Source organism: Phyllobates terribilis, unplaced genomic scaffold (genome assembly GCF_046119375.1).
Source record: "Phyllobates terribilis strain yellow unplaced genomic scaffold, ASM4611937v1 Scaffold_6__1_contigs__length_29720123, whole genome shotgun sequence".
Lineage (NCBI taxonomy): Eukaryota > Metazoa > Chordata > Amphibia > Anura > Dendrobatidae > Phyllobates > Phyllobates terribilis.
In genome coordinates this window covers 17,190,516-17,262,604 of record NW_027362766.1, presented here as the reverse complement: position 1 = coordinate 17,262,604, position 72,089 = coordinate 17,190,516, and the positions used below count along the sequence as shown (strand labels likewise).

Below are 72,089 nucleotides of genomic sequence, written 5' to 3'. Positions count from 1 at the left end.
CTGTCCACGTGTTTGTGGATAAGTTTTCCTTCCCAGTAAGTGCACTGGGGAGGGCACGGGTAATGTTGTGGGACCCGTGCTTGTGGAAGGCGGAGACGACACCGGGAGAAACAATGGCGGCTGGGGACTGAGTATGGACACCCGCCCGCTGCCAGCATGAGGTTATGAAAAGCTTCTGCCTCCGCGAGCCTAAAAGGCCACATTTCAAGTGCAAGCGGCTGTCAAAAATTTGGCAGCATAGTATTGCAGCCTGTGGTTGGGTGGCTGGCTGCATACTTGTGACAACTGAATGCTGGACTGGGACAAGGATGTGGACCGTTATTGTTGCAAGTCTGCAACGCCAGGTGCATGGCGGGAGGCATCTTCGCATGCGCCAAGGATCACTTATGATGGGCACACTTTTAGGTAGTGACCTGGGAGTCAGAAATGCTTCCAGAGGTCTTCCCCATGCTGTTCCCATGTCTTTTCAGCACTGTATGCATGCGTCTGATGATGTGTCACACACCACATGGCCAGATAAGGTTGTAAAATGTTAAAATGACATCTCCTGGTGAATGCATTTGTCTTGGTTGAAAGCAATTCAAAAGTGCAAAAACGCATCAAAAACCCAACGTGTGAACATAGCCCAAGGTGTGGAGGAGTATTTTTGGTTTTGGATATTTATTTTGCCTTATACACAAGTCATTACCCTGGAAAGGATGTTCCTTAACATATTTCCCAGGAGAATCCATTTTGGTTTTGTTTTTGCATGTTTTATTGTGAATCCGTAAAAGTGGCGTAATACCTCTGACAACGTTGTTGACAGTAGTGATCTGGGAGTCAGAAATGCTTCCAGGGGTCTTCCCTATGCTGTTCTCATGTCATTTGAGCACTGTTCCCATCCATTTGGGAAATTTTTAGGTCCTCTGCAGACCGTCGGGGGAGGCCGCCTGAAAAATGCTTGAGTTTCCCATAGACTTATATTGGGCTCGTTGCTCGGGTCGAGCACCCGAGTATTCCAATTTGCTCGACCCGAGCAACGAGTACCTGAGCATTTTAGTGCTGTCTCATCACTAATTATTAATATTGTGAAAAAGAAACATATTCAGTTGGGAGATGTTTATGTCATACTAGATGGTGGCCCGATTCTAACGCATCGGGTATTCTAGAATATATATGCGGCGCAATCAGCATTATTGGCGCCAAATGTAAACCCCGCTCTGCTGATTGGTCGCAGTTGCTGGCCGTGACCAATCAGCATTATTGGCGCCAAATTTAAACACCGCTCTGCTGATTGGTCGCGGTCGCCGGCCGCGACTAATCAGCAGTATTGGCGCCAAATTTAAACCCCGCTCTGCTGATTGGTCGCGGCCGCGACCAATCAGCATTATTGGCGCCAAATTTAAACACCGCTCTGCTGATTGGTCGCGACCGCCGGCCGCGACCAATCAGCATTATTGGCGCCAAATGTAAACCCCGCTCTGCTGATTGGTCGCAGTCGCCGGCTGTGACCAATCACCATTATTGGCGCCAAATTTAAACCCCGCTCTGCTGATTGGTCGCGACCGCCGGGCACGACCAATCAGCGATTTTGGCGCAAAATTTAAACCCCGCTCTGCTGATTGCTTGCGGTCGCCGGCCACGACAAATCAGCATTATTGGCGTCAAATTTAAACAACGTTCTACTGATTGGTCGCGGTCGCCGGCCGCGACCAATCAGCAGTATTGGCACCAAATTTGAACACCGCTCTGCTGATTGGTCACAGTCGCCGGCCGCGACCAATCAGCATTATTGGCGCCAAATTTAAACCCCGATCTGCTGATTGGTCGCGACCGCCGGCCGCGACCAATCAGTGATTTTGGTGCCAAATTTAAACACCGCTCTGCTGATTGGTCTCGACCGCCGGCTGCTACAGATCAGCGATTTTGGCGCCAAATTTAAACACCGCTCTGCTGATTGGTCGCGGTCGCCGGCTGCAACCAATCAGCATTATTGGCACCAAATTTAAACAAAGTTCTACTGATTGGTCGCGGTCGCCGGCCGCGACCAATCAGCAGTATTGGCACCAAATTTGAACACCGCTCTGCTGATTGGTCGCAGTCGCCGGCCGCGACCAATCAGCATTATTGGCGCCAAATTTAAACCCCGCTCTGCTGATTGGTCACGACCGCCGGCCGCGACCAATCAGCGATTTTGGCGCAAAATTTAAACTCCGCTCTGCTGATTGGTTGCGGTCGCCGGCCACGACAAATCAGCATTATTGGCGCCAAATTTAAACAACGTTCTACTGATTGGTCGCGGTCGCCGGCCGTGACCAATCAGCAGTATTGGCACCAAATTTGAACACCGCTCTGCTGATTGGTCGCAGTCGCCGGCCGCGACCAATCAGCATTATTGGCGCCAAATTTAAACCCCGTTCTGCTGATTGGTCGCGACCGCCGGCCGTGACCAATCAGTGATTTTGGTGCCAAATTTAAACACCGCTCTGCTGATTGGTCTCGACCGCCGGCCGCTACCGATCAGCGATTTTGGCGCCAAATTTAAACACCGCTCTGCTGATTGGTCGCGGTCGCCGGCTGCAACCAATCAGCATTATTGGCACCAAATTTAAACAACGTTCTACTGATTGGTCGCGGTCGCCGACCGCGACCAATCAGCAGTATTGGCACCAAATTTGAACACCGCTCTGCTGAATGGTCGCAGTCGCCGGCCGCGACCAATCAGCATTATTGGCGCCAAATTTAAACCCCGCTCTGCTGATTGGTCGCGACCGCCGGCCGCGACCAATCAGTGATTTTGGTGCCAAATTTAAACACCGCTCTGCTGATTGGTCTCGACCGCCGGCCGCTACCGAACAGCGATTTTGGCGCCAAATTTAAACACCGCTCTGCTGATTGGTCGCGGTCGCCGGCTGCAACCAATCAGCATTATTGGCACCAAATTTAAACAAAGTTCTACTGATTGGTCGCGGTCGCCGGCCGTGACCAATCAGCAGTATTGGCACCAAATTTGAACACCGCTCTGCTGATTGGTCGCAGTCGCCGGCCGCGACCAATCAGCATTATTGGCGCCAAATTTAAACCCCGCTCTGCTGATTGGTCGCGACCGCCGGCCACGACCAATCAACGATTTTGGCGCAAAATTTAAACTCCGCTCTGCTGATTGGTTGCGGTCGCCGGCCACGACAAATCAGCATTATTGGCGCCAAATTTAAACAACGTTCTACTGATTGGTCGCGGTCGCCGGCCGTGACCAATCAGCAGTATTGGCACCAAATTTGAACACCGCTCTGCTGATAGGTCGCAGTCGCCGGCCGCGACCAATCAGCATTATTGGCGCCAAATTTAAACCCCGTTCTGCTGATTGGTCGCGACCGCCGGCCGTGACCAATCAGTGATTTTGGTGCCAAATTTAAACACCGCTCTGCTGATTGGTCTCGACCGCCGGCCGCTACCGATCAGCGATTTTGGCGCCAAATTTAAACACCGCTCTGCTGATTGGTCGCGGTCGCCGGCTGCAACCAATCAGCATTATTGGCACCAAATTTAAACAACGTTCTACTGATTGGTCGCGGTCGCCGACCGCGACCAATCAGCAGTATTGGCACCAAATTTGAACACCGCTCTGCTGATTGGTCGCAGTCGCCGGCCGCGACCAATCAGCATTATTGGCGCCAAATTTAAACCCCGCTCTGCTGATTGGTCGCGACCGCCGGCCGCGACCAATCAGTGATTTTGGTACCAAATTTAAACACCGCTCTGCTGATTGGTCTCGACCGCCGGCCGCTACCGATCAGCGATTTTGGCGCCAAATTTAAACACCGCTCTGCTGATTGGTCTCGACCGCCGTCCGCTACCGATCAGCGATTTTGGCGCCAAATTTAAACACCGCTCTGCTGATTGGTTGCGGTCGCCGGCCACGACAAATCAGCATTATTGGCGCCAAATTTAAACAACGTTCTACTGATTGGTCGCGGTCGCCGGCCGCGACCAATCAGCAGTATTGGCACCAAATTTGAACACCGCTCTGCTGATTGGTCGCAGTCACCGGCCGCGACCAAACAGCATTACTGGCGCCAAATTTAAACCCCATTCTGCTGATTGGTCGCGACCGCCGGCCGCGACCAATCAGTGATTTTGGTGCCAAATTTAAACACCGCTCTGCTGATTGGTCTCGACCGCCGGCCGCTACCGATCAGCGATTTTGGCGCCAAATTTAAACACCGCTCTGCTGATTGGTCGCGGTCGCCGGCTGCAACCAATCAGCATTATTGGCACCAAATTTAAACCCCGCTCTGCTGATTGGTCGCGGCCGGCCACCGAGAACAATCAGCAGTATTGGCGCCAAATTTAAACCCCGCTCTGCTGATTGGTCGCGGTTGCCAGCCGCGACTAATCAGCAATATTGGCGCCAAATTTAAACAACGTTCTACTGATTGGTCGCGGTCGCCGGCCGCGACCAATCAGCAGTATTGGCACCAAATTTGAACACCGCTCTGCTGATTGGTCGCAGTCGCCGGCCGCGACCAATCAGCATTATTGGCGCCAAATTTAAACCCCGCTCTGCTGATTGGTCGCGACCGCCGGCCGCGACCAATCAGTGATTTTGGTGCCAAATTTAAACACCGCTCTGCTGATTGGTCTCGACCGCCGGCCGCTACCGATCAGCGATTTTGGCGCCAAATTTAAACACCGCTCTGCTGATTGGTCGCGGTCGCCGGCTGCAACCAATCAGCATTATTGGCACCAAATTTAAACAACGTTCTACTGATTGGTCGCGGTCGCCGACCGCGACCAATCAGCAGTATTGGCACCAAATTTGAACACCGCTCTGCTGATTGGTCGCAGTCGCCGGCCGCGACCAATCAGCATTATTGGCGCCAAATTTAAACCCCGCTCTGCTGATTGGTCGCGACCGCCGGCCGCGACCAATCAGTGATTTTGGTGCCAAATTTAAACACCGCTCTGCTGATTGGTCTCGACCGCCGGCCGCTACCGATCAGCGATTTTGGCGCCAAATTTAAACACCGCTCTGCTGATTGGTCTCGACCGCCGGCCGCTACCGATCAGCGATTTTGGCGCCAAATTTAAACACCGCTCTGCTGATTGGTTGCGGTCGCCGGCCACAACAAATCAGCATTATTGGCGCCAAATTTAAACAACGTTCTACTGATTGGTCGCGGTCGCCGGCCGCGACCAATCAGCAGTATTGGCACCAAATTTGAACACCGCTCTGCTGATTGGTCGCGGTCGCCGGCTGCAACCAATCAGCATTATTGGCACCAAATTTAAACCCCGCTCTGCTGATTGGTCGCGGCCGGCCACCGAGAACAATCAGCAGTATTGGCGCCAAATTTAAACCCCGCTCTGCTGATTGGTCGCGGTTGCCAGCCGCGACTAATCAGCAATATCGGCGCCAAATTTAAACAACGTTCTACTGATTGGTCGCGGTCGCCGGCGCAAAATTTAAACTCCGCTCTGCTGATTGGTTGCGGTCGCCGGCCACGACAAATCAGCATTATTGGCGCCAAATTTAAACAACGTTCTACTGATTGGTCGCGGTCGCCGGCCGTGACCAATCAGCAGTATTGGCACCAAATTTGAACACCGCTCTGCTGATTGGTCGCAGTCGCCGTCCGCGACCAATCAACATTATTGGCGCCAAATTTAAACCCCGTTCTGCTGATTGGTCGCGACCGCCGGCCGTGACCAATCAGTGATTTTGGTGCCAAATTTAAACACCGCTCTGCTGATTGGTCTCGACCGCCGGCCGCTACCGATCAGCGATTTTGGCGCCAAATTTAAACACCGCTCTGCTGATTGGTCGCGGTCGCCGGCTGCAACCAATCAGCATTATTGGCACCAAATTTAAACCCCGCTCTGCTGATTGGTCGCGGCCGGCCACCGAGAACAATCAGCAGTATTGGCGCCAAATTTAAACCCCGCTCTGCTGATTGGTCGCGGTTGCCAGCCGCGACTAATCAGCAATATTGGCGCCACATTTAAACAACGTTCTACTGATTGGTCGCGGTCGCCTGCCGCGACCAATCAGCAGTATTGGCACCAAATTTGAACACCGCTCTGCTGATTGGTCGCAGTCGCCGGCCGCGACCAATCAGCATTATTGGCGCCAAATTTAAACCCAGCTCTGCTGATTGGTCGCGACCGCCGGCCGCGACCAATCAGTGATTTTGGTGCCAAATTTAAACACCGCTCTGCTGATTGGTCTCGACCGCCGGCCGCTACCGATCAGCGATTTTGGCGCCAAATTTAAACACCGCTCTGCTGATTGGTCGCGGTCGCCGGCTGCAACCAATCAGCATTATTGGCACCAAATTTAAACCCCGCTCTGCTGATTGGTCGCGGCCGGCCACCGAGAACAATCAGCAGTATTGGCGCCAAATTTAAACCCCGCTCTGCTGATTGGTCGCGACCGCCGGGCGCAACCAATCAGCGATTTTGGCGCAAAATTTAAACCCCGCTCTGCTGATTGGTTGCGGTCGCCGGCCACGACAAATCAGCATTATTGGCGCCAAATTTAAACAACGTTCTACTGATTGGTCGCGGTCGCCGGCCGCGACCAATCAGCAGTATTGGCACCAAATTTGAACACCGCTCTGCTGATTGGTCGCAGTCACCGGCCGCGACCAAACAGCATTATTGGCGCCAAATTTAAACCCCGTTCTGCTGATTGGTCGCGACCGCCGGCCGCAACCAATCAGTGATTTTGGTGCCAAATTTAAACACCGCTCTGCTGATTGGTCTCGACCGCCGGCCGCTACCGATCAGCGATTTTGGCGCCAAATTTAAACACCGCTCTGCTGATTGGTCGCGGTCGCCGGCTTCAACCAATCAGCATTATTGGCACCAAATTTAAACCCCGCTCTGCTGATTGGTCGCGGCCGGCCACCGAGAACAATCAGCAGTATTGGCGCCAAATTTAAACCCCGCTCTGCTGATTGGTCGCGGTTGCCAGCCGCGACTAATCAGCAATATTGGCGCCACATTTAAACAACGTTCTACTGATTGGTCGCGGTCGCCTGCCGCGACCAATCAGCAGTATTGGCCCCAAATTTGAACACCGCTCTGCTGATTGGTCGCAGTCGCCGGCCGCGACCAATCAGCATTATTGGCGCCAAATTTAAACCCCGCTCTGCTGATTGGTCGCGACCGCCGGCCGCGACCAATCAGTGATTTTGGTGCCAAATTTAAACACCGCTCTGCTGATTGGTCTCGACCGCCGGCCGCTACCGATCAGCGATTTTGGCGCCAAATTTAAACACCGCTCTGCTGATTGGTCGCGGTCGCCGGCTGCAACCAATCAGCATTATTGGCACCAAATTTAAACAACGTTCTACTGATTGGTCGCGGTCGCCGACCGCGACCAATCAGCAGTATTGGCACCAAATTTGAACACCGCTCTGCTGATTGGTCGCAGTCGCCGGCCGCGACCAATCAGCATTATTGGCGCCAAATTTAAACCCCGCTCTGCTGATTGGTCGCGACCGCCGGCCGCGACCAATCAGTGATTTTGGTGCCAAATTTAAACACCGCTCTGCTGATTGGTCTCGACCGCCGGCCGCTACCGATCAGCGATTTTGGCGCCAAATTTAAACACCGCTCTGCTGATTGGTCTCGACCGCCGGCCGCTACCGATCAGCGATTTTGGCGCCAAATTTAAACACCGCTCTGCTGATTGGTTGCGGTCTCCGGCCACAACAAATCAGCATTATTGGCGCCAAATTTAAACAACGTTCTACTGATTGGTCGCGGTCGCCGGCCGCGACCAATCAGCAGTATTGGCACCAAATTTGAACACCGCTCTGCTGATTGGTCGCAGTCACCGGCCGCGACCAAACAGCATTATTGGCGCCAAATTTAAACCCCGTTCTGCTGATTGGTCGCGACCGCCGGCCGCGACCAATCAGTGATTTTGGTGCCAAACTTAAACACCGCTCTGCTGATTGGTCTCGACCGCCGGCCGCTACCGATCAGCGATTTTGGCGCCAAATTTAAACACCGCTCTGCTGATTGGTCGCGGTCGCCGGCTGCAACCAATCAGCATTATTGGCACCAAATTTAAACCCCGCTCTGCTGATTGGTCGCGGCCGGCCACCGAGAACAATCAGCAGTATTGGCGCCAAATTTAAACCCCGCTCTGCTGATTGGTCGCGGTTGCCAGCCGCGACTAATCAGCAATATCGGCGCCAAATTTAAACAACGTTCTACTGATTGGTCGCGGTCGCCGGCGCAAAATTTAAACTCCGCTCTGCTGATTGGTTGCGGTCGCCGGCCACGACAAATCAGCATTATTGGCGCCAAATTTAAACAACGTTCTACTGATTGGTCGCGGTCGCCGGCCGTGACCAATCAGCAGTATTGGCACCAAATTTGAACACCGCTCTGCTGATTGGTCGCAGTCGCCGTCCGCGACCAATCAGCATTATTGGCGCCAAATTTAAACCCCGTTCTGCTGATTGGTCGCGACCGCCGGCCGTGACCAATCAGTGATTTTGGTGCCAAATTTAAACACCGCTCTGCTGATTGGTCTCGACCGCCGGCCGCTACCGATCAGCGATTTTGGCGCCAAATTTAAACACCGCTCTGCTGATTGGTCGCGGTCGCCGGCTGCAACCAATCAGCATTATTGGCACCAAATTTAAACCCCGCTCTGCTGATTGGTCGCGGCCGGCCACCGAGAACAATCAGCAGTATTGGCGCCAAATTTAAACCCCGCTCTGCTGATTGGTCGCGGTTGCCAGCCGCGACTAATCAGCAATATTGGCGCCACATTTAAACAACGTTCTACTGATTGGTCGCGGTCGCCTGCCGCGACCAATCAGCAGTATTGGCACCAAATTTGAACACCGCTCTGCTGATTGGTCGCAGTCGCCGGCCGCGACCAATCAGCATTATTGGCGCCAAATTTAAACCCAGCTCTGCTGATTGGTCGCGACCGCCGGCCGCGACCAATCAGTGATTTTGGTGCCAAATTTAAACACCGCTCTGCTGATTGGTCTCGACCGCCGGCCGCTACCGATCAGCGATTTTGGCGCCAAATTTAAACACCGCTCTGCTGATTGGTCGCGGTCGCCGGCTGCAACCAATCAGCATTATTGGCACCAAATTTAAACCCCGCTCTGCTGATTGGTCGCGGCCGGCCACCGAGAACAATCAGCAGTATTGGCGCCAAATTTAAACCCCGCTCTGCTGATTGGTCGCGACCGCCGGGCGCAACCAATCAGCGATTTTGGCGCAAAATTTAAACCCCGCTCTGCTGATTGGTTGCGGTCGCCGGCCACGACAAATCAGCATTATTGGCGCCAAATTTAAACAACGTTCTACTGATTGGTCGCGGTCGCCGGCCGCGACCAATCAGCAGTATTGGCACCAAATTTGAACACCGCTCTGCTGATTGGTCGCAGTCGCCGGCCGCGACCAATCAGCATTATTGGCGCCAAATTTAAACCCCGCTCTGCTGATTGGTCGCGACCGCCGGCCGCGACCAATCAGTGATTTTGGTGCCAAATTTAAACACCGCTCTGCTGATTGGTCTCGACCTCCGGCCGCAACCGATCAGCGATTTTCGCGCCAAATTTAAACACCGCTCTGCTGATTGGTCGCGGTCGCCGGCTGCAACCAATCAGCAATATTGGCACCAAATTTAAACCCCGCTCTGCTGATTGGTCGCGGCCGGCCACCGAGAACAATCAGCAGTATTGGCGCCATATTTAAACCCCGCTCTGCTGATTGGTCGCGGTTGCCGGCCGCGACTAATCAGCATTATTGGCGCCAAATTTAAACCCCGCTCTGCTGATTGGTCGCGGTTGCTGGCCACGACCAATCAGCAGTATTGGAGCCAAATTTAAACCCCGCTCTGCTCATTGGTCGCGCTTGCCGGCCGCGACCAATCAGCGATTTTGGCTCCAAATTTAAACCCGGCTCTGCTGATTGGTCGCGACCGCCGGCCGCGACCAATCAGCGATTTTAGCGCCAAATTTAAACACCGCTCTGCTGATTGGTTGCGGTCGCTGGCCGCGACCAATGTGCAGTATTGGCGCCAAATTTAAACCCCGCTCTGCTGATTGGTCTCGACCGCCGGCCGCGACCAATCAGCATTATTGGCACCAAATTTAAACACCGCTCTGCTGATTGGGCGCGGTCGCCGGCCGCGTCCAATCAGCATTATTGGCACCAAATTTAAACCCCGCTCTGCTGATTGGTTGCGGCCGGCAACCGAGAACAATCAGCAGTATTGGCGCCAAATTTAAATCCCGCTCTGCTGATTGGTCGCGGTTGCCGGCCGCGACCAATCAGCGATTTTGGCGCCAAATTTAAACCTGGCTTTGCTGATTGGTGGCGACCGCCGGCCGCAACCAATCAGCGATTTTAGCGCAAAATTTAAACACCGCTCTCCTGATTGGTTGCGGTCGCCGGCCGCGACCAATCAGCAGTATTGGCACCAAATTTAAACCCCGCTCTGCTGATTGGTTGCGGCCGGCAACCGAGAACAATCAGCAGTATTGGCGCCAAATTTAAACCCCGCTCTGCTGATTGGTCGCGGTTGCCGGCCGCGACCAATCAGAGATTTTAGCGCCAAATTTAAACACCGCTCTGCTGATTGGTTGCGGTCGCCGGCCGCGACCAATCAGCAGTATTGGCGCCAAATTTAAACCCCGCTCTGCTGATTGGTCGCGGTCACCGGCCGCGACCAATCAGCATAATTGCCGCCAAATTTAAACACCGCCCTGCTTATTGGTCACGGCCGTGACCAATCACCATTATTGGCGCCAAATTTAAATACCGCTCTGCTGATTGGTCGCGACCGCCGGCCGCAACCAATCAGCATTATTGGCGCCAAATTTAAACCCCGCTCTGCTGATTGGTCTCGACCGCCGGCCGCGACCAATCAGCGATTTTGGCGCCAAATTTAAACCCCGCTCTGCTGATTAGTCTCGACCGCCGGCCGCGACCAATCAGCGATTTTGGCGCCAAATTTAAACCCCGCTCTGCTGATTGGTCTCGACCGCCGGCCGCGACCAATCAGCGATTTTGGCGCCAAGTTTATACCCCGCTCTGCTGATTGGTTGCGGTTGCCGGCCGTGACCAATCAGCAGTATTGGCGCCAAATTTAAACCCCGCTCTGCTGATTGGTCGCGACTGCCGGCCGCGACTAATCAGCAATATTGGCGCCAAATTTAAACACCGCTCTGCTGATTGGTTGCGGTCGCCGGCCGCGACCAATCAGCAGTATTGGCGCCAAATTTAAACCTCGCTCTGCTGATTAGTTGCAACCACCGGCCTTGACCAATCAACGATATTGGCGCCAAATTTAAACACCGCTTTGCTGATTGGTCGCGGTCACGACTAATCAGCGATTTTAGCGCCAAATTTAAACACCGCTCTGCTGATTGGTTGCGGTCGCCGGCCGTGACCAATGTGCAGTATTGGCGCCAAATTTAAACCCCGATCTGCTGATTGGTCTCGACCGCCGGCCGCGACCAATCAGCATTATTGGCACCAAATTTTAACACCGCTCTGCTGATTGGGCGCGGTCGCCGGCCGCGTCCAATCAGCATTATTGGCACCAAATTTAAACCCCGCTCTGCTGATTGGTTGCGGCCGGCAACCGAGAACAATCAGCAGTATTGGCGCCAAATTTAAACCCCGCTCTGCTAATTGGTCGCGGTTGCCGGCCGCGACCAATCAGAGATTTTGGCGCCAAATTTAAACCTGGCTTTGCTGATTGGTCGCGACCGCCGGCCGCAACCAATCAGCGATTTTTAGCGCCAATTTTAAACACCGCTCTGCTGATTGGTTGCGGTCGCCGGCCGCGACCAATCAGCAGTATTGGCGCCAAATTTAAACCCCGCTCTGCTGATTGGTCACGGCCGTGACCAATCACCATTATTGGCGCCAAATTTAAATACCGCTCTGCTGATTGGTCTCGACCGCCGGCTGCAACCTATCAGCATTATTGGTGCCAAATTTAAACCCCGCTCTGCTGATTGGTCTCGACCGCAGGCCGCGACCAATCAGCGATTTTGGCGCCAAATTTAAACCCCGCTCTGCTGATTGGTTGCGGTTGCCGGCCGTGACCAATCAGCAGTATTGGCGCCAAATTTAAACCCCGCTCTGCTGATTGGTCGCGACTGCCGGCCGCGACCAATCAGCAATATTGGCGCCAAATTTAAACACCGCTCTGCTGATTGGTTGCGGTCGCCGGCCGCGACCAATCAGCAGTATTGGCGCCAAATTTAAACCTCGCTCTGCTGATTAGTTGCAACCACCGGCCTTGACCAATCAACGATATTGGCGCCAAATTTAAACACCGCTTTGCTGATTGGTCGCGGTCGCGACTAATCAGCGATTTTGGCGCCAAATTTAAACACGCTCTCCAGTTCTCACTAACACTGTTTGCTGATTTGTCGCGGTCGCCGCCCGCAACCAATCATCAGTATTGGCGCCAAATTTAAACCCCGCTCTGCTGATTGGTCGCGGTCGCCGGCCGCGACCAATCAGCATAATTGCCGCCAAATTTAAACACCGCTCTGCTTATTGGTCACGGCCGTGACCAATCACCATTATTGGCGCCAAATTTAAACACCGCTCTGCTGATTGGTCGCGGTCGCGGGCCGCGACCAATCAGCAGTATTGGCGCCAAATTTAAACCCCACTCTGCTGATTGGTCGTGGCCGCGACCAATCAGCATTATTGGCGCCAAATTTAAACACCGCTCTGCTGATTGGTCGCGACCGCCGGCCGCGACCAATCAGCATTATTGGCGCCAAATGTAAACCCCGCTCTGCTGATTGGTCGCAGTCGCCGGCCGTGACCAATCAGCATTATTGGCGCCAAATTTAAACACCGCTCTGCTGATTGGTCGCGGTCGCCGGCAGCGACCAATCAGCAGTATTGGCGCCAAATTTAAACCCCGCTCTGCTGATTGGTCGCGGCCGCGACCAATCAGCATTATTGGCGCCAAATTTAAACACCGCTCTGCTGCTTGGTCGCGACCGCCGGCCGCGACCAATCAGCATTATTGGCGCCAAATGTAAACCCCGCTCTGCTGATTGGTCGCAGTCGCCGGCCGTGACCAATCAGCATTATTGGCGCCAAATTTAAACCCCGCTCTGCTGATTGGTCGCGGTTGCCGGCCACGACCAATCAGCAGTATTGGCGCCAAATTTAAACCCCGCTCTGCTCATTGGTCGCGGTTGCCGGCCGCGACCAATCAGCGATTTTGGCGCCAAGTTTAAACCCCGCTCTGCTTATTGGTCACGGCCGTGACCAATCACCATTTTTGGCGCCAAATTTAAATACCGCTCTGCTGATTGGTCGCGACCGCCGGCCGCAACCAATCAGCATTATTGGCGCCAAATTTAAACCCCGCTCTGCTGATTGATTGCGTTCGCTGGCCGCGACCAATCAGCATTATTGGCGCCAAATTTAATCCCCGCTCTGCTGATTGGTCTCGACCGCCGGCCGCGACCAATCAGCGATTTTGGCGCCAAATTTAAACCCCGCTCTGCTGATTGGTTGCGGTTGCCGGCTGTGACCAATCAGCAGTATTGGCGCCAAATTTAAACCCCGCTCTGCTGATTGGTCGCGACTGCCGGCCGCGACCAATCAGCAATATTGGTGCCAAACTTAAACACCGCTCTGCTGATTGGTTGCGGTCGCCGGCCGCGACCAATCAGCAGTATTGGTGCCAAATTTAAACCCCGCTCTGCTGATTAGTTGCAACCACCGGCCTTGACCAATCAACGATATTGGCGCCAAATTTAAACACCGCTTTGCTGATTGGTCGCGGTCGCGACTAATCAGCGATTTTGGCGCCAAATTTAAACACGCTCTCCTGTTCTCACTAACACGGTTTGCTGATTGGTCGCGGCCGCCGCCCCCAACCAATCAACAGTATTGGCGCCAAATTTAAACCCCGCTCTGCTGATTGGTCGCGGTCGCCGGCCGCGACCAATCAGCATAATTGCCGCCAAATTTAAACACCGCTCTGCTTATTGGTCACGGCCGTGACCAATCACCATTATTGGCGCCAAATTTAAACACCGCTCTGCTGATTTGTTGCGGTCGCCGGCCGCGACCAATCAGCAGTATTGGCGCCAAATTTAAACCCCGCTCTGCTGATTGGTCACGGCCGTGACCAATCACCATTATTGGCGCCAAATTTAAATACCGCTCTGCTGATTGGTCTCGACCGCCGGCCGCAACCTATCAGCATTATTGGTGCCAAATTTATACCCCGCTCTGCTGATTGGTCTCGACCGCAGGCCACGACCAATCAGCGATTTTGGCGCCAAATTTAAACCCCGCTCTGCTGATTGGTCTCGACCGCCGGCCGCGACCAATCAGCGATTTTGGCGCCAAATTTAAACCCCGCTCTGCTGATTGGTTGCGGTTGCCGGCCGTGACCAATCAGCAGTATTGGCGCCAAATTTAAACCCCGCTCTGCTGATTGGTCGCGACTGCCGGCCGCGACCAATCAGCAATATTGGCGCCAAATTTAAACACCGCTCTGCTGATTGGTTGCGGTCGCCGGCCGCGACCAATCAGCAGTATTGGCGCCAAATTTAAACCTCGCTCTGCTGATTAGTTGCAACCACCGGCCTTGACCAATCAACGATATTGGCGCCAAATTTAAACACCGCTTTGCTGATTGGTCGCGGTCGCGACTAATCAGCGATTTTGGCGCCAAATTTAAACACGCTCTCCAGTTCTCACTAACACTGTTTGCTGATTTGTCGCGGCCGCCGCCCGCAACCAATCAACAGTATTGGCGCCAAATTTAAACCCCGCTCTGCTGATTGGTCGCGGTCGCCGGCCGCGACCAATCAGCATAATTGCCGCCAAATTTAAACACCGCTCTGCTTATTGGTCACGGCCGTGACCAATCACCATTATTGGCGCCAAATTTAAACACCGCTCTGCTGATTGGTCGCGGTCGCGGGCCGCGACCAATCAGCAGTATTGGCGCCAAATTTAAACCCCACTCTGCTGATTGGTCGTGGCCGCGACCAATCAGCATTATTGGCGCCAAATTTAAACACCGCTCTGCTGATTGGTCGCGACCGCCGGCCACGACCAATCAGCATTATTGGCGCCAAATGTAAACCCCGCTCTGCTGATTGGTCGCAGTCGCCGGCCGTGACCAATCAGCATTATTGACGCCAAATTTAAACACCGCTCTGCTGATTGGTCGCGGTCGCCGGCAGCGACCAATCAGCAGTATTGGCGCCAAATTTAAACCCCGCTCTGCTGATTGGTCGCGGCCGCGACCAATCAGCATTATTGGCGCCAAATTTAAACACCGCTCTGCTGCTTGGTCGCGACCGCCGGCCGCGACCAATCAGCATTATTGGCGCCAAATGTAAACCCCGCTCTGCTGATTGGTCGCAGTCGCCGGCCGTGACCAATCAGCATTATTGGCGCCAAATTTAAACCCCGCTCTGCTGATTGGTCGCGGTTGCCGGCCACGACCAATCAGCAGTATTGGCGCCAAATTTAAACCCCGCTCTGCTCATTGGTCGCGGTTGCCGGCCGCGACCAATCAGCGATTTTGGCGCCAAGTTTAAACCCCGCTCTGCTTATTGGTCACGGCCGTGACCAATCACCATTTTTGGCGCCAAATTTAAATACCGCTCTGCTGATTGGTCGCGACCGCCGGCCGCAACCAATCAGCATTATTGGCGCCAAATTTAAACCCCGCTCTGCTGATTGATTGCGTTCGCTGGCCGCGACCAATCAGCATTATTGGCGCCAAATTTAATCCCCGCTCTGCTGATTGGTCTCGACCGCCGGCCGCGACCAATCAGCGATTTTGGCGCCAAATTTAAACCCCGCTCTGCTGATTGGTTGCGGTTGCCGGCTGTGACCAATCAGCAGTATTGGCGCCAAATTTAAACCCCGCTCTGCTGATTGGTCGCGACTGCCGGCCGCGACCAATCAGCAATATTGGTGCCAAACTTAAACACCGCTCTGCTGATTGGTTGCGGTCGCCGGCCGCGACCAATCAGCAGTATTGGTGCCAAATTTAAACCCCGCTCTGCTGATTAGTTGCAACCACCGGCCTTGACCAATCAACGATATTGGCGCCAAATTTAAACACCGCTTTGCTGATTGGTCGCGGTCGCGACTAATCAGCGATTTTGGCGCCAAATTTAAACACGCTCTCCTGTTCTCACTAACACGGTTTGCTGATTTGTCGCGGCCGCCGCCCCCAACCAATCAACAGTATTGGCGCCAAATTTAAACCCCGCTCTGCTGATTGGTCGCGGTCGCCGGCCGCGACCAATCAGCATAATTGCCGCCAAATTTAAACACCGCTCTGCTTATTGGTCACGGCCGTGACCAATCACCATTATTGGCGCCAAATTTAAACACCGCTCTGCTGATTGGTTGCGGTCGCCGGCCGCGACCAATCAGCAGTATTGGCGCCAAATTTAAACCCCGCTCTGCTGATTGGTCACGGCCGTGACCAATCACCATTATTGGCGCCAAATTTAAATACCGCTCTGCTGATTGGTCTCGACCGCCGGCCGCAACCTATCAGCATTATTGGTGCCAAATTTAAACCCCGCTCTGCTGATTGGTCTCGACCGCAGGCCGCGACCAATCAGCGATTTTGGCGCCAAATTTAAACCCCGCTCTGCTGATTGGTCTCGACCGCCGGCCGCGACCAATCAGCGATTTTGGCGCCAAATTTAAACCCCGCTCTGCTGATTGGTTGCGGTTGCCGGCCGTGACCAATCAGCAGTATTGGCGCCAAATTTAAACCCCGCTCTGCTGATTGGTCGCGACTGCCGGCCGCGACCAATCAGCAATATTGGCGCCAAATTTAAACACCGCTCTGCTGATTGGTTGCGGTCGCCGGCCGCGACCAATCAGCAGTATTGGCGCCAAATTTAAACCTCGCTCTGCTGATTAGTTGCAACCACCGGCCTTGACCAATCAACGATATTGGCGCCAAATTTAAACACCGCTTTGCTGATTGGTCGCGGTCGCGACTAATCAGCGATTTTGGCGCCAAATTTAAACACGCTCTCCAGTTCTCACTAACACTGTTTGCTGATTTGTCGCGGCCGCCGCCCGCAACCAATCAACAGTATTGGCGCAAAATTTAAACCCCGCTCTGCTGATTGGTCGCGGTCGCCGGCCGCGACCAATCAGCATAATTGCCGCCAAATTTAAACACCGCTCTGCTTATTGGTCACGGCCGTGACCAATCACCATTATTGGCGCCAAATTTAAACACCGCTCTGCTGATTGGTCGCGGTCGCGGGCCGCGACCAATCAGCAGTATTGGCGCCAAATTTAAACCCCACTCTGCTGATTGGTCGTGGCCGCGACCAATCAGCATTATTGGCGCCAAATTTAAACACCGCTCTGCTGATTGGTCGCGACCGCCGGCCACGACCAATCAGCATTATTGGCGCCAAATGTAAACCCCGCTCTGCTGATTGGTCGCAGTCGCCGGCCGTGACCAATCAGCATTATTGACGCCAAATTTAAACACCGCTCTGCTGATTGGTCGCGGTCGCCGGCAGCGACCAATCAGCAGTATTGGCGCCAAATTTAAACCCCGCTCTGCTGATTGGTCGCGGCCGCGACCAATCAGCATTATTGGCGCCAAATTTAAACACCGCTCTGCTGCTTGGTCGCGACCGCCGGCCGCGACCAATCAGCATTATTGGCGCCAAATGTAAACCCCGCTCTGCTGATTGGTCGCAGTCGCCGGCCGTGACCAATCAGCATTATTGGCGCCAAATTTAAACCCCGCTCTGCTGATTGGTCGCGGTTGCCGGCCACGACCAATCAGCAGTATTGGCGCCAAATTTAAACCCCGCTCTGCTCATTGGTCGCGGTTGCCGGCCGCGACCAATCAGCGATTTTGGCGCCAAGTTTAAACCCCGCTCTGCTTATTGGTCACGGCCGTGACCAATCACCATTTTTGGCGCCAAATTTAAATACCGCTCTGCTGATTGGTCGCGACCGCCGGCCGCAACCAATCAGCATTATTGGCGCCAAATTTAAACCCCGCTCTGCTGATTGATTGCGTTCGCTGGCCGCGACCAATCAGCATTATTGGCGCCAAATTTAATCCCCGCTCTGCTGATTGGTCTCGACCGCCGGCCGCGACCAATCAGCGATTTTGGCGCCAAATTTAAACCCCGCTCTGCTGATTGGTTGCGGTTGCCGGCTGTGACCAATCAGCAGTATTGGCGCCAAATTTAAACCCCGCTCTGCTGATTGGTCGCGACTGCCGGCCGCGACCAATCAGCAATATTGGTGCCAAACTTAAACACCGCTCTGCTGATTGGTTGCGGTCGCCGGCCGCGACCAATCAGCAGTATTGGTGCCAAATTTAAACCCCGCTCTGCTGATTAGTTGCAACCACCGGCCTTGACCAATCAACGATATTGGCGCCAAATTTAAACACCGCTTTGCTGATTGGTCGCGGTCGCGACTAATCAGCGATTTTGGCGCCAAATTTAAACACGCTCTCCTGTTCTCACTAACACGGTTTGCTGATTTGTCGCGGCCGCCGCCCCCAACCAATCAACAGTATTGGCGCCAAATTTAAACCCCGCTCTGCTGATTGGTCGCGGTCGCCGGCCGCGAGCAATCAGCATAATTGCCGCCAAATTTAAACACCGCTCTGCTTATTGGTCACGGCCGTGACCAATCACCATTATTGGCGCCAAATTTAAACACCGCTCTGCTGATTGGTCGCGGTCACCGGCCGCGACCAATCAGCAGTATTGGCGCCAAATTTAAACCCCGCTCTGCTGATTGGTCGCGGCCGCGACCAATCAGCATTATTGGCGCCAAATTTAAACACCGCTCTGCTGATTGGTCGCGACCGCCGGCCGCGACCAATCAGCATTATTGGCGCCAAATGTAAACCCCGCTCTGCTGATTGGTCGCAGTCGCCGGCCGTGACCAATCAGCATTATTGGCGCCAAATTTAAAAACCGCTCTGCTGATTGGTCGCGGTCGCCGGCAGCGACCAATCAGCAGTATTTGCGCCAAATTTAAACCCCGCTCTGCTGATTGGTCGCGGCCGCGACCAATCAGCATTATTGGCGCCAAATTTAAACACCGCTCTGCTGATTGGTCGCGACCTCCGGCCGCGACCAATCAGCATTATTGGCGCCAAATGTAAACCCCGCTCTGCTGATTGGTCGCAGTCGCCGGCCGTGACCAATCAGCATTATTGGCGCCAAATTTAAACCCCGCTCTGCTGATTGGTCGCGGTTGCCGGCCGCGACCAATCAGCAGTATTGGCGCCAAATTTAAACCCCGCTCTGCTGATTGGTCACGGCCGTGACCAATCACCATTATTGGCGCCAAATTTAAATACCGCTCTGCTGATTGGTCGCGACCGCCGGCCCCAACCAATCAGCATTATTGGCGCCAAATTTAAACCCCGCTCTGCTGATTGATCGCGTTCGCTGGCCGCGACCAATCAGCATTATTGGCGCCAAATTTAAACCCCGCTCTGCTGATTGGTCTCGACTGCCGGCCGCGACCAATCAGCGATTTTGGCGCCAAATTTAAACCCCACTCTGCTGATTGGTTGCGGTCGCCGGCCGCGACCAATGAGCAGTATTGGCGCCAAATTTAAACACCGCTCTGCTGATTGGTCTCAACCGCCGGCCGCGACCAATCTGCATTATTGGCACCAAATTTAAACACCGCTCTGCTGATTGGGCGCGGTCGCCGGCCGCGTCCAATCAGCATTATTGGCACCAAATTTAAACCCCGCTTTGCTGATTGGTTGCTGCCGGCAACCGAGAACAATCAGCAGTATTGGCGCCAAATTGAAACCCCCCTCTGCTGATTGGTCGCGGTTGCCGGCCGCGAGCAATCAGCGATTTTAGCGCCAAATTTAAACACCGCTCTGCTGATTGGTTGCGGTCGCCGGTCACAACCAATCAGCATTATTGGCCCCAAATTTAAACCCCGCTCTGCTGATTGGTCTCGACCGCCGGCCGCGACCAATCAGCGATTTTGGCGCCAAATTTAAACCCTGCTCTGCTGATTGGTTGCGGTTGCCGGCCGTGACCAATCAGCAGTATTGGCGCCAAATTTAAACCCCGCTCTGCTGATTGGTCGCGACTGCCGGCCGCGACCAATCAGCAGTATTGGCGCCAAATTTAAACCCCGCTCTGCTGATTAGTTGCAACCACCGGCCTTGACCAATCAACGATATTGGCGCCAAATTTAAACACCGCTTTTCTGATTGGTCGCGGTCGCGACTAATCAGCGATTTTGGCGCCAAATTTAAACACGCTCTCCAGTTCTCACTAACACGGTTTGCTGATTTGTCGCGGCCGCCGCCCGCAACCGATCAGCAGTATTGGCGCCAAATTTAAACCCCGCTCTGCTGATTGGTCTCGACCGCCGGCCGCGACCAATCAGCGATTTTGGCGCTAAATTTAAACCCCGCTCTGCTGATTGGTTGCGGTTGCCGGCCGTGACCAATCAGCAGTATTGGCGCCAAATTTAAACCCCGCTCTGCTGATTAGTTGCAACCACCGGCCTTGACCAATCAACGATATTGGCGCCAAATTTAAACACCGCTTTGCTGATTGGTTGCGGTCGCGACTAATCAGCGATTTTGGCGCCAAATTTAAACACGCTCTCCAGTTCTCACTAACACGGTTTGCTGATTTGTCGCGGCCGCCGCCCGCAACCAATCAGCAGTATTGGCGCCAAATTTAAACCCCGCTCTGCTGATTGGTCGCGGTCGCCGGCCGCGACCAATCAGCATAATTGCCGCCAAATTTAAACACCGCTCTGCTTATTGGTCACGGCCGTGACCAATCACCATTATTGGCGCCAAATTTTAATACCGCTCTGCTGATTGGTCGCGACCGCCGGCTGCAACCAATCAGCATTATCGGCGCCAAATTTAAACCCCGCTCTGCTGATTGATCGCATTCGCTGGCCGCGACCAATCAGCATTATTGGCACCAAATTTAAACACCGCTCTGCTGATTGGGCGCGGTCGCCGGCCGCGTCCAATCAGCATTATTGGCACCAAATTTAAACCCCGCTCTGCTGATTGGTTGCGGCCGGCAACCGAGAACAATCAGCAGTATTGGCGCTAAATTTAAACCCCGCTCTGCTGATTGGTCGCGGTTGCCGGCCGCGACCAATCAGCGATTTTAACGCCAAATTTAAACACCGCTCTGCTGATTGGTTGCGGTTGCCGGCCGTGACCAATCAGCAGTATTGGCGCCAAATTTAAACCCCGCTCTGCTGATTGGTCGCGACTGCCGGCCGCGACCAATCAGCAATATTGGCGTCAAATTTATACACCACTCTGCTGATTGGTTGCGGTCGCCGGCCGCGACCAATCAGCAGTATTGGCGCCAAATTTAAACCCCGCTCTGCTGATTAGTTGCAACCACCGGCCTTGACCAATCAACGATATTGGCGCCAAATTTAAACACCGCTTTGCTGATTGGTCGCGGTCGCGACTAATCAGCGATTTTGGCGCCAAATTTAAACACGCTCTCCAGTTCTCACTAACACGGTTTGCTGATTTGTCGCGGCCGCCGCCCGCAACCAATCAGCAGTATTGGCGCCAAATTTAAACCCCGCTCTGCTGATTGGTCGCGGTCGCCGGCCGCGACCAATCAGCATAATTGCCGCCAAATTTAAACACCGCTCTGCTTATTGGTCACGGCTGTGACCAATCACCATTATTGGCGCCAAATTTAAATACCGCTCTGCTGATTGGTCGCGACCGCCGGCCGCAACCAATCAGCAGTATTGGCGCCAAATTTATACCCCGCTCTGCTGATTGATCGCGTTCGCTGGCCGCGACCAATCAGCATTATTGGCGCCAAATTTAAACCCCGCTCAGCTGATTAGTCGCGACCGCCGGCCGTGACCAATCAGCGATATAGGCGCCAAATTTTAACACCGCTTTGCTGATTGGTCACGGTTGCCGGCCGCGACCAATCAGCGATTTTGGCGCCAAATTTAAACACCGCTCTGCTGATTGCGCCCCGTCGGCCGTATACATATTTTAGAATACCCGATGCGTTAGAATCGGGCCACCATCTAGTGATAGTATATTGAATTTGTAGTGTGAGAAATTTGTGTTTTTAATATATGTTATGTCTGCCAAATACTTGGACCTCTAGTGTGCTTTTTATCTCTTGAGTTCTCAGACTGTAGACAAGAAGATGGAGATGTAGCTTTCCATTATGAACACAAATCACAGAAGAAATGGTCGATCACGTTGGGTCCACAGAACTGGAGCCTACAGATGAGGAGAAGCACAGTCAGGGTCAACATTAAGCTTATGGACCAAGAAGAACTTGAAGACTTGAATTCATCATGGCCGTAGGATATAACTGTGAGAATAAATGACTCCGTAATTGCTGAGAAACCAAAAACATGATACTGGGCGATGCAGCCAGCAACCTGCTGCCTTCCTGTAGTATCATCCGCAGCTTGTTTGTTAAGACTTTGGTGGCAAACACCGTGTCACAGAAGGACAAGTTTTTTGAAAAACTATCGCACGTTCCTGATAGTGGTTGGTGCCCGGGTAAGGTACCAAGCCAGTAATAAGTCTATAAAAACCCGGCACTCTAAGACTTTTGTTACATTTTCTTGATTTTTAACGAAGTTAAATACAATGTACAGACGTTTCGGTCACTCAGGACCTTCATCAGTGTACTAAAACAACAAAAATAACATAGATAACAATCAGTATACGGTCACAGAGATTTAAAGAAAAAATAACCAATGTTTACAAAATATGACATGTAGTTTGCATCAAATGAGGACTACCTGTCACGGGAGGGACAGGGAAGGAGGGACCGGAGGCATGAGGTGGATGTCCCATAAGAGAAAGGAAAAAGAACATACCAGTATATGTGTAAGATTTTCATATGGTGGACAAAGGCCACCTAGGAGGCTGTGAAGAGAGAGGGGGTATTTGTTAAGGAGAGGCACTGATAGCCGCTTCAAATAAAGAGAGGTCAGTGGTGAACACATACCTTGTGTGGAAACATGCGCTGTATGATGGTTTGGGAACGCGGTATCCACCGCTTGTTCCTCTGGTGTGCGGTGTGCAGTGATTGTAAGGAAGCCTTATATAGGCAGATGAGTCCGGGTGCAGAATCTGAAGATCCCAAGTCGCTAACCTAGGGACAGAGTGCAACCCCAAAAGGTTTCCCCTAAAGTTATTGGCAGGAGAGATCGAGGAGACCCCATCGATCCCAGAACTGGAAGTGTCCCCTTGTACGTTTGGGACAGCTCAGCTGCAGGATCCTACTTTGACCCGGGCATGAGAAAGGTTAATAGAGGTAAAATGGGGTGGCTCAGCAACCGGGTGCAGAGACGGTTTTTCCGTGCATGGCGGGCAACCAAGATTTACTCTATAAGGTTGACAAGATCCGGAATGAGGTCGTGGAACTACTAATAGTGCCTCAGTTGTACAGTCAGGCCGTACTCAAAATGGCCCACACACACCTACTGGGTGGGCATCTATGGGGTTAAAAAGATGCAAGAGAAAATCTTGCAACGGTTCTTTTGGCCTGGGATTTACGCTGAGGTACAGAGGTATTGTGAATCTTGCTCGGAATGTCAGCTGACCACACCAATCACAAGCTTCCGTAGCGCATTGGTACCTCCGCCGGTTATAGAGGTACCCTTTGAACGGATCGCAATGGATTTGGTGGGGCCCATTGTAAAGTCCGTTCGTGGTCACCAACACATACTTGTGGTCGTCGATTATGCCACCCAGTACCCAGAGGCCATTCCGCTGCACCACACCTCGGCTAAACTTATTGTTCTGTCGCCTTGGGCTGCCTAAAGAGATCCTTACTGATCAGGGGACTACTTTTATGTCCAAGGTGACGAAGGAACTGTGCAAGCTGCGTAAAATAAAACAGTTGCGCACATCAGTGTATCATCCGCAGACCAACGGTTTAGTCGAACAATTCAATAAAACCCTCAAATCCATATTAAAAAAAGTGGTTTCCAAGGATTGGAGGGCTTGGGACATCTTACTGCCCTATTCGCTGTCCCCGAGGGACCACAGACTTCCACAGGGTTCTCACCCTTTGAGCTATTGTACTGCAGGAATCCTAGGGAGTTGCTGGACATAGCCAAAGAGACGTGGGAACAGGAGCCAATTCCGCATAAAAGTATAATTGAGCACGTGGCAAATATGCAGGATCGGATCGCAGTGGTCATGCCTATAGTAAAAGAACATCTAATGGATGCTCAGGCAGCGCAGAGTAGCAGGTATAATAAAAGGGCCACGGTCAGGTCCTTTAAAGAAGGGGGATTGGGTATTGGTATTAGTGCCCACTGCAGAGAGTAAGCTCTTGGCCAAGTGGCAAGAGCCATATGAAGTCCGAGAGAAGGTTGGGGAGGTAAATTACAGAGTGTAGCAACCCGGAAAGAGAAAACCGGAACAACTGTATCACGTGAACCTGCTAAAAGCCTGGAAAGACCGGGAATGTTTGGTTACGGATGCCACTCCGGTCACTCTGTCTGGGAACCATCTGTCACCGGCCAGGGGTGAGGCCAGAGGAGAGGTAAAGATAAGTGATGCCCTCACTAAGCAGCAGCGGTGGGAGGCTCGGAGATTAGTGCAGCGGAATACGGACGTATTCTCCGAACTGCCCGACCGCACCTCTGTCATCCAACATGACATTGTCACCGAGCCTCTGGTGAGTGTGCGAATGAAACCGTACCATGTACCAGAAGCCCGGAGGCAAGCCATTGCGGCGGAAGTAAAGCAAATGCACAAACTAGGAGTAATCAAGGAATCCCGGAGTGAGTGAGCTAGCCCCATTGTGCTGATTCTGAAGCCGGACGGATCGTTACGATTTTTTAACAACTTCAAAAAATTGAATGAGGTGTCAAATTTTGATCTTTATCCAATGCCCCGGGTGGACGAGCTGACTGAGAGACTGGGACAGGCCCAGTACTTCACCACGCTCGATCTGACCAAGGGTTACTGGCAGGTGCCTCTGACAGAATCGGAGAAGGAGAAGACCGCCTTTATAACACCGGAGGGCCTCTATCACTATGTCATCCTGCCTTTTAGGTTATATATGGCCCCGGGTACATTCCAGAGGCTGATGGACATAGTCTCGGAGCCCCATAAGAAAACGTGTCCGCATATTTGGATGATATTATCATCTTTAGTACTGATTTAGACCCACTTGTCCCAGGTACAAGCAGTAGTGGATTCTCTCAGAGTAGCAGGCCTGACTGCAAACCCAAAAAAATGTGCGATAGGTCTCGAGGAAGCTCAGTACTTGGGGTACGTGATTGGCCGTGGGGTTATCAAACCCCAAATAAACAAAATCGAGGCCATTCAAAACTGGTCCAAGCCTGTGACTGCTAAACAAGTGAGAGCATTCCTCGGCATTGTCGGGTACTACCGACGATTTATACCTAACTTTGCTGGGAGAACGGTGCCCCTGACCAATTTATTAAAGTTTAAAAAGTCGGTTATGGTTCGATGGAACCCTCAGGCGGAGGAATCGTTCTAGTCCATGAAGTCAGCGTTGTGTGGACAGCCTGTCCTCACCAGCCCCAACTTCAAGAAAGGGTTCATGGATGCCTCTGGGGTAGGCCTAGGAACGGTACTGTCGCAAGAGGTGAATGGAGAGGAACATCCAGTCACCTACTTGAGCAGGAAACTTACCCCAGCAGAAAAAAATTATAGCATAGTGGAGAAGGAGTGCTTGGCTGTTAAGTGGACCTTGGAGTCCCTACGCTATTATTTGCTCGGACGACAGTTTCTTTTGGTAACGGACCATTCGCCCCTCCTCTGGATGAGAAACGCAAAGTAGAGGAATGCTCGGGTCACCAGGTGCTTACTGTCCCTACAAACTTTTACTTTTTCGGTGAAACATCGGGCTGGGAAGTCGCAGGAAAATGCGGATGCCCTGTCAAGGGCACCCTGTATGGTGACAAGTGTTCAACCCCACAAGTTTGAACAGAGGGGGGATATAGCTGAGGCAGTGAGAGGGATCATATGCGAGGGATAGTATGTGTCTCCTAGGATGTGCATAGAGACATATTGAACCCACTGGAGTTAGCTACTATCACAGGCACAGCTGTGATTGCAGTACAGAATAAAAGTAAAGTTTGAACTTGGTCAAGCTATTTGGCTAAGTTGGATTTAAGAAAACTCGACATGGGCTTTTATTCTCGGAGTGGACTACAGGATGGCAGTGGGGCGGTCCACTCCCTCCAGCCCGGGTCTTACAATTGGCACATGGCCACAGATTTCTTCTAAAAACCTGCAGCAAATGTTTTGGGTGTGTCAGTATTGGGATTTCTAGCAGCATAGCAGGAAGCTCTGTAAGCTTGTGTGAAGCTGAACACAGGCCGGTGAAGGCAACGTATCTGATGCACCCTAAGTGACATGGTGCCGCCGTCTCCCACGGCAACAGGTTTACAAGGAGTGTATGGATATCCCGGCTGCAATCCGGAAGACAGCTTTTGCTTTTGAGTTGTAAGTTTTTGCCAAATAAAGCCGTTTAAGTTGAACTTTACTTGGGTCACTGCCTTATTACCGCACAGTGTGAACACCACCGCACTACAATACACACAGCTCAGCTACACACACACTGTTCAGCTATGTACATACACAGCTCAGCTGCATACACATAGTCTGCTACATACACACAGCTCAGCTACACACACAGCTCAGCTAGGTACATACAAAGCTGACCTACATACACAGAGTCTGCTATATACACTCTGCTCAGCTACACACACAGTTGAGCTACATACACACACAGCTAAGCTACACACACAGCTCAGCTGTGTACATACACAGCTCTGCTACACACATATCTCAGCTACATACACACAGCTCAGCTACACACACAGCTGAGCTACATACACACACAAAGCTACACACAGCTCAACTATATACACACAGCTCAGCTAGGTAGATACACAGCTCAGCTAAATACACACAGCTCAGCCACACACACAACTCAGCCACACACAGCTCAACTATATACACACAGCTCAGCTAGGTAGATACACAGCTCAGCTAAATACACACAGCTCAGCCACACACACAACTCAGCCACACACACAAGGGGGAGGCGTGAGGTGGGGGGGTGTGACATCCTGCATGGGGCAGTATAAGGGAGGGGGGTGTGTGACATCCTGCATGGGGCATTATATGGGGTGGTTGTGTGACATCCTGCATGGGGCAGTATAAGGGAGGGGGGTGTGTGACATCCTGTATGGGGCATTATAAGGGAGGGGGGGAACAGCCTGCATGAGGCATTATGTGTGGGGAACAGCCTGCATGGAGCGTTATATGGGGGCCAATATTCTGCATGGAGCTTTATATGGGGGCCAGTATCTTGCATGGAGCGTTATATGGGGGCCAGTATCCTGCATGAAGCGTTATATGGGGGCCAGTATTCTGTATGGAGCATTATATGGGGGCCAGTATCCTGTATGGAGCGTTATATGGGGGCCAGTATCCTGTATGGAGCGTTATATTTGGGCCAGTATTCCGTATGGAGCTTTATATGGGGGCCAGTATTCTGTATTGAGCCTTTTATGGGGGCCAGTATTCTTTATGGAGCATTATATTTGGGACAGTATCCTGTATGGAGCGTTATATGGGGGCCAGTATCCTGTATGGAGCATTATATGGGGGCCAGTATTCTGTATGGAGCATTATATGGGGGCCAGTATCCTGTATTGAGCGTTATATGGGGGCCAGTATTCTGTATGGAGCATTATATGGGGGCCAGTATTCTGTATGGAGCGTTATATGGGGGCCAATATCCTGTATGGAGCGTTATATGGGGACCAGTATCCTGTATGGAGCATTTTATGAGAGCCAGTATACTGTGTGGAGCGATTCGCTGGTTTCTGATCTATTGTGGAATTTACAATAGATATCACTCATGTAATGTAAGAAGTGAAATCTTTGCATTGTACTATATATATATATATATTTCTCTGCGGTATCTGTGCATCATGAATCGTGGTATGTGTTAAAGGGGCCCACTGAGACTTTTTTCGCCCGGGGCCCACAAAAACCTGGAGCCTTCCCTGGAGATGGGTATATAAAGTAAATTACCATCCATTACAAGACTATCCCCCTGAAGAAACAACACCTCAATCACGCTTACAAAATGCTCAGAAAGATGCCTAATCTTTGTAGTGTTATGTAGCCTTCCCATTGACTTCTATTATAAAGTATGGATCAAGTTCATATCAGAAAATGCCAGGAAACTGCTCAGGTCACTTATTTTAACCGCTTGGCAGTCTTTGAAGCATTTTTTGAGTGACAGCGGCATTTATGGCACGAGGTGTTAGGGATGCACCATTCTGTGTTCCCATTGGTCCCCATTGACATGATCGTGTGGCACAAATTGGTTGAAAAGGCCCCCTTGGCTGCCGAGACGGTACTCCTATGAAACCTACCCTCAGGCTGGAGAATGTGATTTTAGCTCTATGCAGCAATACAGCAGAATTTTTGCTTTTTTTTGGTTGCGGCAACTCCACGAAAACCTGTGGTAGGAAACGATGAAAATGTCGCATGTATCCCAAAATAGTACCTGTAAAATGTCAGTTCACAACGTAAAAAAACAAACCCTCAACACAGTGCTATCCATGGAAAAATAAGAAGCTTATGGGTCGCAGAAAATGGCGACATTTTTTTTTTACACCACTTGAAAATAATAATAATAAAAACCGTACAAGTTTGGTATCTGTGTAATCGTTCTGACCTGAAGAACCATGTTTCCATGTTGTTCCAATATGGCGGATTCATCAAAACACATGTGGCGTAAAAGCTTTGAAAAGTAAAAAAATGTTTGCGCAATGTGGAATTGCGCAAATATTTTGCAACTTTTGGCGTTTTCACACTGGTTTGAATCAGCTCTTCCAAAATGGGTGGCTGGGGTATTGTCACGCCTGCCCATCAAATTCATCCAAAGGGGCAGCTTAGTATTGGACTGGAGTAGGATGTCTGGTGTGGTGCACGCCATATAGTAGTGGCACCAAAGCCTCTTAAGAAATTTGGCGCCTTCTACTCCTGCAAGACTGGCAGATTCTCTTGATGTATCGGCCTCATTGAATGCTGTAAATAAAATAATTGCGGAATTGTAATTTTTTTCACAATTTCTCCACATGTGGGATTTTATTCCCGTCTTTCAGTACATTACATGGTAAAATGAATGGTCTCATGACTCTTGGAACAAGGGGAGTAAAAAATAAGAAAGAGCCAAAAATGGTGACTTTTCATCCCTGCCGTCGAGGCCAGTGTTGCAGTCTGTTTCTATAGTGCTACCTTGGCTTGAGTGGATGCTCCACTCCACACAAAATATAGTTTTCGCTACTTCGACAACTCCTTTTTAATTTCCTGGGTCCTCTCAGTAAGATAAGCTTACACCTGGGGGACAACATTCAAGAAGAGGTTGTCCAAGTACTTGACCACCCCTTGAAGCCTATGGAACGTATGGAGACAGATAGATACTCCAGCAACTCGCTTAGGCTCTGTTCACATTTTAGTTTTGTCTTCCATTAGAGACATACATTAAAAGTCTTCCATTGCCATTCCATCAACAGCAGACCTCAATCGAAGGCAGTTGCCTGGGCATACAGATTGAATATTGACTCCTATTGTAAAGAAATATGTCATATAGACACATAGCTAGTTATGAACCAACGCGCTCGCTACTGCTCGGTACTCACCCGAGCATCAAGGTGCTCGACAAGCTCAGCGAGTATTTCCGCGTTGCTCGGGCGGGAACTCGGGTCCCCTCCCTGCATGTTTGGCGCTCTTTAGAGAGCCAATGAACATGCAGGGATTGCCTGCCACTCATTGTAATGCCGTAGCCATTTTGGTTGTGGGCATTACAGTGATTGGCTGGCCGCACAGCGTCATCAGGTGTATATCAGACCTGGCGCCGCCATGCTCGTCACAGTCACTCCGGATCAGATAGTGTAGGGAGAGCTGCAGCTGTGTCACGGAGAGATTTGATTGTGTATTAGGTAGTGTAGGGAGTAAAAACGTACATTACACATACAGTGCTGGCCAAAAGTATTGGCACCCCTGCAATTCTGTCAGATAATACTCAGTTTCTTCCTGAAAATGATTGCAATCACAAATTCTTTGGTATTATTATCTTCATTTAATTTGTCTTCAATGAAAAAAACACAAAAAGAATTGTCCTAAAGCCAAATTGGATATAATTCCACACCAAACCTAAAAAAGGGGCTGGACAAAAGTATTGGCACCCTTTGAAAAATCATGTGATGCTTCTCTAATTGGTGTAATTAACAGCACCTGTAACTTACTTGTGACACCTAACAGGTGTTGGCAATAACTAAATCACACTTGCAGCCAGTTAACATGGATTAAAGTTGACTCAACCTCTGTCCTGTGTCCTTGTGTGTACCACATTGAGCATGGAGAAAAGAAAGAAGACCAAAGAACTGTCTGAGGACTTGAGAAACCAAATTGTGAGGAAGCATGAGCAATCTCAAGGCTACAAGTCCATCTCCAAAGACCTGAATGTTCCTGTGTCTTCCGTGCGCAATGTCATCAAGAAGTTCAAAAAGCCCATGGCACTGTGGCTAACCTCCCTAGATGTGGACGGAAAAGAAAAATTGACGAGAGATTTCAACACAAGATTGTGCGGATGGTGGATAAAGAACCTCGACTAACATCCAAACAAGTTCAAGCTGCCCTGCAGTCCGAGGGTACAACAGTGTCAACCCGTACTATCCGTCGGCGTCTGAATGAAAAGGGACTGTATGGTAGGATACCCAGGAAGACCCCACTTCTTACCCCGAGACATAAAAAAGCAAGGCTGGAGTTTGCCAAAACTTACCTGAGAAAGCCTAAAACGTTTTGGAAGAATGTTCTCTGGTCAGATGAGACAAAAGTAGAGCTTTTTGGGAAAAAGCATCAACATAGAGTGTACAGGAAAAAAAAAGAGGCATTCAAAGAAAAGAACACGGTCCCTACAGTCAAACATGGCGGAGGTTCCCTGAGGTTTTGGGGTTGCTTTGCTGCCTCTGGCACTGGACTGCTTGACCGTGTGCATGGCATTATGAAGTCTGAAGACTACCAACAAACTTTGCAGCATAATGTAGGGCCCAGTGTGAGAAAGCTGGGTCTCCCTCAGAGGTCATGGGTCTTCCAGCAGGACAATGACCCAAAACACACTTCCAAAAGCACTATAAAATGGTTTTAGAGAAAGCACTGGAGACTTCTAAGGTGGCCAGCAATGAGTCCAGACCTGAATCCCATAGAACACCTGTGGAGAGATCTCAAAATGGCAGTTTGGAGAAGGCACCCTTCAAATATCAGGGACCTGGAGCAGTTTGCCAAAGAAGAATGGTCTACAATTCCAGCAGAGCATTGTAAGAAACTTATTGATGGTTACCGGAAGCGGTTGTTCGCAGTTATTTTGGCTAAAGGTTGTGCAACCAAGTATTAGGCTGAGGGTGCCAATACTTTTGTCCGGCCCTTTTTTGGAGTTTTGTGTGAAATGATCAATGATTTGATTTTTGCTTCATTCTCTTTTGTGTTTTTTCCTTGCAAGCAAATTAAATGAAGAGAATAAGACCAAAGAATTTGTGATTGCAATCATTTTCAGGAAGAAACTGAGTATTATCTGACAGAATTGCAGGGGTGCCAATACTTTTGGCCACCACTATATCCATCTTAACAAACAGTCCTTCTGAGGACTAATCTATCTGCAGAGATATCAGGCAGGCAGTGTATATAGGCAGGCAGTGTATATAGGCAGGCGGTGTATATAGCAGACTGCAGTGCACATAGGACAAGAGGCTCCATTCCAGTTCTGTCTGCTGCTGTTACATGTTTCTAGAAATAGGCCCAGGACTCAGGGGCCAGGAATAATTTTTTTTGCATCTTAATCCTCATTATTTGCTTTAAAAGCAATCCAGAGAACACAGTTTTTCTGTGCCATTTGCTTGTTGGCACTGCAGAATACAGCCAGGTCCTTTCCATATTACAGCGCTAGAAATCCAGCTATTTAAAACTGTGTTTTCTCCATCACACGGATCACATATACGTTTTCAGAAAATACTGCCATTTCTGGCCTCCATTAAAAAAAATTTCAGTGTGTCAGTGAAGCTATTCACAGCAGTTTACTTACCTACAGGCCAGGTATTTAAAACTCTGTTTTCTCCGTCACACGGATCACATATAAGTTCGCTCCAAACTCAGTCATTTGTAGTGAGCGTGGAAGATACTGTCCTCCATTTAAAATGGGCAAGGCAGGTGGCAAGGGATGGGGAACTAGACGTGATGGTGATGGTGCATGCAGAGGCCGAGGACAAGGCTGTGGGCAAGCCGAAATTGTGCCACAACAAACACCCACATCTTCTCGTCTGACCTTCCTGTCCCAATTTCTAGGGGACCGCAGCACACCACTACTGAACCCAGAGCAGTGTCAAAAGATTGTTAGTTGGATAGCGGATAATGCTTCCAGTCACTTAGCCACCACCACCACCACCACCCTGTCTTCCACACGGTCAAGTCTCAGTAGCTGTGAGTCTGGGCCGCATATTCCTCACCCTGATCCTCCTTCCTCCCACCATGCCGAGTACCCGGAGACAACTGATCTCACATTTGGACACTCTGAAGAGCTGTTCACTTTTCCATTTATAGATTCGGGCCTCTTGCCCTGTCCACTTGAAGCGGGGCAAGAGGAGATCGCGTGTATCGATGCCCAAATATTTAAGCAGCCACGGTCACACGAAGGCGACGGTGGGAAAGTGTCACAAGAGGTGGACGATGATGAGACACAATTGCCAGAAAGTCAGGAGGACCAGGGTGCAGAAGTGGAAGACGAGGTGGTGGATGATATAGTAACTGACCCAACCTGGCAGGAGGACATGCAGAGCGAGGATAGCAGCACAGGGGGAGGGAGGCAGAGCACCCCAACAGGCAGGAAGAAGGCAGGCAACCGTTACCCGTAACACCAACACGAAGGAAGTTGCCAGTACAACTGTTAGGTCTTCCCGAGTCTGGTTGTTTTTTAAAGACTCTGCCGATAACCCCAAAAAGGCCATTTGCACCACCTGCCAGACCATCATCAGCAGGGGTGGCAAAACGACCAACCTGACCACCACCAGCATGATCAGGCACATGGCAGCAAAGCACCCGACTTTGTGGGCCGAACCCCAGGGTCCAGTGATAGTGTCTGCGGGTGGCACCATTGCTTCTTCTGCTGTTGTGGATGCAAGCCAATCCCCTGTCCATGGTGCATGCAAAGATGCCTCCTGCCCTGCACCTGTCGTTGCACACTCTCAAGTAGCAGCATCAGGAAGCACGTCCATGTCCTTGTCCCAGCCCAGGTTTCAGTTGTCCATACCCCAGTCCTTGGAACGCAAGCCAAATATGCCGCCAACGCCCCACAGGCCACACTACTAAATTCTCACATTTCACGACTGCTTGCGCTCGAAATGTTGCCTTTTAGGCTCGTGGAGACGGAAGCATTCCGCAACCTGATGGCAGCGGCCGTTCCTCGGTACTCGATCCCCAGCCGCCACTATTTCTCCCGGTGTGCTGTCCCCGCATTACACAAGCACGTGTCCCAAAACATTAGCCGTGCTCTCACCAACGCAGTTACCGGTAAAGTCCACCTAACCACGGACACGTGGACAAGTGCTTGTGGGCAGGGACGGTACATCTCACAGACGGCACACTGTGTTAACATAGTGGAAGCCGGGACCCAGTCGGACCTTGGGGCGGAACACGTCCTCCCGACGCCAAGGATTGCGGGCCCTAGGTCAATCAGGGTTGCCCCCACGGTCTACAGCTCCTGCACGTTATCCTCCTCAGCCTCCTCCTCCTCTTCAGCCTCCATCTGCGAAATGACCACATCAGTCACAAGCTGGAAGCACTGCAGCACTGCCTCGGCCAAGCGGCAACAGGCTGTGCTGAAGCTAATATGCTTAGGTCAAAAACTGCACAATGCTGAAGAGTTGTGGACAGCTCTGAAAGAGCAGGCAGATCTGTGGCTCACACCGCTGAACCTACAGCCAGGCATGGTCGTGTGTAACAATGGCGGGAACCTGGTGGCGGCTCTGAGGCGAGGCGAGCTCACACACGTACCATGCCTGGCCCATGTGCTTAACCTCGTGGTTCAGCGGTTTCTCAAATCCTACCAGGAGCTGCCGGATCTGCTTGTTAAAGTACGCCGCCTGTGTATCCATTTTAAAAAGTCAGCTACAGCTTCCGCCGCCCTTGCAGTGTTTCAGCAGCGTTTGCAGCTTCCGGCTCACATACTGGTGTGTGATGTCCGCATGTGTTGGAACTCTACACTGCAGATGTTGGAAAGGATTTGTGAGCAGAAGAGGGCAGTTGTTGAGTACCAGCATCAACAAGGCCGTCGTTATTCCGTTCAGACTCCACACATAAGACCTCAGGAGTGGACATGGATGTCAGACATATGTACTATCCTCCAAAACTTTGAGGACTCCATCAAGATGGTGAGCGGTGATGACGCCATAATTAGCGTCACCATTCCGCTTCTCTGTCTTCTGAAACACTCTCTGCTCACAATCAAAGAGGATGCATTGCAGGCAGAGCACGATAAGATGGAGCAAGGAACCATACAGGGTGATTACACACAGCCACGCCTCATCTCATCCCAACGTGGATTGGGTGACAATGAGGAAGAGGAGGAGGAGGAGGAAGGACAGGAGCTAGTTTCATGCACTATAGACGGTACTACCTGCACAGCTGTCATACCGTCTGGTCAGCGTGGATGGCCAGAGGACAGAGAGGAGGAGGAGGAGGAGAGCATGGTCAGTCATCCTCTTCGTGAGGACACGGAAGTCTTGCCTGTTAGTAGTCTGGCACGCATGGCTGAGTTTATGTTACGCTGCCTTTCCCATGACCCTCGCGTTCTCAAAATTTTGGGTGACAGTCATTACTGGTTGGTGACACTTCTAGACCCACGCTACAAGGAGAACTTTATATCTCTTATTCCTGAGGCAGACAGGTCTACAAAAATGGGGCTGTACCAGAAGGCCCTTGTTGCCGAACTATTAAAAAAATTCTCATCTAAAAACGCTGGCGGCAGAGGGCACACTTTGTTGGACAACCAAGGAGTACAGGCGAGAGAGACACAACTTCAATCCAGCAGAGGCAGGGGAACACTGTCAAAGTTCTGGGAGAGTTTTCTCAGATCCTCCCATCGGACAGTCCCTGAGGCGCCGGGTACTCTCACAAGGAGTGCAAAGTTTGGGAAGATGCTGAGGCTGTACCTTGCCGACCGTACCAACGTCCTCCATGATTCCGCTGTGCCTTATAATTATTGGGTATCCAAGCTGGATACGTGGAACGAACTGGCTCTCTATGCCTTGGAGGTCCTGGCCTGCCCTGTCGCCATCGTTTTATCAGAGCGGGTTTTTAGTGCCGCTGGTGGATATATAACTGATAAGCGCATCCGCCTGTCAACAGAAAATGCTGACAGGCTGACTCTTACAAAAATGAACAAGGGTTGGATTGGGCCAGACTTCTCAACACCACCGAATGATAGCAGCGTAACAAACTCAAATCCAGTGTCTTTTCTTGAAAGGTGTATTCCCATGCACCTTTTCACATCCACACATGGGTATACGCTTCCTGATTTTGGCTATTTGCTCTTGTCCTCCTCCTTCTCCTCATCCTCCACCACCATATCACCAGGGTGACGGTGGTCCGTGATGCAACAACCACCTAATTTTTTTAAAGGGTGTTTATGATGCCCGTAAAAAATTTTTTGATACAGTATGTTCATGTATACCCCACAGGGGTAAATGTTTGTCAGCCCATACACTTAGTGCATGGGCATTACAAGTATAGGAGGCCCGCTCCTTTCTAATGGGAACATTTTTTATGATGCCCTCCTCCACGTCTCTTCCAAGGGGCATTGAAGTGCCTCCAAATTTTTGGCAGCCCTTGCATTCACTGCATAGGCCAGCACTATGGGAGATTCTCTCCTTTCTAATGGGAATTTGTCGTTACTGTGGCCCTGCTCTATGTGTCTTTAAATTCTTAGTGGTGTTTTTACTAAAATTGGTCAGCCGTTGCACTCACTGCATAACCTATAACTGTATAGCAGACCCTCTCCTTTCTAATGGGAACATGTCGTACCTTGTTACTGTGGCCCTGCTCTGTGTGTCTTTAAATTCTTAGTGGAAAACAAAAGTAGTTGGAGCGCCAATGGTGAAGAGCCTGAGGTTTGGGGGGGGTGAAGGGGGAGGATGTTGTGACCAATCACCTGGTCCTGTTGTGCAAAGGAGCCCAGCACAACAAGGGAAAACGCTTCCAGGTGGGAGTCTGTAAGATGACCGCAGCTTAGCAGGAACTGCTGTAGAGAGTGTCTTTATGTGTCTTTAAATTCTTAGTGGGGTTTTTCCCAAATTTTGGCAGCCCTTGCAGTCACTGGATACGCAATAACAGTATAGGAGACCCACTTGTTAATAATGGGAACAACAAAGCATAGCCGGCTGATGGCTCTCTAACAATAGCTAGGGCCGACTTCTGGCCTTTTAAGAATGGTGAGGGCCGTCTGATGTCCCTATAAAAATAGGCTTTATGACTTTCAGAGTCCCTCCATCATAAATAAAACAGGAAGTGTCTGATGATGTGTCACACACCACATTGCCAGCTAAGGTTGTAAAATGTTAAAATGACATTTCCCGGTGAATGCATTTGTCTTAAAAAAATAAAATAAAAAAAAACAAAAACAATAGGATCTTTCTTTAGTATAAAAAACAGTGTCACCAATTTAACAACAATCTAATCACATTGTTCAGCTCATGCACCTCCTCCTCCATCTCCGAAATGACCACATCAGTCACAAGCTGACAGCACTGCAGCACTGCCTTGGCCAAGCGACAACAGGCTGTGCTGAAGATAACATGCTTAATGCTTAATTGACAAACCGCCCAGCGCTGCAGAGTTGTTGAAAGCTGTAACACAGCAGCCTGATCTGTGGCTCTCACCCCTGAACATACAGCCTGTCATGGTCGTGTGTGACAATGGGCGGAACCTGGTGATGGAGAAATGACATCTGGGGTAGATACAGTTTACCTCTATACCAGTCCTTTCACCGAGCTAAACAATATGGCTGTGGTGAAATACAACTCCCACTGAGAAGCTGTTTCAGATTGAAAAACATTGTGCCCACCAGAGGATTTGATTCTGAGGGCTAATCTTTCTCCCCCGCTCAAGAGTCCCATAGCAGCTGCAAATTTAGCGCTATCATGAACTTTCCTGAGGTAGAAGCCAAGGCACACCAGAGGATTCTCTGGTGGGACCGTCCAACCCTGCCGAGAAGCAGTTCTGGCTAAGAAAAGTGTGTGGAAATGTTCCCGGACACTCTATGGCTGTTTTTTTTACTGAGGTGGAAACCCACGCAAACATGGGGAGAACATACAAAGTCCTTGCAGATGTTGTCCTTGCTGGGATTTGAACCCAGGATCCCTGCGCTGCAAGTCTTCAGTGCTAACCACTGATCCAATGTACTGCCGTTCACCCTCTAATATCTAACAGGCTGGAGAAACTTGCACCTGCTGCCACTCTATCTTCAGCTCCTTTGTGAGAAGATGTATTTGGGAAGCCACTCAGTCTACCAAATAAAATTCCTGAGAAGGAAATTGGAGATGGCTTCGCTACTGCTACTGGGGGCAGTGCTAATACCATGGTGTCATACCATAGTTTGCTGGAAATATTCCAGGCTGGTAGGAGGCAAGCATGTTCCCCCAAAAATGTACCAGCAGTAATGTTCAGGGACCCGCGCTTGTAGAAGACGGAGACAACACCCGGAGAAATAGTGACAGCTGGGGACCGAGTATGGACACGAGGCATGAGGCATGTGGTTGTGAAAAGCTTCCGCCTCCATGAGCCTGAAAGGCCACATTTCAAGTGAAAGCAGCTTTACAGGACTTCCTGTGAGAAATGACATGCAGGCTAGATAGGGTTTCCCTCTATGCCAGTCCTTTCACCAAGCTAAATACAACTGTCAGCAAAAAAAGTTGTGGACTGGCTCCGTACCGTCCCTGGCCACATTCACCTGTCCACGTGTTTGTGGTTAGGCAGGTCCTTCCCAGTAAGTGCACTGGGGAGGGCACGGGTAATGTTGTGGGACCCGTGCTTGTGGAAGGCGGAGGCGATACCGGGAAATCTAGTGGCGGCTGGGGGCCGAGTATGGGCACTTGGCCGCCGCTGGCATGAGGTTATGAAAAGCTTCCGCCTCCACGAGCTTAATCGCCCACATTTCAAGTGCAAGCAGCTGTCAAAAATTTGGCAGTATAGTATTGCAGCCTGTGGGTGGGTGGGTGGCTGGCTGCATACTTGCACTTGCATTCCAAAGAATGGGGTAGGGACAACTGAACGCTGCAGTGGGACAAGGACTTGGACGGTGATTGTTGCAAGTCTGCAATGACAGGTGCATGGCGGGAGGCATCTTCACATGCGCCAAGGATCACTTATGATTGGCACACTTTTAGGAAGTGACCTGGAAGTCAGAGATGCTTCCAGAGGTCTTCCCCATGCTGTTCCCATGTCTTTTCAGTACTGTATGCATGTGTCTGATGATGTGTCACACACCACATGGCCAGATAAGGTTGTAAAATGTTAAAATTACATTTCCTGGTGAATGCATTTGTCTTGGTTGAAAGCAATACAAAAGTGCAAAAACGCATCAAAAACGCAACGTGTGAACATAGCCCAAGGTGTGGAAGAATATTTTTGGTTTTGGTTATTTATTTTGCCTTCTATGCAAGTCATTACCCTGGAAAGGATGTTCCATAATATATTTCCCAGGAAAATCCATTTTGGTTTCGTTTTTGTATGTTTTATTTGAGTCCGTAAAAGTGGTGTAATAATCTGACCACGTTGCTGACAGCAGTGACCTGGGGGTCAGAGATGCTTCCAGGGGTCTTCCTCATGCTGTTCCCATGTCATTTGAGCAGTGTTCCCATTGATTTGGGCAATTTTTAGGCCCTCTGCAGACCGCCGGGGGTAGCTGCCTGAAAAATGCTCGAGTTTCCCTTAGACTTACATTGGGCTCGTTGCTCGGGTCGAGCACCTGAGTATTCCAATTTGCTCGACCCGAGCAACGAGTACCCGAGCATTTTAGTGCTCACTCATCACTAGTAAGGACACATCTGTAGCTAGCTATAGGTGGCATAAAAGAGAACATTTGTATCCCTCTGGAAGAGAGCTTATATGCATACTTTTTCCTGCGGATCATTCCCAGTAAGATGTCATAAATCAGTTGGATGTCCTTATTCTAAATCACTACCACCAGGGGAACAAATATTGACATTTTATTGAACATTTTTTGGGATGAAGAAATTGATTTGCAGGATTGTGGTTCAGCGGCCAGGTCAGAATTGCATAGCTGCTGGATGGGAGCCCTAAGAGCTCCCTCCTACCTGCCAGCGACCTACTTATCTTTTGATCAGATGTCGCCTGTGCATCATGCCACAGCGATGGCACTCTACTAGGCTGGCTAACCAATATAAGAACCGCGGAAACAAGTGAATTAGGAGATGGTTGTAAGGGTTCCAATATGACCTGCCCACTGGACTAAGGTCCTGCGATATACATAGGATTCAATGCCTGCTTAATATCTGTTACGTCTGGCAACGACTTGGACCTCTAATGCGCTTTTTATCTCTTGGTTTCTCAGACTATAGACAATAGGATTGAACATGGGGGTGACCACTGTATATAACAGAGACAAGATCTTATTAAGGTTCAGTGAGGAAACACTAGTGGGTACCACGTACACGGCAAATAGTGTCCCGTAATACAAGGAGACTACAGTGAGATGTGAGCTACAGGTGGAGAAAGCCTTCTGCCTTCCAGAGGTGGTTGAAATCCGTAAAATACTCAAGAAGATGGAGATGTAGCTTCCCATTATGAACAGAAATGGAAACAGCACTATGGGGATGGAGCACACATATATTTCGATTTTTATGGTAGAAGTATCCGAGCAAGAGAGTTCCAAAAGAGGAGCCACATCACAGAAGAAATGATCGATCACATTGGGTCCACAGAACTGGAGCCTACAGATGAGGAGAAGTGAAGTCAAGGTTATGACGAAGCTAAGGAACCAAGAAGAAGACACAAGAAGAACTTGAAGACTTGAATTCATCATGGCCGTGTACCGTAATGGATTACATATGGCCAAGTAGCGATCATAGGACATGACCGTGAGAAGAAATGACTCCGTAGTTGCTGAGAAACCAAATACATGATACTGGGTGATGCAGCCCACAATGGACAACCTGCTGCCTTCCTGTAGTATAACCTGCAGCATGTTTGGTAAGATGTTGGTGGTAAACACCGTGTCACAGAAGGACAAGTGACTGAGAAAAAAGTACATAGGAGATCGAAGAAGGCTACTGAACAGAACCAAAGTGATGATCAGGAGGTTTCCACCCAACGATACAACATAAACTAGGAGGAGCAATGAAAATAGGAGAAACTTAAAAGCATGAAGGTTCCGGAATCCTAAGAGGAAGAACTCGACAACTGTTGTTTGGTTGTTCGCACTCATGGATGTGGCTGTAACGGGATAAAAACAAATAGTAGTTTCATATAAAAAAATATTTAACTGGTGTAATATTAAACATTACAATGCAGCTGATGTAAATTGGCGTGTGTTCAGAGAACAACGTAAAAAAGAAAATAGAAAAAAGTTGTTGTAATTTGGATTATGAAAAAAAAAAGTAATTTAAACTATAGGGATGGAAAAAATATACCTTTAAAGCATATCCACTTAAGGGCAACAAAAGAGACCTCACATACAGGAGCGCCAACAAAAGCTAGGAGGAGCAAAGTGAGTAGAAGAAACAGCAGTGGGCGAAAGTCCTGGCGCCATACTTAATGGGGGAGCGACAAAAGGCTTACTATGATTTAGCCTTACAGGACGCCAAAGGATATGCAAAATTGAAAACAGAAATTTTGGGGCACTTGGGGGTGACAATGTCTGACAGGGCACAACGGGTCCACCACTGGGTATATCACCGCGACAAACCTCCTCGCTCCCAAATGTTTGATCAGCTGCACTTCATCCAAAAGTGGTTACAGCCGCAGTCCTCTACACCAGCGCAAATGGTAGAGTGAGTGGTAATGGACCTGTTTGTGCACTCTCTTCCGAGACCGATGCAGACTTGGGTTACCCAGGGAGATTCCCAGAATGCTTATGACTTGGTCGGACTGGTCAAAAGGTATCAGAGGGTTGACGGTTCCTTGGGGACGCAACCCACTCCATACTGGAAGGCAGAGATTAAAAAGGGGGTGGGGCATCCGAAGTCCAAAAAGGCGGTGGAGGTCATGCCGAGGGCCTCATCGGGGGATGTAATTTGCAGGAGATGTCACGGCTCAGGTCATATAGCTGCCTATTGTCCCCTGACCTCCAAGCAAATGTACTGCAGCATGGCACACTAGTGTTCATTCTACGCATATCCAGCTTGCAGTGTGGACTGTCCACCCAGCAATGGGCCCCAAGCTTGTCTTGTAAAAGTGAATGGTCTACAAATGACTGGACTACTAGCCTAAGGGAGTTTGGTGACCCCTGTGAGGGCTACATTCCCTCTCCAATTGATCCCTGGGAAAAAGGTGGGCATCCGCTGCATTCATGGGGATGCTAAAGACTATCCAGTGGCCAGAGTGGTCATTGAGACGTCCCAAGGTATGGAGTCCCATGAGGTCGGCGTGGTCCAGGATATACTGCACCCAATTATCATAGGCCGGGGCTTTGTGTTGTTTTGGGACTTTTGGGGGAAGGGCGGACACCTCAATTTCTCGGGTAAGAAACTGATTGGCCCTAAAAAAGTCTCACCAACCCCAGAGTCTGATGGGTGTCCCTTCTGTGTAATGGGGCAAGATGAGGAGGTAGTATTCTATGAGACAGATATTCCAGAGATAGAGGTAACCAGAGAAAATTTGGGGTTCCCCCAGCATAGGGACCTAAATTCTGATAGAAGCGTTCAATAAGGTAACTGTTATAAACGATATAGCACAGGAGTCAAGGGCTGACACCAGGTTTCCCTATTCCATGCCGAGTGGGGACTTACTGTATTGGGTTACTAAGGTGAGGGACGAGATAGTGGAACAAATGTTGGTACCAGGAGGTTTGTTAGACATAGAATATTCACATGTCTTGGGAATCCATCTGGAGGGGGACAAAACTCAAGAACAGGTCATGCAGAGGTTCTATTGACCTGGATGTCACCTTGAAATCCTAAAGTAATGCAAGCCTGTTACACCTGACAGTTAACCGCTCCCACCTCTTACTTCAGAAATCCTCTCATGCCGCAACCCATCAAAGCAAAGCAAAAGAGGGACCACGTTGAAACTCCATGTAGGCTTGTTAAGCAAGAAGGGAACATTGAAGACGTCACACGGTCAAAGACCCAAAAACAGCAATGTTGGGAATTGCTGGAGCAGAACCGGGACCTGTTCTCAGATTTGCTGGGGTGTACAAATGTCAAAAAACACAAGGCTCTGACAGAACTTCATGTGTGGGTGAATTCGAAGCCCTACCGAATTCCAGAGGCCCACCGAGAACAGATCTCCAAGGAAGTGAAGTGTATGCTGAATCTCGGAGGGTCATTGAGGAATCTAAGTGTCGGTGGTCTAACCCGATTGTCCTTGTTCCAAAACCCGATGGAGAATGGAGATTTAGTATTGATTATCGGAAGCTGAACAAAGTCTCCAAGTTTGGCATATATCCGATGCCGCATGTCAATGAGCTGATCGAGAAACTTGGGCTGGCAAGGTACATAACCATCTTGGATCTAACAAAGGGATATTGGCAAATCCCCATGCCACAAGAAGCCAAGGAGAAGACGGCTTTCTCTACGCCATTTGGACTGCAGGGAACTCCGGCCACCTTCCAGAGGGCCATAGACTGGATCCTTGCACCCCACAAGAATTACGCTGGTGCATACCAGGATATTATCGTAATCTTCACACCATATTGAAGAAGTCATCTGGGAAAGTTCCAGGCAGTGTTTGACGCACTCAGGAAGGTGGGGTTCTCTTTGAATCCTAAAAAATGTATCATGGGGAAAGAAGAGGCCAAATACCTTGGATATGTAGTAGGTAGAGGTGAAATCAAACCCCAGATCAATAAAGTGGGCACAATCCAGAACTGGCCGAAACCACTTTCAAAGAAGCAAGTTAGGACCTTTCTGGGAATCGTGGGGTAGTACATGAAGTTCATTCCAAACTTTGCCATGGTGGCCGTACCCCTGACCGACCTCCTTAAGGGGACAAAATAAGTCATGGATAAATGAATGTTGGAGGCAGAGACGGGCTTTCAAGAACTGAAAGTAGCTCTGCGTAAGCATCCAGTCCTGATTAACCCCGACTTTAAGAAGAAATTTGTACTCCAAACGGACAACTCAGAAGTCGGATTAAGAGATACATGGAGAGGAACATCCTGTTCTCTACCTGAGTAGGAAACTGTCGGCATGTGAGAAAAATGATTCCTTTGTAGAAAAGTGATGTCTGGCCATAAAGTGGGCGGTAAACACATTGCACTACTTTCTCTTAGGCCACGGCCCCACTATCAGTATTTGGTCAGTATTCAGTCAGTATTTTTTCTCAGGAGTGGGAGCTAAAACCAGGTGAGGAACAATCAGAGAAAAGGTATAATAGAAACAAGTCACCAATTCTGCATTTATCACCCACTCCTGGTTTTGTCTCCCACTCCTGAGCAAAAAATCTGACCGAATACTGACTAAATAGTGATAGCGAGGCCGTGGCCTTAGGGCAAGAATTTTAAATTAGTGTCAGGTGATGGCCCACTCAGGTGGATGGGAGATAAACCTGGGGCAATGCTTTAGTACATATAGGACTAAGAGGTTAATCGGCCATGACAGGTTGATTAGGAGTAGCTGAACGGCTAATCACCATTTCTCCACTCCTGGGTGGGATTCACTGGGTAGATTGAGAGCTGTTTGTCTGACACAGGCTGAACGTATGGAGATTTCTGGTCTCCTGGAAAGAATGTCCTTTGTTAAAGAACATGGAAGCTGGGATCTAAGCCAGTTGGGCTAACCAGCACTATTGTATGGACTTGCTATTCTGTGTTTTACCTTGTGCCAGACAAAGGCTGTATTTAAGTTTTCTGGTGATGTGGTTTACAAGGATTGCAATAAACCAGCAGGTCTTTAAATAGAGATGAATCCCTGTGTCTACCTCTTTAAGAAGCCGAGTGAGTTGACCTACTGTATATATATATATATATATATATATATACAGTGGGGAAAATAATTATTTGATACACTGTCGATTTTTCAAGTTTTCCCAGAGGTCTGTAATTTTTATCGTAGGTACAATTCAACTGTGAGAGACAGAATCTTAAAAAAAATCCAGAAAATCACATTGTATGATTTTTACATAATTAATTTGCATTTTATTTCCCGTAGTTCTTGACCAGGTTTGCACACACCGCAGCAGGGATTTTGGCCCCCTCCTTCATGCAGATCTTCTCCAGATAATATTTTGGCCCCCTCCTCCATATAGATCTTCTCCAGATATTTTAGGTTTTGGGGCTGTCGCTGGGCAACATTGAGTTTCAGCTCCCTCCAAAGATTTTCTATTGAGTTTAGACCTGGAGACTGGCTAGGCCTCTCCAGGACCTTGAAATACTTCTTACTGAGCCGCTCCTTAGTTGCCCTGGCTGTGTGTTTCAGGTCATTGTCATGCAGGAAGATCCAGCCACAACCCATCTTCAATGCTCTCACTAGGTGTGGGGAGGATACAGCGCTCTGAGACAAACTCCTTATTCATCCCCTCATTAGGTAATATACCATTTGCATACCATCCATAATACCATACCATAAGCAATAATTGCTGGGGGATTGTCTAGGATATCTCTGGTTTCTGCTATATGTAGCTACTATATGGGTATATATACTGTATGTACAGTATATATATATAGTGACAGAGTCACTGGTGTGATATACGAGGGGAGGTATGTGTCACTCAGGTTGCTCTCCTGTGTGAACTGAAACCTACTAAATTTCTGCCAGCATGTTATATGCTGGGGGTTAACTCTCTTAAAGGGCGTGGTTTTATGGGAATGGCAAAGAGGGTGGGAGGCCATTCCCCTACCTTGCCTCAGGGTGTGGCTGAGCAGGGTTAAATACTCAGTCAGTAGTTTGCTCTGAGTAGTGTGTGGCCTGGTGAGGGAAGTCTGCAGGCTGTGTTGGGCTGAAGCCAGAGAGCAACACCGGAGGACTGGTGTTGCTGAAGACTTCGCTGCGCTACCTGGAGCAGGCCGAGCCTTGCTTGCTAATAGACTCTGTTGTACTTTCTCTTTTGTTTTCCCGTTAACCCCGAGAGGGCCTGTTTATTATTTATGGGACACTGCTGGAGTTTATGCCACACAATAAACCCACAGGAAGTTTTACCCGAACCGTGTGTCCTGTTTCTGCCTCCGGAGAGCCGAGCAAGTCGCTTTACCACAATATATACTATATATATATATATATATATATATACAGTACAGACCAAAAGTTTGGACACACCTTCTCATTTAAAGATTTTTCTGTATTTTCATGACTATGAAAATTGTACATTCACACTGAAGGCATCAAAACTATGAATTAACACATGTGGAATTATATACTTAACAAAAAAGTGTGAAACAACTGAAAATATGTCTTATATTCTAGGTTCTTCAAAGTAGCCACCTTTTGCTTTGATGACTGCTTTGCACACTCTTGGCATTCTCTTGATGAGCTTCAAGAGGTAGTCACCGGAAATGGTCCTCAAACAATCTTGAAGGAGTTCCCAGAGATGCTTAGCACTTGTTGGCCCTTTTGCCTTCACTCTGCGGTCCAGCTCACCCCAAACCATCTCGATTGGGTTCAGGTCTGGTGACTGTGGAGGCCAGGTCATCTGGCGTAGCACCCCATCACTCTCCTTCCTGGTCAAATAGCCCTTACACAGCCTGGAGGTGTGTTTGGGGTCATTGTCCTTTTGAAAAATAAATGATGGTCCAACTAAACACAAACCGAATGGAATAGCATGCCGCTGCAAGATGCTGTGGTAGCCATGCTGGGTCAGTATGCCTTCAATTTTGAATAAATCCCCAACAGTGTCACCAGCAAAGCACCATCACACCTCCTCCTCCATGCTTCACGGTGGGAACCAGGCATGTAGAGTCCATCCGTTCACCTTTTCTGCGTTGCACAAAGACACGGTGGTTGGAACCAAAGATCTCAAATTTGACTCATCAGACCGAAGCACAGATTTCCACTGGTCTAATGTCCATTCCTTGTGTTCTTTAGCCCAAACAAGTCTCTTCTGCTTGTTGCCTGTCCTTAGCAGTGGTCTCCTAGCAGCTATTTTACCATGAAGGTCTACTGCACAAAGTCTCCTCTTAACAGTTGTTGAAGAGATGTGTCTGCTGCTAGAACTCTGTGTAGCATTGACCTGGTCTCTAATCTGAGCTGCTGTTAACCTGCGATTTCTGAGGCTGGTGACTCGGATAAACTTATCCTCAGAAGCAGAGGTGACTCTTGGTCTTCCTTTCCTGGGGTGGTCCTCATGTGAGCCAGTTTCTTTGTAGCGCTTGATGGTTTTTGCAACTGCACTTGGGGACACTTTCAAAGTTTTCCCAATTTTTCGGACTGACTGACCTTCATTTCTTAAAGTAATGATGGCCACTCGTTTTTCTTTACTTAGCTGCTTTTTTCTTGCCATAATACAAATTCTAACAGTCTATTCAGTAGGACTATCAGCTGTGTATCCACCAGACTACTGCACAACACAACTGATGGTCCCAACCCCATTTATAAGGCAAGAAATCCCACTTATTAAACCTGACAGGGCACACCTGTGAAGTGAAAACCATTTCTGGTGACTACCTCTTGAAGCTCATCAAGAGAATGCCAAGAGTGTGCAAAGCAGTCATCAAAGCAAAAGGTGGCTACTTTGAAGAACCTAGAATATAAGAGATATTTTCAGTTGTTTCACACTTTTTTGTTAAGTATATAATTCCACATGTGTTAATTCATAGTTTTGATGCCTTCAGTGTGAATGTACAATTTTCATAGTTATGAAAATACAGAAAAATCTTTAAATGAGAAGGTGTGTCCAAACTTTTGGTCTGTACTGTATATATATATACAGTGCTGGCCAAAAGTATTGGCACCCCTGCAATTCTGTCAGATAATACTCAGTTTCTTCCTGAAAATGATTGCAATCACAAATTCTTTGGTATTATTATCTTCATTTAATTTGTCTTCAATGAAAAAAATACAAAAAGAATTGTCCTAAAGCCAAATTGGATATAATTCCACACCAAACCTAAAAAAGGGGCTGGACAAAAGTATTGGCACCCTTTGAAAAATCATGTGATGCTTCTCTAATTGGTGTAATTAACAGCACCTGTAACTTACCTGTGGCACCTAACAGGTGTTGGCAATAACTAAATCACACTTGAAGCCAGTTAACATGGATTAAAGTTGACTCAACCTCTGTCCTGTGTCCTTGTGTGTACCACATTGAGCATGGAGAAAAGAAAGAAGACCAAAGAACTGTCTGAAGACTTGAGAAACCAAATTGTGAGGAAGCATGAGCAATCTCAAGGCTACAAGTCCATCTCCAAAGACCTGAATGTTCCTGTGTCTTCCGTGCGCAATGTCATCAAGAAGTTCAAAAAGCCCATGGCACTGTGGCTAACCTCCCTAGATGTGGACGGAAAAGAAAAAGTGACGAGAGATTTCAACACAAGATTGTGCGGATGGTGGATAAAGAACCTCGACTAACATCCAAACAAGTTCAAGCTGCCCTGCAGTCTGAGGGTACAACAGTGTCAACCCGTACTATCCGTCGGCGTCTGAATGAAAAGGGACTGTATGGTAGGATACCCAGGAAGACCCCACTTCTTACCCCGAGACATAAAAAAGCAAGGCTGGAGTTTGCCAAAACTTACCTGAAAAAGCCTAAAACGTTTTGGAAGAATGTTCTCTGGTCAGATGAGACAAAAGTAGAGCTTTTTGGGAAAAAGCATCAACATAGAGTGTACAGGAAAAAAAAAGAGGCATTCAAAGAAAAGAACACGGTCCCTACAGTCAAACATGGCGGAGGTTCCCTGAGGTTCTGGGGTTGCTTTGCTGCCTCTGGCACTGGACTGCTTGACCGTGTGCATGGCATTATGAAGTCTGAAGACTACCAACAAATTTTGCAGCATAATGTAGGGCCCAGTGTGAGAAAGCTGGGTCTCCCTCAGAGGTCATGGGTCTTCCAGCAGGACAATGACCCAAAACACACTTCCAAAAGCACTATAAAATGGTTTTAGAGAAAGCACTGGAGACTTCTAAGGTGGCCAGCAATGAGTCCAGACCTGAATCCCATAGAACACCTGTGGAGAGATCTCAAAATGGCAGTTTGGAGAAGGCACCCTTCAAATATCAAGGACCTGGAGCAGTTTGCCAAAGAAGAATGGTCTACAATTCCAGCAGAGCATTGTAAGAAACTTATTGATGGTTACCGGAAGCGGTTGTTCGCAGTTATTTTGGCTAAAGGTTGTGCAACCAAGTATTAGGCTGAGGGTGCCAATACTTTTGTCCGGCCCTTTTTTGGAGTTTTGTGTGAAATGATCAATGATTTGATTTTTGCTTCATTCACTTTTGTGTTTTTTCCTTGCAAGCAAATTAAATGAAGAGAATAAGACCAAATAATTTGTGATTGCAATCATTTTCAGGAAGAAACTGAGTATTATCTGACAGAATTGCAGGGGTGCCAATACTTTTGGCCACCACTGTGTATATATATATATATATATATATATATATATATATATGTATGTATATATATATATATATATATATATATATATATATATATATGGCACCACATTTGTTCAGGTAGCTTTATACCGTAACGGCGATGGTTATATTCATATTGGATGTGATGCCATCTTCCCTCCTTTGAATTAGGCAGATAAGGTAATTTTACCTTCTGACTATTTATATGTAGCTAAGCATATCCGGTGATGTGTCACCTCCTCTTTTCTGGAGGTTGTTTTTTGCCCTGTTTTTTATTATTTTTTCTACCATGTTTTTACGATTATATTAATAAAGTAAAACATTTTTTGGATATTCTCTTGTTGGAATCTCTTCATATCTGATGGCAAACATCGGTACAGATTATGGTGTAATATCTTACTGAGAGAAGGAGGTTGTTGGCTAAAATCTCATGATACATGAATCCATCCATCCTCCCTTCAATACGGTGCAGTTGTCCTGTCCCCTTTGCAGAAAAGCACCCCCAAAGTATGATGTTTCCCCCACCATGCTTCATGGTTAGGACAGTGTTCTTGAGATTGTACTCATCCTTCTTCTTCCTCCAAACACGGCAAGTGGAGTTGATACCAAAAAGTTATATTTTGGTCTGATCTGACCACATTACTTTCTCCCATGCCTCCTCTGGATCATCCAGATGATCATTGGTGAACTTCAAACGGGCATGGACATGTGCTGGCGTGAGCAGGGGAACCTTGCGTGACCTGCAGGATTTTAATCCATGATGGCGTAGTGTGTTACTAACGGTAATGTTTGAGACAGTTGTCTGCAAGGCGAGATCTTGCATGGAGCCCCTGACCAAGGAAGATTGACAGTCATCTTGGGTTTCTTCCATTTTCTAATAATTGTGCGAATAGTTGTTGCCTTCTCACCAAGCTGCTTTCCTATTGTCCTGTTACCCATCCCAGCCTTGTGCAGGTCTACAATTTTGTCTCTGGTGTTCTTAAACAACTCTTTGGTTTTGGCCATGGTGGAGAGGTCAGAGTGTGATTGATTGAGTGTGTGGACAGGTGTTTTTTAGATAGGTAACGAGTTAAAACAGGTGCAATTAATACAGGTAATGAGTGCAGAGTAGGAGGGCTTATTGAAGAAAAACTAACAGGTCTATGAGAGCCAGTATTCTTGCTGGTTGGTAGGTGTTCCAATACTTATTTTATGCAAAAAATGCAATTTAATTATTTAAAAATCATGCAATGTGATTTTCTGGTTTTTATTTTTAGATTCTGTCTCTCACAGGTGAAGTGACCTACGATAAAAATTTTCAGACCTCTCCATTCTTTATAGGTGGGAAAACTTGCAAAATCGGCAGTGTATCAAATACTTATTTTCCCCACTGTATATATGCACTATATATATATATATATATATATATATATATATACACACGTGTTTGTGTATATATATATATATACACTGCTCAAAAAAATAAAGGGAACCCTGAAATAACCCATCCTAGATCTGAATGAATGAAATCTTCTCATTGAATACTTTGTTCTGTGCAAACTTGAATGTGCTGATAACAAAATCACACAAAAATCATCAATGGAAATCACATTTATTACCCAATGGACGCCTGGATCTGGAGTCACCCCCAAAATTAAAGTGGAAAAACACACTACAGGCTGATCCAACTTTGATGTAATGTCCATAAAACAAGTCACAATGAGGCTGAGTATTGTGTGTGGCCTCCACGTGCCTGTATGACCTCCCTACAACGCCTGGGCATGCTCCTGATGAGGCTGAGTATTGTGTGTGGCCTCCACGTGCCTGTATGACCTCCCTACAACGCCTGGGCATGCTCTTGATGAGGCTGAGTATTGTGTGTGGCCTCCACGTGCCTGTATGACCTCCCTACAACGCCTGGGCATGCTCCTGATGAGGCTGAGTATTGTGTGTGGCCTCCACGTGCCTGTATGACCTCCCTACAACGCCTGGGCATGCTCTTGATGAGGCTGAGTATTGTGTGTGGCCTCCACGTGCCTGTATGACCTCCCTACAACGCCTGGGCATGCTCCTGATGAGGCTCAGTATTGTGTGTGGCCTCCACGTACCTGTATGACCTCCCTACAATGCCTGGGCGTGCTCCTGATGAGGCTGTGTATTGTTTGTGGCCTCCACGTGCCTGTATGACCTCCCTACAACGCCTGGACATGCTCCTGATGAGGTTGCGGATGGTCTCCTGTGGGATTTCCTCCCAGACCTGGACTAAAGCATCCGCCAACTCCTGGACAGTCTGTGGTGCAACGTGGTTGGTGGATGGAGCAAGACATGATGTCCCAGATGTGCTCAATCGGATTCAGGTCTGGGGAACGGGCGGCCAGTCCATAGCTTCAATGCCTTCATCTTGCAGGAACTGCTGACACACTCCAGCCACATGAGGTCTGACATTGTCCTGCATTAGGAGGAACCCAGGGCCAACCGCACCAGCATATGGTCTCACAAGGGGTCTGAGGATCTCATCTCGGTACCTAATGGCAGTCAGGCTACCTCTGGCGAGCACATGGAGGGCTGTGTGGCCCTCCAAAGAAATGCCACCCACACCATTACTGACCCACTGCCAAACCGGTCATGCTGAAGGATGTTGCAGGCAGCATATCGCTCTCCACGTCGTCTCCAGACTCTGTCACGTCTGTCACATGTGCTCAGTGTGAACCTGCTTTCATCTGTGAAGAGCACAGGGCGCAAGTGGCGAATTTGCCAATCCTGGTGTTCTGTGGCAAATGCCAAGCATCCTGCACGGTGTTGGGCTGTGAGCACAACCCCCATCTGTGGATGTCGGGCCCTCATACCACCCTCATGGAGTCGGTTTCTAACTGTTTGTGCAGACACATGCACATTTGTGGCCTGCTGGAGGTCATTTTGCAGGGCTCTGGCAGTGCTCCTCCTGTTCCTCCTTGCACAAAGGTGGAGGTAGCGGTCCTGCTGCTGGGTTGTTGCCCTCCTACGGCCCCCTCCACATCTCCTGGTGTAATGGCCTTTGGCCTGTCTCCTGGTAGCGCCTCCAGCCTCTGGACACTACACTGACAGACACAGCAAACCTTCTTGCCACAGCTCGCATTGATGTGCCATCCTGGATGAGCTGCACTACCTGAGCAACTTCTGTGGGTTATAGAGTCCGTCTCATGCTACCACGAGTGTGAAAGCACAACCAACATTCAAAAGTGACCAAAACATCAGCCAGAAAGCATTGGTACTGAGATGTGGTCTGTGGTCCCCACCTGCAGAACCACTCCTTTATTGAGGGTGTCTTGATAATTGGCAATAATTTCCATCTATTGTCTATTCCATTTGCACAACAGCATGTGAAATTGATTGTCAATCAGTGTTGCTTCGTAAGTGGACAGTTTGATTTCACAGAAGTTTGATTTACTTGGAGTTATATTCTGTTGTTTAAGTGTTCCCTTTATTTTTTTGAGCAGTGTATATACATATATATATATATATATATATATATATATATATATATATATACACATACCATACAGTGTTGTGAAAAAGTGTTTGACTACTTCCTGATTTCTTATTCTTTTAAGTGTGACAAACATGCAAATGTTTCAGATCACAAAACAGATTTAAATGTTACACAAAGATAACACAAGTAAACAAACAATTCAGTATTTAAATGAAGGTCTTTACTAGTAAGGGAAAAAGAAATCCAAACCTACAGGGCCCTGTGTGAAAAAGTGATTCCTTCCCATCCTTAAAACATAAATTAACTGTGGTTTATCACATCTTTGGGAAGCGGAGTTCACTTTCCCTAGCCAAACACAGGCCTGATTGCTGCCACACCTGTTCTCAATCAAGAAATCACTTAAATAGGACCTGCCTAACAAAGTGAAGTAGACCAAAAGTTCCTCGGAATTTCTTTGGATCATGCTGCAATCCAAAGAAATTCAGGAACAAATGAGAAACAAAGTAATTGAGATCTATCAGTCTGAAAAAGGTTATAAAGCCATTTCTAAAGCTTTGGGACTCAAGAGAATGACAGTAAGAGCCATTATCCACAAATAGCAAAAACATGGAACAGTGGTGAACTTTCCCAGGAGTGGCCAGCCAACATAAACTACCCCAAGAGCGCAGCAACGACTCATCCAAGAGGTCACAAAAGACCCCACAAAAACATCCAAAGAACTGCAGGCCTCACTTGCCTCAGTTAAGGGCAGTGTTCATGACTCCACCATAAGAAAAAAACTGGGCAAAAATGGCAGGCACTGCAGAGTTCCAAGACGAAAACCACTGCTGAGCAATAAGAATATAAAGGCTCGTCTCAGTTTTGCCAGAAAAAAACTTCATGATGATCACCAAGACGATGGTCTGGGGCTGTTTTGCTGCTTCAGGATCTGGAAAACTTGCTGTGGTACATGGAACCATAAATTCTGCCATCTACCAAAAAATACTGAAGGAGAATGTGTGGCCATCTGTTCGTGACCTCAAGCTGAAGCGCACTTGAGTTATACAGCAGGACAATGATCCAAAACACACCAGCAAGTCCACCTCTGAATGTCTTAAGAAAAACAAAATTAAGACTTTAGAGTGGCCTAATCAAAGTCCAGACCTTAATCTGATTGAGATGCTGTGGCATGACCTTAAAAAGGTGGTTCATGCTCGGAAATCCTCCAATGTGGCTGAATTACAACAATTTTGATTGCAGTTATTGCTGCTAAGGGTGGCCCAACCAGTTATTAGGTTTAGGGGGCAATCATTTTTTCACACAGCGCCCTGTAGGTTTGGATTTCTTTTTCCCTTAATAATAAAGACCTTAATTTAAAAACTGCATTCTGTCTGTAAATGAATGGAATTTAAAAGGTTATTTACCTTTTCATAGATGGATATTTTTGGAATGTGATGGTAAATTCAAGCACTTTTGCAATTTACCGCTTATATAAATTTGAAGCCGTTCTTGAGACATTTTTCTTTTGACTACCGATCGTTGTTAAGGAGAACGACCACTGCTGCTGTCTGGCTTGTGAGTACTGCGCGGGATTAATAGGTAACAGCACTCTCCAGCAATCCTGGCCAGCTTCAAAACAGAGCTTACAATCTTAACAGAAAAGAGCTTGTAAGCACTGCACATATCCTGCAGTCTAGCAGCAGTTGTCGGTCGAGCTGCAAACAAAGGAAAAGTGTTAATATCTCAAGATGGGCTGACATTTTTAATAAGTAGTAAATTGCAAAATTTCTTGTAATTTCAATCTCTATCTGACAAATACCCATTTATGAAGTGGGAAATAACTCTTTAAAGTTATGACTGTAGAGCACAGTGAATCCAGGCAAGGTAGTGGAACGGAAACCTACCAACAATTCCTCATATCTTATATCTTCCTGCCTTTTCACCATCAATATTACATTACAATCTTCAATATATCTTCTATCCTCTGAAGGTGGCCATATACTACATATAGGTAGGTTGATCGTTAGACAACCAATGAGTGAATGGTTCAAACTGGCCAAAAATTTCAATTACACCAACCGAAGGACGAATGTTATTGTTGGAAATGCTCTTTCAGGGAAAGATCTTCCATGAAGTTAGGATTTGGACTTCCGAAACAAAGTAAAAAGTTTTATACCAACTATTGCCCATTTAAAAAACCAGTGCCACCCTCACAGAATAGCTGGATAGTGTGGATCCCAAAGTAGCTGGTACCTCCATGTTTCTTGTGTATGGTGTATATGAGAAGAATACTCACCGCGTGACACCATGATGAGATTAGACTTACTGTCTTTGGATTGTCACATAAGGTCGTAGGTATCTGAACTCAAAGTCCACACAGAGCATCATAAACACTTATACTTTGCGAATGTATCACGGATAGAAGTATATGGACACATTTGTCACTTGACATCATTAGCTGACACAATAGGTCTGGACGATATATATATATATACATATGACTTGTGTGCATCATTATAAATAATCCTATACATAAGACATTAGGGAAATTCGGTAATCAAGGGAATTGTCTCTGGGGGTCTCTAATGTCATTATTAGGGCAACAGAAAAAAAATGTCTAATTAGATAACATCACAAGAACTTTAACATTTAAATTAAATCATTTAATTCATTTGTAAAAGATTGTGATCATCTTATGATAATATGAAGTGATGGGGGCCCTTGCTCAATAGTGGATGACACCACAGTCATAAAAGTCTAGACATCTGTTATAAATCCATGGTCCTAAATACTTGGCCACTGATTAGCAAATAGCTTATTAAAAAAAAAACTAAATGGAATGAGGCAGCCCCCGGTCCAGCTTCTCTAATCCCAACGATAAGCTGATACCACTGAGAAATGCTGTAGTTGGTCACTCATGGTCATGCCCTATATTCGTAAAGCCTATAAATATACAAACACTCTGGGCAAGCTCCGGAGATTGTTGAAAAATTACATGGTTTTGTAATCCTTCTGTTCTCAAATTGTAAATTCCCCAATGTTCTGAGTTGGAGTGAGGGCCAATCTAACAGTCATAACCAGAATGGTAGCCAGACTTGGTGGCAACTTTTTCTTCTGGCTTCCCTTTTTTATAATGCCAGATGTTGTTTACTTTTTTGGTAGAAATGTGTCCTGGTGATAAATAGATCAAAGAGTGGATCAATCTGCAGTGATCGGCTTTTATCTGGTGCTTTTGGAGTAATTGTAAAATTTACCTACAGTGCCACAATAGGGGAAAATGGAGTATTACACAGTTTTCTATGTGTTGTCCATATATCATTCAGATAAGTCAGGTCATCCAAGGTGATCCTTGGAGGTCGTTTGTAACTACTCTTTTTTTCTAGCTAATAGATGGTGGTCCAAAAGGTAGGACCCCCCCCTTCTCTGAACTAAGAATTTCCTAGTAGGATTTTCCAAAAACTAGTTTTTTTAAACCAGAAGGGCATTTTAGCCAGGGCTCGCAACACAAGACTTAACCGTTTCCTCCTGGAGTCTATGATTATAATATCATAGTCCTTATGTTCTTATTTAGTCTGTGGTCCATAGTCCTTGATACCATGAACTGTCCTAAAATAAGAACGAGTCGACTCCATGGTCCGCTTGCTGGCTTCAGATCATCACCGAGTTTTCTAGCATATGCTTCAGTGATATGTTAATTTCCCTGATGGATCATAGTCTAATACTAATTATAAAGCATGGGAATTCCTTAGAGGAGGGGTGGGAAATTAATTTTCCCAAGTGGCCACATGAGAGACCGTGACTGTTGTGGAAGGCTGAACCAATAGGCTGAAATTAATTCTGTTCAATATTAATATTAATTATTTTATATTAATATTAATTGTATCACTTAATATTGAGCAGAATTAAGTATGCTGACACCCCCTGTATACAGTAAAAGCCCTCATATAGCCCCCTGTATATAGTGTGAGCCCCCACATAGCCTCTCTGTATACAGTATGAGCCCCCAAATAGACCCCATAAACAGTATGAGCCCCCACATAGCCTCCTAAATACAGTATTAGCCCTCACATAGCTTCCTATATACAGTATGAGCCCCCACATAGCCTCCTATATACAGTATGAGCCCCCACATAGGGTCCTAAATACAGTATGAGCCTGCACATAGCCTCCTATATACAGTGTGAGCCCCACATAGCCTCCTATATACAGTATGAGCCCCCACATAGGCTCCTAAATACAGTATGAGCCCCCACATAGCCTCCTATATACAGTATGAGCCCCCACATAGGGTCCTAAATACAGTATAAGCCTGCACATAGCCTCCTATATACAGTGTGAGCCCCCATATAGCCCCCTATTTACAGTGTGAGCCCCCACATAGCCTCCTATATACAGTATAAGCCCCCACATAGGTTCCTAAATACAGTATGAGCCTGCACATAGCCTCCTATATACAGTGTGAGCCCCCATATAGTCCCCTATTTACAGTGTGAGCCCCCACATAGCCTCCTAAATACAGTATGAGCCCCCACATAGCCTCCTATATACTGTATTAGCCCCCACATAGGCTCCTAAATACAGTATGAGCCCCCACATAGCCTCCTATATACTGTATGAGCCCCCACATAGGCTCCTAAATACAGTATGAGCCTGCACATAGCCTCCTATATACAGTGTGAGTCCCCACATAGCCCCCATATACAGTGTGAGCCCCTACATAACCTCCTAAACACAGTATGAGCCTGCACATAGCCTCCTAAATATAGTATGATCACCTACATAGCCCTGTATACCGAGTGAGCACCCACATAGCCCCCTGTACACCGTGTGAGCACCCACATAGTCCCCAATATACAGTGGGAGCTCCCACATAGCCTCTCTATATACAATATGAGTGCTCACATAGTCCTCTATATGCAGTATGAGCCCCCAACGAGCCTCTTTAATACAGCATGAGCCCCCTCATTGCCCCTATATACTGTAAGAGCCTACCACAAAGTTTCATAGTTTTAAGGTTGAAGGTAGACTTAAGTCCATCGAGGTCAACCTTTAGCGTAAAATGTTGATCCAGAAGAAGACAAAAACCTCATGGGGCAGACACTAATAACTCAATATTTGGGGAAATATTCTTTCCCGACTCCATACAGCAATCAGACTAGCTGCTTGGATCAATGTCTCATCACAGAATCTAGTGCCTTTAACTTGAAATATTATATTCATCAAGAAAAGCATCCAGACCCTGCTTGAATTTTAGAAGTGAATCAAAAATGACAACATGATGCGGCAGAGAGGTCCATAGTCTCACTGCTCTTACAGTAAAGAATCCACGTATGTGATTATGATTAAAGGGGCTGTATGGTCCAAATCTATTAGTCTGCAGTCACTCTGTGTGACTGCAGACTGATGAATCCCCCCAGCGTAGGCACTGTGCTCTGCGGGGATTCGCCGGTTTCAGAGGGTATGTATGAGTTATACATACTCCTGGCAAGAGCCCGTCCGGTGGACGTGGCCTTGCTCCATACACATGTATGGAGCGAGGCAGTGTCCTTTTGTTGGCCATACCCACTAGACTGCCGCGTCCCTAGTTGGGGCACGGCCACACTCAATACAAGTGTATGGAGCAAGGCCGCGCCCATGAGTCAGGTTCTGGCCGGTAGTATGCATAACGCATATATACCCTCCTGTCCTGGCTCATAAACTGGCGAATCACAATGCGAGCGCTGGGGGGGATTCATAAGTCTGTAGTCACACAGAGTGACTGCAGGCTTATAGATGTGGACCAGAGAACCTCCTTAAACCTTCTTTCCTCTAGACGTAGAGGATGCCCCCTTGTTCTTATTGCAGGCCTAAGTGTAAAAAGATCATTAGAAAGATCTCTGTACTGTCCCCCAATATATTTGTACATTGTAATTAGATCGCACCTAAGCCTTAGTTTTTCCAAACTTGAATAACTCCAAGTTTAAAGAGGTTGGCCACTACTAGGACAACCCCTTCTTAAACTAAATGTTCGGCCCCAATAAAATAAAAAAACCTATACTTACCTCCTTTGCCACCTCTGTTCCAGCAGTGTCAGCACTTGCGGTCCCCGGGCTGTGGTGCGGTGGAATGACACGCGGTGCCCAATCAGTGCTGGCATCACTGTCTCCACCTTCGGACAAACTGAACATGAAGAGGAAATCCGGGATCAACTGCAGCTTGGACTTCCTCTTCACAACCCCGGGACCGCAAATGCCATGCGACACTGCTGGAAAAGAGTCGGCACGGGAGGCGAGTATAGTTTTTTTTATTTTATCGGGCTCAACTTTTAGTTTAAGAAGGGGTTGTCCTAGTAGTAGACAACTCCTCTAATAACCTATCTCGGTTTTGCAATACACCCATTTCCTTAATAACCTTGGTCGCTCTTCTCTGCACCCTCTCTAGTTCAGCTATTTCTTTCTTATACACCGGAGACCAAAATTGTACACAGTATTCTAAGTGTGGTCACACTAGTGACTTGTATAGAGGAAAATTATGTTCTTATCATGAACATCTCTGCCTCTTTAAATTCATCCCATTATTTTATTTGTCTTTGCAGCAGCTGCCTGACACTGATCACTAAAGTGGAGTTTGCCGTCCACCTATACACAGAAGTCTTTTTCAGCGCCAGTTTTACCCAGTGTTTTACAATTTAGTGAATAATTATACATTTGTGCATAACCTTACATTTAATTACATTAAATATCAATTGCCATTTCTCAGCCCGAGCCTCCATCTTAAATAAATTATTCTGTAATATTGAATTATCCTCCTACAAGGCCATTGATATACTGTATGTTATGTTATGTTATGTTATGTTAAAAAGAAGAAGGCCTAATCCTGCCCCCTGTGGTACCCCACTTTTAACTGTGACATTGCCTCCTAAATTCAATATGAGCCCCCCATAGTCTCTTAAATCCAATATGAACCCTCACATACCCTCTAAATGCAGAATGAACCCCCATATAGCCTCTTATATACAGTTTGAGCTCTCACAGTCTCTTGGATACAGTATGAGCCCCCACATAGCCATCTATATACAGTATGAGCCCTCACATATCCTCCAATATACAGTATGAGCCCCCACATAGCCCCCTATATACAGTGTGAGCCCCCACATAACCTCTTAAACACAGTATTAGTCCAAACATATTCTCCTTTATACAATATGAGACTTCGCATAGCCCCCTGTATATAGTATGAGCATCCACATAGCCTACTATATACAGTTTAAGCCCTCACATAATTTCTTTTTTACAGTATGAGCTGCCATATAATCCCATTTATACAGTATGAGCTTCCACATATCCTCCCAAATACAGTGCAAGCCACCATATAGCCCTTGGTATACATAGCCCCGTATACACTATGAACACCTACATATCCCCCTACATACATGAACCCTCACATTAGCCCTCTAAATACAGTATGAGCCCCCACATAGCCTCTCTATATACAATAAACCTCTACATAGCCCCCTACTTAAAGTATGAGCCCTCACATAGCCCTCTATGTACAGTATGAGCCCTCACATAGCCTCTCTATATACAATATGAGCACCCACATGGCCTCCTATATACAGTTTAAGCCTTCACATAATTTCCTATATACAGTATGAGCCGTCATATAGACCTCTGAATACAGTATGAGCTTCCACATAGCCTCCTAAATACAGTATGAGTCCCCACATAGCCCTCAGTATACAGTATGAGCCTCACATAGCCCTGATATATAGTATGAGCCACAACATAGCCCCCTACATACAGTATGAGCTCTCACCTAGCCCACTATATACAGTATGAGCCCTTACATAGCCTCTCTATATAAAATATGAGCACCCATATAGCCTCCTATATATAGGTAAACATTCCATACACATATAAAAAAAAAACACATACTCACCTCGCTCCCATTGCCCTGGCGCTGAGCTCCACTCTCCAGTGAACTGTCTCGCTGAGGCCAGCTGACACGATGAAGTGATGTCATTACATCTGCTGTCTCAACTTCTGATTGATGGAAGAAAGAGCTGGCGGCACCTCCTCTTCCAATATATTAAGTGCTGTCTGCATACCTAGGATGCAGATAGTGGTGACAGCAGCCAGCGTCAGATGGGCGAGTGCATGGTGCGGTCTGTGGGCCATTGTTTCAGCTCTTTGGCTGTCTCGGTCCGTGGGCCAGACTAGGACAACCAGAGCGCCGCAGTTTGCCCAGCTTTGCCTTACACAGTAGAAACTGGTACTAGTATCCTTTTTTATCATGATGGTGGTTGATCATGTTCCCTCTAATATCACTAAGGCCTTAATGACACATGGGAATTGGGTACTAAGCTACATCCCATGAACCCGTCTTTCCACAGGATTCCTGTGGCTCACCTTTGGGGCTCCCAAGTATTGTAAGGTGACCAATGGCTCACCTTTACGATACTTGGAAATTTAAAGTGTACACAATGTTTCACCCAAAAACAGAGTAAGAGTCTTAGAGTAAAACAGAGTCTTGCTGCCCGCATTCTCGACAAGATACCACTCTAAAAAGTCCAAGAACTGTCCCAATTCTCTTGCATTGTAACTTCATCAATCATTTTTAAATGGGCAGTTCCTCTTAATCAGCATTTTGTCAGCACTACAGGTGCAGAAACTTCCATTTGTTCACTTTCCGGCATACATTGTTCCTGTCATAGCCAATGGCTTCCCTGCTTTTAACTGAAAGCCTACCTCTCTGTTATTGTTATGCCTAAATTCATTTTTTATAAACTAGAGAGCAGACCAAGTGAGAAAAAGCCCTGCCCCAATTCCTGTAGAGAGAGGGAGACCTGCCTTGATTTCTTTTGAGAACTGAATACCTACCCCACTTCCTGTTGAAAGATAAAGACCTGCTTAACTTCCTGTAGAAAGACAAAGACTTGCCCCACTTCCTGTAGAGACAAAGACCCACCACACTTCCTCTAGAGAAACAGAGCCCCACCCAACTTCCTGTAGAAAGATGACCTGTCCAACTTTCTGTAGAGACAAAGACCGAACCCCACTTCCCATAGAGAAATAATAACATGCCCCACTCCCTGCAGAGAGATAAAGACCCATCCACAATTCCTGTAGAGAGATGAAGACCTGCCCAACTTTCTGTAGAGAGATCAAAAACCAACACCACTTCCTGTAGAGAGAAAAGATCTTCGCCACTTCCTGTAGAGAGAAAAAAATCCGCCCCACTTCCTGTAGAGAGAAAAAGATCCCCCCACTTTCTGTAATCCATTTTGGCATTTCTGCTGCTACAGATTGCAATTGACAACAGGAGTGTAGGAAAAGTTAGACCTAAAGGTGACACTTAGTGACTGGCACATTGGTACAATTTTGTTAGTCATTGCATTGGCCATCAGATGAACTTTATTGACATGATAGTGACCATTAAAGGAGGCCTCATCCTTTTTTTATTTTAAATCAGATCATCTACATTTATTAATTATTCTCGGATGTTACAATTTCACAAGTACACCTTGATGCTGTAGTCCATCTTGAGAGTCAAAGAGGACATTGCGTTGATGGTTGACCAGACTCTTCTCTGATGGACACATACCGGTAGTCATGAATGACCTGTTCTCGGTAATTCTCTTTTTATCGGTTCGCCTTTATAAAAAGAGCTGGTGATAAAAACAAAGATGCCATAGACTGTAGAAAGAAACTGGGACGTAATATCCATCATCAAGATAAGAAGAACCAACGATGGGAACCCAACAGTACAAAATCTAATGGTGCAAACAAAAATGGTGCCTATGTTCAGTAAATTTAGAGTGCTTTATTCTTAGACATTGTCCTTATGTTTATCAAGAGTGTTAGGGGAGTATATATTTGAGCAAAAAGATTTGCACCATCCAATCCAGTCCCCTGTGGAAGAAGAACAAAAGCAGTCTTCACTGCTGCCATCCATGTCCTTGTGGCACCAAACATGTCATGACGTTTTATGAGACCTAGTGACTATGCCTCATGCAACATATTGATGTTGAGGGAAACAATATCATCAGAACAGAAAACATAGTCAACGGCAGAGTGGTATATTTGCCTTATACACCAAGCATAGTGAATGACTAAACACTCTAGAACATACTGAAAGAAAGAAGCCAAAAGGTAGTCAAATACGAATAGTCCCTTTATTAAATAGTACTCAATAGATAAAGACTAGTGATGAGTGAGCATGCTCGCCACTGTTCGATACTCGCCCGAGTATTTCAGTGATTGAGATGCTCGATGCTCGGCGAGTACTTCTGAAATGCTCGGACGGGAGCTCGAGTCCCCGCCCGGCATGTTTGCCACTGTTTAGACAGAGAATTAACATGCAGGTGTTGCCTACCAGTCAGTGTAATGCTGCAGCCTTGTTGGTTGTGGCATTAAAATGATAAGCTGGCCGCATAGCGTCATCAGGTCTATATAATACCCAGGACCTTCTGCTCGTCACAGTCTACCGGTCAAGAAGGCAAAGCAAGGAGAGCTGCAGCTAAGTGATAGCAGGAGTTTGGCAGGCAGAGTTTGTGGAGAGCGTATACAACAGGATAGGGTCCATTGCATGTTCTTTCAGCTGCTGTTACTCGTATCCATAGCCCTAGATATCAGGGCTAATAATCTTTTTGCTCTTAATCCTGATTATATTCTTGAAAAGCAATATAATACTCCATTTTTACTGCTCCATTAATTTGTTAGCAGCATACAGCCAGATATGGTTGATTTTAATAGCATTGCTGTATTGTGGAAGCAGAGAAACTTGTCCATCATCAGACGTGATCCTATATTACTGCAGTAATAATCGTCACATTTTTGGGAATGTGACAAATATTATACTCCATTTAAAGTCTGCCAGTTGTATGTTCCAACCTATTCACAATTGGTTGCTGACCAATACTATATCTATTAGGCCAATGCCTAAAACTGTGGTCATCAGACGTGATCCTATATTACTGTGGTAATAATCCTGACATTTTTGGGCATGTGAGAAATATTATACTTCATTTAAAATGGACAATGTGAGTGGCAAGGGATGGGGAAGTGGACGTAATGGTGATGGTGCACGCAGAAACTGAGGCCGTGGGCAAGCTCCAATTGTGCCTGCTGAGGGAGCACAAAAAGCACCCACATCATGTTGCCCTACTTTCCTGTCCCACTTTTAGGGGGCCGCGGAACACCACTCTTGAAGCTAGACCAGTGTGAAAAGGTTGCTGGTTGGATAGCAGATAATGCTTCCAGTCAGTTTGCCACCACCACCACGCTGTCTCAGTAGCCGTGAGTCTGGACCACATATTCCTCACCCTGATCCTCATTCCTCCCACCATGCCGAGTGCCCGGAGACAAGTGATCCCACACTTGGACACTCCGAAGAGCTGTTCACTTTCCATTTATAGATTCGGGCCTCTCGCCCAGCCAGCTTGAAGCTGGGCATGAGGAGATTGCATGCAGTGATGCAGAAAGATGCCCAAATATTTCAGCAGCCATGGTCACACGAAGGCAATGGTGGGAAAGTGCAATTACTGTCGCAAGAGGTGGATGATGATGAGACACAATTGCCAGCAAGTCAGGAGGAAGCCCAGGGTGCGTACGTGGAAGACGAGGTAGTGGATGATAAAATCACTGACCCAACTTGGGAAGGTGACATACAGAGCAAGAACAGCAGCGCAGAGGGGGAGGAAGCCATAGCACCACAACAGGCAGGAACAAGCAGTGGGGTGGCCACAGACACAATGTGGGCAACTGTTTGCCAGAACACCAAGACAAGGGAAGTTGCCAGTCCAACTATTAGGTCTTCCCGAGTCTGGCTCTTTTTTAAAGACTGTCAAGTTAACCCCAAAAAGGCCATTTGCAACATCTGCCATGCCAGCATCAGCAGAGGCAGCAAACTACCAGCCTGACCACCACCAGCATGCTCAGGCACATGACAGCAAAGCACCCGACTAGTTGGGCCGAACACCAGGGTCCAGAAACAGTATATATGGGTGACAGCACTGCCTGTTCTACTGTGTGTGCAAGCCAATGCCCTGTCTATGGTGCAGGCGAAGATGCCTCCCACCCTGCACCTGTCATTGCACACTTGCAACCACCACCATCAGCAACCTTGTCCCAGCGCAGCATTCAGTTGACCCTACCCCAGTCCTTTGAACGCAAGCGCAAATACGCAGCCGACCATCCACAGTCCACAATACTAAACTGCCACATTTCTCGACTGCTGGCACTGAAATTTTGCCTTTTAGGCTCGTGGAGATGGAAGCTTTCCGCAATCTCATGGCGGTGGCCATCCCTCGATATTTGGTCCCCAGCCGCCACTATTTCTCCTGGGGTGCCGTTCCCGCCTTACACAAGCACGTGTCCCAGAACATTACCCGTGCCCTCACCAACCCAGTTACTGGGAAGGTCCAACTAACTATGGACACGTGGACAAGTGCTTGTAACCACAGACGGTACATCTCACTAACGGCACGCTGGGTTAATATTATTGAAGCCGGGATCCTGTCGGACCCTAGGATGGAACACGTCCTTCCAACACAGAGGATTCCGGGCCCTGGGTCAATCAGGGTTGCCCCAACATTCTACAGCTCCTGCACCTCCTCCTCCTCCTCTTCAGCCTCCATCTCTGAAATGACCACATCAGTAGGAAGCTGGAAGTGTAGCACCCCGAGGGCTCGGCTGCTACAGGGGTATTGCACCTCAAACCAGAGGTGTGATATTCCACTCCCGGGTAAGGATGGAGTGTGGACCAGGACTCGGTAGGCTGCATGCACCACACACACCCCATTTCCGAGGGACAGCTCAACGGTGCTCCCACAGAAGTGCAGGCACGACAGCATCTGTCCCTGGCTGGAGTGGGGGGGGGGAAGTACACCCAGTGATGTAGGAGCAGATAGGGGTGGGTCTCTGGGCATAGGTAGGAGCCCATTGGTTGCTAGTCACCTGGGCTCACACATAGAGGGAGGTATATAAGGTGGGCACCATCTTAGAACATTGTTCAGTCAGAGGAGAGTAGAAGAAGACAGGAGTTCAGCCAGAGAGTGCTGACAGGGAGCTGTGGCTCAGTCTGGGCCCAGCTCCATGAGGCAGGCCTAGGGTGAAGGCCGGAGCCAGAGAGAGAGAGAACGGAAACAGAAAGGAACAGAAAGGAAAGTAAGAAAGGAACAGGAACACAGAGAAAGGCCCGGAGACACGAGGACAGAAGGAACCCCATAGGCCCAGGAGATTGCGGTGACGGGTTGGCAGAACAGGGTACCGGAACCCAAATTGGTGGAGGCAATAAATTCCTCAGCCAAAGACCGGAGGTTGTGACCACAACTTGGTGCGACCCCTCACTACATCCACCAGGAAAGCATACCACATAGGGTCAGGGAAACCAGAGATAGGTTTCGCCAAGAGAAGGCCCGAGGAAGCTGGACAAAGGTGGGTCACTGGTGGGGACGGCCAGAGAAAGGAAGAGAAGGGAGCCCTGTGCCACGCTCTGGAATTGCCTGGGAGTTGGTCGAGCCCCTTGCCTGGTGGACGCAGCACGGCTTGGGCAGTCACCGCCGGTACCGAGGTGACTAGGACCAGTAAAGAACTGTGAGTAAAGCATTGGAAACTGCAACCACACGTCTCTGTGTTTCATCACCGCACCAGCACCATCAGTACTGGGACGCTCACACCATCACTTTCATCATCCACATTAACTGCCCTGAGGCTATACTTCTCCCGTGGGGAGTCATCCCATTCTTAGCTGCACACATAACACCGGCCTCAGCGGTCTGCATCGCAGCGGCGGTCCCCACTGACCGCAATCCACGGGTGGCGTAGTCGGACACTTGTTATTACACTAAGACTGCCACTGAATTGACCACCCTGGGCACGGACTGGGTCAGCGCCATGGAGACTACAACCCCCAGCGATCCGGCTCCTGGTATTCCCTGCACAACACAGGCCCAGGGGGCGCGTCAGAAGCACTGCTGCACTGCCTCGGCCAAGCGACAACAGACTGTGCTGAAGCTAATACGCTTAGGTGACAAACTGCACACCGCTGCAGAGTTGTTGAAAGCTACAACAGAGCAGGCAGATCTGTGGCTCTCACCATGCCTAGCATATGTGCTCAACCTAGTGGTTCAGAGTTTTCTAAAAACCTACCCGGATATGCTTGAGCTGCTTGTGAAAGTACACTGCGTGTGTGCCCATTTCAGAAAGTCAGCTACAGCTTCTGCTACCCTCGTCGTGCTTCAGCAGCATTTGCAGCTTCCAGCTCATCGACTGGTGTGCGATGTCACCACGAGTTAGAACTCAGCGTTGCATATGTTGGGAAAGATTTGTGAGCAGCAGAGGGCAGTTGTTGAGTGCCAGCTTCAAAACACCCGTCAGTATTCCAGTCAGCCTCCGCACATAAGAGCTGATGAGTGTGCATGGATGTCTGACATTTGTGCCATCCTCCAAAACTTTGAGGACGCCATAATTAGCGTTACCATCCCGCTTCTCTATTTACTTAAATGCTCGCTGCTCACAATTAAAGAGGAGACATTGCAGGCGGAGCATGATGAGATGGAGCAAGGAACCATACAGGGTGACTACACACAGCCCAGCCTCATCTCATCCCAACGTGGATTGGGTGACAATGATGACGAGGAGAAGTAGGAGGAGCTAGTTTCACTAGTTTCATATGCTATAGACGGTATTACCTGCACAACTGTCATACCATCTGTTCAGCGTGGATGGCCTGAAGACAGGGAGGAGGAGCAGGAGGAGAGCATGGTCAGTCGTCCTCTTGGTGAGGGCACGGAAGTCTTGCCTGTTAGCAGTCTGGCACGCATGGCTGAGTTTATGTTACAGTGCCTTTCCCGTGACCCTCGCGTTCTCAAAATTTTGGGTGACAGTCATTACTGGTTGGTGACACTTCTAGACCCACGCTACAAGGAGAACTTTCTATCTCTTATTCCCAAGGCGGAAAGGTCTACTAAAATGGGGCAGTACCAGAAGGCCCTTGTTGCGGAATTATTAAAAAAATTCTCATCTAAAAACGCTGGCGGCAGAGGGCACACTTCGTTGGACAACCAAGGAGTATAGGCGAGAGAGACACAACTCCAATCCAGCAGATGCAAGGGAACACTGTCAAAGTTCTGGGACAGTTTTCTCAGACCCTCCCATCTTACAGGCCCTGAGGCGTGGGGTACTCTCACAAGGAGTGCAAAGTTTGGGAAGATGCTGAGGGAGTACCTTGCCGACCGTACCAACGTCCTCCATGATTCCTCTGTGCTTTATAATTATTGGGTATCCAAGCTGGATACGTGGAATGAACTGGCTCTCTATGCCTTGGAGGTCCTAGCCTGCCCTGCCTCTAACGTTTTATCAGAGCGGGTTTTTAGTGCCGCCGGTGGAATTATAACTGATAAGTGCATCCGCCTGTCAACTGAAAATGCTGACAGGCTGACTCTTATAAAAATGAACAAGGGCTGGATTGGGCCAGACTTCTCAACACCACCGAATGATAGCAGCGTAACATGAACTCAAATTCAGTGTCTTTTTTTGGGAGGTCTATTCCCATGCACCTCGGTCTTCACACCCACACATGGGTATACGCTTCCTGATTTTGTCTATTTGCTCTTGTCCTCCTCCTTCTCCTCATCCTCCATCACCATATCATTCACCATCATATCTACCATATCACCTCCTCTACGTGTCTTGCAAGGGGCATTGGAGTTCCTTCAAATTTTTGGCAGTTTTTGCATTCACTGCATAGGCAAACACTATGGGAGACCCACTTCCTAATAATGGGAACATTGTTTTTAGGAGGCTCTCCGACCTCTACGTCTCTTCCAAGGGGCATTGGAGTGCCTCCAAATTTTGGGCAGCTTTTGCATTCACTGCATAGGCAAACACTGTGGGAGATCCACTTCTTAATAATGGGAACATTGTTTTTAGGAGGCTCTCCGACCTCTACGTCTCTTCCAAGGGGCATTGGAGTGCCTCCAAATTTTTGGCAGCCGTTGCTTCTCTGCATAGGCAAACACTATGGAAGACCCACTTCCTAATAATGGGAACATTGTTTGTAAGAGGCTCTCCAATCTCTAAGTTTAGTGCCTCCAAATTTTTGGCAGCCCTTGCAGTCACTGCATACGCAATAACAGTATAAGAGACCCATTCAATAATGGGAATAGCCTTCTGATGGCTCTCTAACAGTAACCAGGGCCGACTTCTGGCCCTTTAAGAATAGTAAGGGCCGCCTGATGGTCCTATAAAAATAGGCTTTGTGATTTTCAGAGTCCCTCCATCATAAATGAAACAGGATGTGTCTGATGATGTGTCACACGCCACATGGCCAGATAAGGTTGTAAAATGTTAAAATGACATTTACCAGTGGATGCATTTGTCTTGGTTGAAAGCAATGAAAAAGTACAAAAACACATCAAAAACGCTACGTGTGAACATAGCCCAAGGTGTGGAGGAGCATTTTTGTTTTTGGTTATTTATTTTGCCTTATATACAAGTCATTACCCTGGTCAGGATGTTCCTTAACATATTTCCCAGGAAAATCCATTTTGGTTTCGTTGTTTTATTGTGAGTCCGTAAAAGTGGCGTAATATCTCTGACAACATTGTTGACAGCAGTGACCTGGGAGTCAGAGATGCTTCCAGGGATCTTCCCCATGCTGTTCCCATGTCATTTGAGCACTGTTCCCATCGATTTGGGCAATTTTTAGTCCCTCTGCAGACCGCCGGGGGGAGCTGCCTGAAAAATGCTTGAGTTTCCCATAGACTTACATTGGGCTCGTTACTCGGGTCGAGCACCCGAGTGTTCCAATTTGCCCGACCCGAGCATTGAGCACTTTAGTGCTTGCCCATCACTAATTTTCAGTTAATGTCCCAATACCAGAAATGATTGGCCTCCCAGGATTACCTTCTTTATGTATTTTAGGTAACGTGTAGAAGGAACCTGTTTGAGGATTGTCTGGTATTAGTTCCAGTAGTGAGGATGAAGTAGAATCAATGGATGATATGTGTTAGTTCCTTTGTGTATATTTTGGTGGGATCTTCCTGAAGTGGAGTGTAGTATTTTATATCCAAGAGTTGTCTGTGTGCATCCTGGATGTAATCTGACATGTTCATTATGACTACTGCTCCTCCTTTGTCTGCTGGTTTGATGATGATATTGTTGTTAGCTTTTAAAGATTGTATGGCTGTTGAGGGAGGGCACCAACGTCCCTTCACGGTTGACCAAGTGAGTGTCAAATTATTATGTTGATTGCGCAATCCAACAGAAAACCAGACGGAGGCAAAGCTCTGTATGGGAGGATTCAGAGAATCTCTAATCTCGTTTATTTCTACTTAGCATTTTATATTGTTTTGAGTATATCAATAGCCAATCACCTACAGACATACTACAGGCTTAGGCCAATGTTAGTACAATTATTACGGAAATACACATATGGTCATATTATCGTTAGTTCGGTGCATGGTGGAAATTTACAAGGTCGTACATCCCGGCTCAGACCAGTTAGATAACAGGAGCAGAGTGTCTCACAGAATGTTCTTGTGAGAAAAGGTTAGTGTGGGAAAGTTGCATGAGAAAAGAAGGATAGAATGTATGTTATGCAAGGAGTATAATAACATGATTTTAAAGCAAGCAGACAAAATGAAGTTGCTCTAGCATGAGTATCGATATGTCCTTTACACTTGGATAGCATGAATATTAATATGTCCTTTACATGGCTTTTCTTTCCTCCATACTGATATTGTGTGGCACTTTGTGGAGTCTGTCCAAAATGTCAGATTTAACTTTTTTACGGAAAAAGCCTATGTAGTGATCCAGAGTTTGGTTGTGCCCAGGTTGTGGGGTCCAGTTTGTCCTCTTTTTTTTTTTTTTTTGTGTTGTTCAGATTATCTTGTGATGTGATAACTGCATGGTTGTAAAAGAATTCTTTAAGCCGTAGGCTGCCGTAGAATTCTGGCTACCACGGTACCACAATATAACTGTATTGTACATCACCGTTGAAAGAAATACAAAAGTGCAAAAACGCATTAAAAATACTACGAATTTTTGGTTTTGGTTGTTTATTTTGTCTTATATATGAGTCCTTACCCTGGAAAAAATGGTTCTTAACATTTTTTTCCAGGAAAATCCATTTTGGCTTCGTTTTGGTATGTTTTATTGTGAGTCCGTAAAAGTGGCGTAATACTCTGACAACATTGTTGACAGCAGTGACCTGGGAGTCAGAAATTCTTCCAGGGGTCTTCCCCATGCTGTTCCCATGTCATTTGAGCACTGTTTCCATCGATTTGGGCAATTTTTAGGCCCCCTCTAGACCACCAGGGGGGGGAGAGAGGGGGAGGGCGCCGCCGGAAAGATGCTCAAGTTTCCCATTGACTTACATTGGGCTCGTTACTCAGGTTGAGGACCCAAGCATTACGATTTGCTCGACCCGCAATAAGCACCAGAGCATTTTAGTGCTTGCTCATTACTAATAAAGACATATATGGTAAATATGTATATAGACGAGATGATTAGAAACAAGAATATTCAAGTTGTGGGGTCACCCATATGTATTGGGGCAGGGGAAGTAACATAATCAAACCATTACTAAAACATAGATGTCAAGAGATCTCTCCTGCTGTCACATGTACGACTTCTATTGACTTAGGTGTTTGACATATATTACTTGCCATCTATGTGTTACACGCACGCCACTAGGTTCAGATAGGGGCGAGACAGGCTACATGAATTCTTTGGAATCCTGGGAGGGATACCATAGACCATATGCTGCAGCTTCTCTCAGGCACACAGGGGTATTGACCCTCAGGCACAGACACGTAGGTTGTTTCACTTGCTGACCAGACACACTTGACAAGAGTCCTCATAAACGGTAGAACAGTAGCATTTAATAAGAAGCCGCTCAGCCAGTGCAAGTTAAGTCTTATGAGCAACAGGCTCCAGTGACAAACAGTACAGTTTCCTTAGCAGTACAGCAGTTCACAGTCTTCCCACTAGTACAGGACAGCACAGTTCTAATGCAAACGCACATTAATGAACACAGCATCCCTTACAGCACAGTGAGAAGGAGGAGGAGGGGAGGATTTGCTGACGGAGATGATCCCTGTGACACCATTTCTTCCGGTCCTTATCTTTCTGCCTGACAATACTCTGCACTGCTAGTTCAGGAACTCTACCTGACCTGTGCTTAGCTTCACTCCTGACTTGAATCCTTTTCACTTGCAGGGGCGCTTCTGTGAGATACAGAACACACACACCACCTTTCTCTTGGGCTCCAACCAGACAGTAAACAACTTCCCCACAATCCTCCTGGGGCTCTGCTAAAACACTCCCCTTCTCCTGTGACTGTGTTAACCCCTCTAGTTGCTGGATGCTTTTAAAGCACCAGCACTACTTCTTCATGTCACGCTCTGCAAAAACACTACTTTTGCATGTCACATATGGTTTAGTAATGGTTTCATTATCTTACTCCCCCTGCCCCAATACATATGTATGACCCCACACCTTGAATACCTGAGTCTTGTTTATAATCGTCTTGTCTATACATATATATATATATATACAGTACAGACCAAAAGTTTGGACACACCTTCTCATTTAAATATTTTTCTGCATTTTCATGACTTTGAAAATTGTACATTCACACTGAAGGCATCAAAACTATGAATTAACACATGTGGAATTATATACTTAACAAAAAAGTGTGAAACAACTGAAAATATGTCTTATATTCTAGGTTCTTCAAAGTAGCCACCTTTTGCTTTGATGACTGCTTTGCACACTCTTGGCATTCTCTTGATGAGCTTCAAGAGGTAGTCACCAGAAATGGTTTTCACTTCACAGGTGTGCCCTCTCAGGTTTAATAAGTGGGATTTCTT

General features: G+C 47.9%; 1 protein-coding gene across 1 annotated transcript; it reads right to left on the bottom strand.

Annotated features, from left to right (window-relative positions):
- Window positions 1-35,497: 35,497 nt before the first annotated feature.
- Window positions 35,498-40,571, bottom strand: LOC141152669 (olfactory receptor 5G29-like). Its single transcript, XM_073637227.1, has 2 exons — window positions 39,673-40,571; window positions 35,498-35,594 (listed from the first exon to the last, which is right to left on the bottom strand). The coding sequence occupies exons 1-2, from the start codon at window positions 40,569-40,571 to the stop codon at window positions 35,498-35,500; spliced, it is 996 nt and encodes a 331-aa protein (XP_073493328.1).
- Between the last annotated feature and the right edge of the window lie 31,518 nt (window positions 40,572-72,089).

What these genes read in the sequence shown, in the direction of transcription:
- LOC141152669 (XM_073637227.1), bottom strand. Translation starts at nt 40,571, where the DNA reads ATGAGTGCGAACAACCAAACAACAGTTGTCGAGTTCTTCCTCTTAGGA. An exon ending in AACCAAGAGATAAAAAGCGC is followed by an intron (nt 35,595 to 39,672) that starts ATTAGAGGTCCA and finishes ATGGGAATACAC; the next exon opens with CTTTCAAGAAAAGACACTGG.